This window comes from Petaurus breviceps, unplaced genomic scaffold, assembly GCF_028583685.1.
Source record: "Petaurus breviceps papuanus isolate PSGF00001 unplaced genomic scaffold, PetGlider_PUasm1.0 37, whole genome shotgun sequence".
Classification (NCBI taxonomy): domain Eukaryota; kingdom Metazoa; phylum Chordata; class Mammalia; order Diprotodontia; family Petauridae; genus Petaurus; species Petaurus breviceps.
The window spans coordinates 18,158,878-18,219,825 of record NW_027186296.1 but is presented as its reverse complement, the minus strand read 5'-3'; the positions used below and the strand labels follow the sequence as shown (position 1 = coordinate 18,219,825).

Sequence of the window (60,948 nt, the reverse complement as noted above, 5' to 3'; positions counted from 1 at the left end):
TAGCCACAAAGGCAGCTGAAGCAGGCACTATGGAGTGCTTAGAGTTTAGTCAGACACCAAAGATGCTAAGGTCATCCACTATATCCCCGGCCATCTCTGGTCATTTTGATTTTTGTTTTGCCACTGGACATTGATGGCTCTGGAAGACAGAGTGAGGCTGATGACTTTGTGCAACTCAGTCTCACTTAAATCCACTTCATACCCAACTAAAGACATCACCCATGACATAACAAATCCTCTTCAAAAATGAAGGGCCACCACCACCAATCATCCATATCCTATTTCCTAACTCTGGTTATACCCCAAGTTTTTTTCCTACAGACCTGTTTACTCTCTATTCATTCTTGGTGACCTTTTCAACTTCAATGAGTTTAATAATCAGTTGACCAGCTAGATTTTGTATCTCCATCACTATGCTAGGATCTGGGGTTAAAGAGTCTCATCCTCAGTTTACATTCCATCATTTTTTTTAAATTTTACTTTCAGTTACAAATTTTCTCTCTCCCCAAATCATTGAGAAGGCAAGAAAGATGATACCCATTATATATGTGAAATTAAGCAAAACCTATTTCCATATTTGCCATGTTGTAAGAAAAAAAGCAAAAAATATTCAAAGAAGAAAAAATGTTTCAGTTTATACTCAGAGTCCACCCATTTTCCTTCAGGAAGTGGATAGCATTTTTCATTATAAGCCCTTGGGAATTGTCATGGATCATTGTATTGATCAGAGTTGTTAAGTCTTTCACAGTTTATTACTGTTACAACATTGCTGTTATTGAGTACATTGTTCTCCTGGTTTTGCTCCCTCATTTCTCAAGGCATATAAGTCTTTTCAGATTTTTTCTGAAACCATCCCTTTCATCATTTCTTATGTCACAATAGTATTCTATCACAATCATATGCCATAACTTGTTCAACCACTCCCTAATTGATGGATATCCCCTCAGTTTCCAATTCTTTAAAACCACAAAAAGATCTGATATGAATATTTTTGTACACATGGATACTTTCCCTTTTTCCTTTGACCTCTTTGAGGTACTGAACAAATTGTAGTATTTCTGTGTCAAGGATATGCATAGTCTTATAGACATTTGGGCATCGTTCCAAATTATTCTCCAGAAGGGTTGGACCAGTCCACAAATCCACAAAAAGTATATTAGTGTATCTCTTTTTTCACATGCCCTCTAGCATATCATTTTCCTTTCATGTCATCTTAGCCAGTTTGAAAAGTGAATTGCTTTACCTTGCATTTTTCCATGATTTAGAGCATTTTTTCATATGAACATTGATAGCTTTAATTCCTTTTTCTGAAAGGAATATGCCAGTTCATATCCTTTGACCAATATGTCAATTGAGGAATACTTTTTTTTTTTTTTATAAACTTAGCTCAATTCCCTTTGTATTTAAGAAATGATGTTGAGGCAGAGTTAAGATGGCAGAATAGAAGCAGGACCTCCCCACGCCTCTGGCTTCCACCTTCCCCAATCCATGTAAAAAGGGGACTCTAAACAAACTTTGCAGCTGCAGAACCCACAAAGTGACACAGAGAAGCTAACCTCCTACTGAGGACAGCCTCGCAGGCTGGCACAGGCCAGAGGGACTCCAGATCAGCAGCAGCTGTGGCCGTTTCCAGATTTATCAACACACAGATGCAAAGGACAAAGTGAGAGGTCAGTGCAGTCTGGACTTTGGGACCCAGTAAGTGGTAGTGTGTGGCTTTTGCCTCCAGGGAAAGAAGCCGCTGAGATGCCGGCACAGCCAGCCAGCGCCACATGGCAGCTTCAGCTCCTGGCTTGCAGAGTGTAGGAAGACCAAGTACCAGTCTGAGGGGTAATTGTTCTTGCTTTAACCTGCTTGGATCTGGATTGCAGTCTAGGGTGGAGGTCCTGTGGTGTGTATCCAGATTTCCAGAGCGTGTGGAGGCCTTAGAGAGGGCACCCATCTAATACCTCTGGCAGCTGAGAAAACCCTAGGGTTTGGGATGAAAGCTCCCCTGTCTGGTGGCAGAGTCCTACTGTGGCAAAAAGCCCAGGGGTCAAGTGGCTGAGGGGTGACATGACCAGGCAAAGGAAACAAAGCAGACAGAAGATTCCAACATTAGACTCCTATTTTGGGGACAAAAAGGAGCAAAGCATGGAACAGGAGGAAGATGGTGAAGTCAGAACTCATGCACCAAAAGCTTCAAAGGAAAATATGAGCTGGTTACAGGCCATAGAGGACCTTAAGAAGCAGATAAGAAAAGTGGAGGAAAAATTGGGAAGAGAGATGAGAATGATGCAAGAAAATTATGAAATGAGAGTCAACAGCCTGATTGGGGAAAATCATACCTTAAAAAATAGACTAACTCAGGGGTGGCCAGGTGGCTCAGCGAGTAAGAGCATCGGCTCCAGTGTCGGGATGACCTGGATCAAATCCGGGCTCAGATACTCAGCACCACACCCAGAAATAATAACTGGCCGTGTAACCTTGAGCAAGTTACTTAACCCCAATTGCTTTTTAAAAAAAAAATTAAAAAAAATAGACTAACTCAAATGGCAAAAGAGGCTCAAAAAGGCAATGAGGAGAAGAATGCCTTAAAAAGCCAAATTTGCCAGATGGAAAAAGAATCTCAAATGCTCAATGAGGAGAATCATTGCTTCAGAATTAGTTTGGAGAAAATGGAAGCTAATGACTTTATGAGAAATCAAGATGCTGTTAAACAGATCCAAACAAATGAAAGAACCTGGAAAATAGATCCAGGAGAGATAATTTAAAAATTATTGGACTACCTGAAAGCCATGAGCAAAGTAAGAACCTAGAAATCATCCTCCAGGAAGTTCTCAAAGAAAACTGCCCTGAAGTTTTAGAACTACAGGGCAAAATAGAGGTTGAAAGAACCCACCGATCACCTCCTGAAAAAGATCCCAAAAAGAAAACTCCTAGGAATATTATAGCCAGGTTCCAGAATTCCCAGATTACAGAGAGAATATTACAAGCAGCCAGGAAGAAACAATTTTAATATTGTGGAAACACAATCAGGATAACCCAGGATCTAGCAGATTGAAGGGAGGATCGAAGGGCTTGGAATATGATATTCTGGAGGGCAAAGGAGCTGGGATTAAAACCAAGAGTCACCTACCCAGCAAATTTGTTTCAGGGAAAAATAGGGTCATTCAGTGGAATACAGGAATTTCAAGCATTCTTGTTGAAAAAAAAAAACAGAATTGAATAGAAAATTTGACATGCAGATACGAGAAGCATGAGAAGGTAAACAGGGAAAAGAAATCATAAGGAACTTATCAAAGTTGAACTATTAACATTCCTACATGGAAAAACAATAATTGTAACTTATGAAACCTTTCTCAGTAGTTGAAGGGAATAGAAATATATATATATATATATGAGGGTATATGGGCATATGAATACAGATGTGAATGTGTGTATATATGTTTACAGGTATACATAGATAGAGGGCACAGGACCAATTTAACAGGAAGGGATGATACTTAAAAGGTGAAATTAAGAGATGAGAGAGGAATATAATGAGAGGAGATGGGGAGAGACAGAATGGGGTAAACTATCTCATACAGAAGAGGCAAGGGAAAATGGTTACAATGGAGGGGAAGAATAGGAAGGCAAAAGGGAATGGGTCAACCTTATTCCCATCGAATTTGGCTTGAGGAGGGAATGAAGTACACACTAAATAGGATATCTCACCCTACAGGAGAGTAGGGGGAGAAGGGGATCAGAGGGGGGATGATGGAAGGGAGGGCAGGCTGGGGGGGGAGGGAAGTTGGAAGCACCCACTTTTGAAAAGGGATGGGATCAAAGAAGAGAATAGAACAAGTGGGAGGTGGTATAGGAGGGAAGGAAATACAGTCATTCTTTTACAATATATCTATTATGTTATAGTTTTGCATTAGCCAGACATGTACAACCTGTACTGAACTGCTTATCTTCCCAGTAAGTGTGGGTGACAAGGGAGGAAGGGAAAGAATCTGGATTACAATTTTATAAAAAAATGTTTAAATATATATATATATATATATATACACATATATATATATGTACACACACACACATACACACACTATTATTAATACTATTTTACATGTAATTGGGAAATAAGATATATAGGCACTGGGGCATAGAGATCCCCTGGAAAAGTCAAAAGGGGTATGGGAGAAAATATGGGAGAGAGAAGATTGGAGAAGGGAATATCCTGTGAGACTGCTATTTTGGGGCAGTGGGTAGGGGCAAAACAGGGAGAAAATTTGTAATTCAAAATATGGCAGAAATGAATGATGTAAATCAGAAGTTATTAAAGCATTTGGGGAAAAAATGAAATCTCTATCAGAGAAATGTGCTGTAACTCCCCTCCACACACACTTTTCTGCTTTCCTTCTAATTTTGGATGTATTTATTTAGCCTGTGCAAAATCTTTTAAATTTAATAAAATTTAAATTATCCCTTTTACCTCCTGTGATCCTCTCTACCTCTTGTTTGGTCATAAATTCTTCCCCTATTCATAGATCTGACAGGTAATTTTTTTTCCGTGTTCTCCTAATTTACTTATTTTTTTTTCCCATCATCAATATTTATTGAGCTTTTACAGTGTACTAGGCACAATAGAATATACAGAAAACATTGTCCCTGCCCTTGAGGAGCTTACATTCTATAACAAAAAAATACACCTCTCTCTTTAAATGGTATTTTGTGTTTGGTGTTTTCTATAAGGGAAATGAGGGGAAGATTTTGCAGCATGAGCTTTGGGTATAACTTAGTCCCACCATCACTTGGTGAGAGGACTGGGTTAGGGGAAGAGTTTAAGGCAGACAATAAACAGACCGTTCATTCAGGGTAGGGTTTAGAGTGAGATTTTTAAAAACCCACTATATCTCACTAAATTAAGGGAAGATTTCCTAAAGGAAATAAGAATAGAGGCAAGAAGTTTGTGGGATGCAAGCAAAGGAAGAAAGGAATCTCAGATACCAAAGCCAGAAATATCATGCTATCTTTCCCCACACAACACCCTACCCCCCTCCACCACCAGAATAGGAGTGTGGTTGGTGACAAGGCAGAAGGAGAAAAGGCTAAAAGGTATACCTGACAAATTGGAATATGGGATTAAAATCCAAGGCAGACTATAAGAAAAGCAACAAATTCTTTTAAAGAGGGACTTTGGAAGCATAGACCTGATAGTTAACCAACGTCACCACAGACCATGAGACTTGTAGTTTCCATAAGTTAGAAAAATGCCGTACCAAAAATTTAAGTGAAACATTTGATTTTATTCAGAACGCCACCTTTTGTTTTAAAAGAGTAACTGAAAATCAGGGTGGTAGAGAGGGGAGCAATGTTCGGAACAATATGGAACACATGGAACTCTTACCATTTGATAATTTTACACTTAAACTTTTTTTTAAGCCCATTATATAGCTACTAGTGGGAAGTAAATCTTCAAAATATACAATTTCCTTTAGAGAAGTTTCAGAACTAAAGATCTGATTTACATGAAAAGTTGTAGAGAAAGTAGTTGAAAAGTCCATTCATAAAGCTTTTATTCCACTTACATCAACTTAATACACATGTTCTTAACAATTATGCTTGGATTGTTCATGAAAATTTCATTAGACATTAAACAAAGCTAGCCATCATCTCTAGTTATTTCCCTGTTAACTATTTTTACAGCACATGCATGTTAGGCAAGTATCAAAAAAATCACAAAAGCAAAAAACCTAAAAAAAAGTTAAATACATGGGTTTTTTGTTTTACTGCTGTGCTTGATATACAGTGACTTTATGAATATCAAGCAATTCATTTTTACTGCATCTTTACTTGTACATTTGTTCTTAGGTTGCCTAAACCATTTAAATACAAATAAAATGAGTATAGCAAAAATAATGAAAACGAACAGTAGGTAACTTTACAAATAATGGAATGTGAACCGTTTCTTCCCATCTCCAGAGTAAATTGACTGGGTTAAAACTTTGTCTTAAGGAACACTCTTGCAACTGCAATCAGAAAGGTGTTCATGTTGAGATTGTCTATTCCACAGATACACATGGAATGACATGTAATATCTGTGGGACATCTGTTTCTACCACAGCCATGAGTGCTCCAACTCTAAAGTACCCACAATAACTATACCTGTGACTGGAACCAATTATCCCTTTATCCACCGCCCCCCCCCCCCACCATGACAGACCAATATGTAGGCAGTTTTCTTTGCTTTGACATGGAAGCTGTTTTAACACTAGCCTTGTGAAACCACAATGTACCAAAAGTACTATGCCAAACATGTGAAACATGTATAAAAATTCCATATCCCCATATTGGCCACCTCAGATGAAAACAGATAACTCCCCAAATGTTAACTGACTCTACTCCCCTAATATTAAACATAAAAACCACATGGGAAACATAGAAATCCAAATAGAAGTAACATAAACCTGTCATAAATCATAAACAAAAACTATTTGTGGGACAGCATGGATGACAAATGGTCTACTGTGTAAATTTTAGAATAAGGCAGACAAAAGTTGGAAGGCTGGTTAATTCTCCCCTCCTTCTCCTGCTTTGCTTCATCTCCTTGGGTGTCCGATGTCCACAATGTCAAGTTGTCTCTTGGTATTGCATTATTAGTGTGCTGTCTTTGTATGATTCTTAACTTAATGTATCAAGTTCAGCAATGGCTTCATCAAAAGCTGTCTTTGCAAGGGAGCAGGCTTTCTCTGGAGAGTTCAGGATCTCATAATAGAACACAGAGTTCAAAGCCAGACCCAATCTTATAGGATGCATTGGTTGTATCTCCTTTTTGCTGATTTCAAATACTTCTTGATATGTTTGTTGTGATTGATCCACTATTCCTTTCTTGTCTTCACCAGCAGCAACCTCAGCCAAATAATGGTAGTAGTCCCCCTTCATTTTCAAATAGAAAACTTTGCTTTCTTCTTGTGAAGCATTAGGAATCAAGAACTTTTCCAATAGAGACAGTACATCATTGCAGATACCTCTTTGTTTGGTCTCAATTTTCTCTCCGTATTCTCAGTCCATCTGCTATTTTTTCTCAGCACCTTCCATCTTTTGCTCAATACTTGAAACAACCCTCCAAGATGACCTTTGGGGCCCTACGACATTTTTGTAAGCAACAGAGAGAAGATTCCTCTCCTCATTGGATAATTCAGCTCCTTGCTCAGTTACAGACTTCATGCAGGCTGCCATGTCATCATATCTCTCAGCCTGCTCAGCCAATTTGACCTTCTGCACCAGCTCATTTTTATCCATGACTCAATGTTCTGTGCCCGGAGTGAGTGGCAGCGGTGGACGGACGGACAGGGGGTTCAGTAGTCTCTAGGTGGCAGTAGTGGCCCCATAATTTACTTATGATATCACCCTGTACGTCTAAATCATGTACCCATTTTTAACTTGGTATGTAGTGAGAGATATTGGTCTATGCCTAGTTTTTGCCACACTACTTTCCAACTTTCCCAGTAGCTTTTGTCAGGTAATGAATTCTTGCCACAGTAGCTAGTGAACTTTGGGTTTATCAAACACTAAGTTGCTATGCTCATTGGCTTCTATGTTATTATGTATCTAATCTATTCCACTGATCAACCACTCCTTTTTATCTAGTACCAGATTGTTTTGATTATTATAGCTTTGTAATACAGTTTGAGATCTGATAGTGCTAAAGCCCCTTCCTTTACCTTTTTTTCCCATTTGTTCCCTTAATATTCTTGACCTTTTATTCCTCCAGATGAATTTTGTTATTGTTTTTCTACTATATTTTCTAGCAAAATAACATTTTCATAGTTTGATTGGTATGTCACTTAATAAGTATATTAATTCAAATAATTTTGTCATTTTTATTATATTGTCCCAGCCTACTCATGAGTAGGCAGCTAGGTGGCACTCTATCCACTGATAGAGCATTGGACTTGGTATCAGGAAGATTCATCTACATGAGTTCAAATCCAGTCTCAGACACTTACTAGCTGTATGACCCTGGATGAGTCACTTAACCCTGTTTACTTCAGTTTTCTCATCTGTAAAATGAGCTGAAGAAGGAAATAGCAAACCATTCCCATATCTTTGCCAAGAAAACTCAAAAATGGGGTCACAGAGAGTTGAACACAACTGAAATAACTGAACAGCAACAACCCATGAACAGTTAATATTTCTCTGTTTAGATCTGTTTTTATTTGTATGAACAATGTTTTGTAATTGTGTTCATATGGTTCCTATATATGTCTTGGCAGGTAGACTCCCAAGTGATTTATAAGTGCAATTTCTCTCTATAGTTCTTCCTGCTGGGTTTTGTTGATGATGTATAGAAATGCTAATGATTTGTGTGAGTTTATTTTATAATTCTGCAATTTTGCTAAAGTTGCTAATTGTTTTTACTAGTTTTTTCAAATGGTTAACTAGGTTAAGAATTATTTAAGTTATTTAAGAATACTACCATGTCATCTACTAAAAGTGATAGTTTTGTTTCCTCATCGCATATGCTTATTCCTTCATTTTTAGTAGAATATTGAATAACAATAAGATATTCTTGCTTCTCCCCCTGATTTTACTGGAATGGCTTCTAATTTATGCCTATTACAGATAATGTTTGCTCTTGGTTTTAGAGAAATACTAGTTATTATTTTAAGAAAAGATTTGTTTATTCCTATGCTTTATAATGCTTTTAAAAGGAATGGGTGTTATATCTTGTCAAAAGTTTTTTCTGCATTTGTTGATTTGATTGTAAGATTTTTGTTATTGATTTGGTCAATTAGGCTTATAGTTTTCTTAATATTACACTAACCCTGCATTCTTGATATAAATCCCACTTGGCTGTGGTATATGATCTTTGTGTTACATTGCTATAGTCTCCTTGTTAGCATTCTATTTAGAATTTTTGTATCAATATTCATTAAGGAAATTGTTCTATTGTTTTCTTTCTCTATTTTTGCTCTTCCTGGTTTAGGTAACAAAGCCATATTTATGTCATAGAAGGAACTTGATAGAACTCCTTGATCTATTTTTCAAACCATTTACATAGTGTTCTAACTAACTATTCTTTAAATGTTTGGTAGAATTTGCTTATAAATTCATCTGGTTCTTCAATGTTTTTCTTAGGGCACTTGTTTATGGCTTGTTCAATTTCTTTTTCTAAGACAGGGTTATTTAAATATCCTTTTTCCTTTGTTATTCTGAGTAATTTATATTTTTATAAATAATTATCCATTTCATTTAGACCAGTTTTATTGGCATAAAGCTGGGCAAAATAGTTCCTAATAATTACTTTAATTTCATCTTCATTTGTGGTGCACCCTCCCTTTTCATTTTTGATACTAATAATTTGTTTTACTTTTAAAAAATCAAATTAGTCAGTGGTTTATCTATTTTATTGTTTCTTTTTTCATGCAACCAGTTCCAAATTTTATTTATTAATTCAATCACTTTTTTACTTTCAATTTTATTAGTCTCTCTTGATTTTCAAGAATTCTATGTTGATGTTTAGTTGGGGATTTTTGATTTTTTGTTTGTATTGATTTTTTTTTAGCTGCATATCTATTTCATTGATCTGTTCTTTTTCTATTTTATTTATGCAAGTGTTTGGAGATATAAATTTTCCCCTAAGTACTACTTTGGCTGCATCCCACAAATTTTGGTATGTAGTCTCATTTTTGTCATTATCTTTAATGAAATTATTGGTTGTTTCTATGATTTGTTTTTTGGCCCAGTCATTCTTTAGAATTAGATTATTCAGTTTCCAATTAATTTCAATCTATGCTTCAAAGAGCCTTTATTAAATGTAATTTTTATTATATTATGGTTTGAAAAGGGTGAATTTAATATGTCTGTTTTTTTTTTGCTTTTGTTTGTGAGTTTTCTGTGTCCTAATATGTGGTCAATTTTCTTTTCCTTTCTTTCTTTTTTATTTAAACTTTTACAAAGTGATAATCACTAAGACCTTTTAGCAATTAATACAAGTTACAAAACTTTCTCCATAGTGAATTTTCATAAAGGTTTCATACAGAGTTAAGAAATAGGTATAGTCCTTTTTATTCCCATTCAATATTCTCCAGATGTCTATATCTAACTTTTCTAAAATTTTATTTATCTCCTTAACTTCTTTCTTGTTTATTTCATGGTTATATTTATCTAGGTCTTATAGGAATAAATTAAGGTCTCCTAATAGTATAGTTTTACTGTCTATTTTCTCCTGTAACTAATTTAATTTTTGCTTCAAGAATTTGGGTGCTATGACACTTACAGCATATATGTTTAGTACTAGTAGTTCTTCATTGTCTCTGGTACCCTTTAGCAAAATTTAATTTTTCTTAGTATGTCTTTTAATTAGGTCTATTTTGCTTTTGCTTTGTCTGAGATAATGATTGATAACCCTGACTTTTTAAAATTTCAACTGAAAGAAACATAGTAGATTCTGCTCCAGCCTTTTACTTTAGCTCTTTGTATTGTTCCATTTCAAGCATGTCTCTTGTAAACCACACATTGTTAGATTCTGGTTTCTAAAACATTTTGCTATCCACTAACATTTTATGAGTGAGTTCATTCCATTCATATTCACTATTATGATAGCTAACTGTTTATTTCCCTCCATTCTATTCTAATTTATTTTTCTTTTTTTTTTACCCAGTCCCATCTTCAAAAGTTGTTTTGCTTCTGACCATTGCCTCCCTTAATCTATCATCTTTCTTCACCTCTCCCCTTTCTATTAATCCCTTCCTGTCCTACTTCCCTATTGGGTAAAATGAATGTCTACATTTGGCTATGTGTATATAGATATTCTTGCCTCCTTGAATCAGTTCAGATGAGAGAAATTCAAGTATTGCCCACTCCTCCATTTCCCCTTCCATTATGAAAATTCTTCCTTGCATACCTCTTTTATATGAGATAAATTCCCCCATTCTTCCTCTCACTTCCCCCTTCTCCCAATACACCTCCTTTCTCCTTTTGAGATTATTCCAATGCAACATATGAAACTATGCCCTCTGTTTAAGTATACATCTACCTGTTTTTTTAAATACTTTAATAACTTCTGATTTATATCATTCATTTCTGCCAGATTTTGAGTTACAAATTTTCTCCCATTTTTCCCCTACTCACCACCCCAAAATAGCAGTCCCACAGGATATCCCCTCCTTCAATCTTCTCTCTCCCATATTTTCTCCCATACCTCTTTCGACATTTCCAGTGGACCTCTATGCCCCAGTGCCTGTATATCTTATTTCCCAATTACATGTAAAATAGTATATATATATATATATATATATATGTGTGTGTGTGTGTGTGTGTGTGTGTGTATTTGAGTATTTGACTTTAAAACTTTGAATTCCAGATTCATTCCCTTCCTCCCTTGTCACCCACCCTTACTGGGAAGATAAGCAGTTCAGTACAGGTTGTACATGTCTGGCTAATGCAAAACTATAACATAATAGATATATTGTAAAAGAATGACTGTATTTCCTTCCCTCCTATACCACCTCCCACTTGTTCTATTCTCTACTTTGATCCCATCCCTTTTCAAAAGTGGGTGCTTCCAACTTCCCTCCCCCCCAGCCTGCCCTCCCTTCCATCATCCCCCCTCTGATCCCCTTCTCCCCCTACTCTCCTGTAGGGTGAGATACCCTATTTAGTGTGTATTTCATTCCTTCCTCAAGCCAAATTCAATGGGAATAAGGTTGACCCGTTCCCTTTTGCCTTCCTATTCTTCCCCTCCATTGTAACCATTTTACCTTGCCTCTTCTATATGAGATAGTTTACCCCATTCTGTCTCTCCCCATCTCCTCTCATTATATTCCTCTCTCACCTCTTAATTTCACCTTTAAGTATCATCCCTTCCTGTTAAATTGGTCCTGTGCCCTCTATCTATGTATACCTGTAAACATATATACACACATTCACGTTTGTATTCATATGTCCATATACCCTCATATATAGACATATATATATATGTATATAGTATGTATGTATGTATATATTTCTATTCCCTTCAACTACTGAGAAAGGTTTCATAAGTTACAATTATTGTTTTTCCATGTAGGAATGTTAATAGTTCAACTTTGATAAGTTCCTTATGATTTCTTTTCCCTGTTTACCTTCTCATGCTTCTCTTGCTTCTTGTATCTGAATGTCAAATTTTCTTCAACTCTGGTTTTTTTCAACAAGAATGCTTGAAATTCCTGTATTCCACAGAATGACCCTATTTTCCCCTGAAACATGATACTCAGTTTTGCTGGGGAGGTGACTCTTGGTTTTAATCCCAGCTCCTCTGACCTCCAGAATATCATATTCCAATCCCTTCGATCCTCCCTTCAATCTGCTAGATCCTGGGTTATCTTGATTGTGTTTCCACAATATTAAAATTGTTTGTTCCTGGCTGCTTGTAATATTCTCTCTGTAATCTAGGAATTCTGGAACCTGGCTATAATATTCCTAGAAGTTTTCTTTTTGGGATCTTTTTTAGGAGGTGATCGGTGGGTTCTTTCAACCTCTATTTTGCCCTGTAGTTCTAAAACTTCAGGGCAGTTTTCTTTGAGAACTTCCTGGAGGATGATTTCTAGGTTCTTACTTTGCTCATGGCTTTCAGGTAGTCCAATAATTTTTAAATTATCTCTCCTGGATCTGTTTTCCAGGTTCTTTCATTTGTTTGGATATGTTTAACAGCATCTTGATTTCTCATAAAGTCATTAGCTTCCATTTGCTCCACTCTAATTCTGAAGCAATGATTCTCCTCATTGAGCATTTGAGATTCTTTTTCCATCTGGCAAATTTGGCTTTTTAAGGCATTCTTCTCCTCATTGCCTTTTTGAGCCTCTTTTGCCATTTGAGTTAGTCTATTTTTTTTAATTTTTTTTTTAAAAAGCAATTGGGGTTAAGTAACTTGCTCAAGGTTACACGGCCAGTTATTATTTCTGGGTGTGGTGCTGAGTATCTGAGCCCGGATTTGATCCAGGTCATCCCGACACTGGAGCCGATGCTCTTACTCGCTGAGCCACCTGGCCACCCCTGAGTTAGTCTATTTTTTAAGGTATGATTTTCCTCAATCAGGCTGTTGACTCTCATTTCATAATTTTCTTGCATCATTCTCATCTCTCTTCCCAATTTTTCCTCCACTTTTCTTATCTGCTTCTTAAGGTCCTCTATGGCCTGTAACCAGCTCATATTTTCCTTTGAAGCTTTTGGTGCATGAGTTCTGACTTCACCATCTTCCTCCTGTTCCATGCTTTGCTCCTTTTGTCCCCAAAATAGGAGTCTAATGTTGGAATCTTCTGTCTGCTTTATTTCCTTTGCCTGGTCATGTCGCTCCTCAGCCACTTGACCCCTGGGCTTTTTGCCACAGTAGGACTCTGCCACCAGACAGGGGAGCTTTCATCCCAAACCCTGGGGTTTTCTCAGCTGCCAGAGGTATTAGATGGGTGCCCTCTCTAAGGCCTCCACACGCTCTGGAAATCTGGATACACACCACAGGACCTCCACCCTAGACTGCAATCCAGATCCAAGCAGGTTAAAGCAAGAACAATTACCCCTCAGACTGGTACTTGGTCTTCCTACACTCTGCAAGCCAGGAGCTGAAGCTGCCATGTGGTGCTGGCTGGCTGTGCTGGCATCTCAGCAGCTTCTTTCCCTGGAGGCAAAAGCCACACACTACCACTTACTGGGTCCCAAAGTCCAGACTGCACTGACCTCTCACTTTGTCCTTTGCATCTGTGTGTTGATAAATCTGGAAACGGCCACAGCTGCTGCTGATCTGGAGTCCCTCTGGCCGAGGGCTGGTCAGGCCCTCCCTGGGGCTAAAGCCTCACTGTGGAGCTCGGCTTGGCTCCCAGAGTGCTGCACTGGCCAATTCCTGTCCTCCTACTGGGCTGTCCTCAGCAGGAGGTTAGCTTCTCTGTGTCATTTTGTGGGTTCTGCAGCTCCAAAGTTTGTTCAGAGTTCCCCTTTTTACATGGATTGGGGAAGGTGGAAGCCAGAGCAGCGGGGAGGTCCTGCTTCTACTCCACCATCTTGACTCTGCCTCCCAACTTCTAACTGTTCTAATGATGATGATGTTCTTAGGGCTTACATGTATTATTTTCCCTCATGGGAATGTAAACAGTTTAACCTTATTAAATCCCCTATGATTTCTCACTCATGTTTATCTTGTAGTGCTTCTCTTGCATCTTGTATTTAGATGTCAAATTTTCTATTCGGCTCTGATCTTTTCACCAAGAATGCTTGAAAGCCCTCCATTTCATTGAATATCTATTTTCCTCTGTAGCAAAATAGATAATAAGTATAATATTATACTTAGTTTTGCTGTATAGGTTATTCTTTGTTGTAATCCTATCCCCTTTGATTTCTGGAAAATCATATTACAAGCCCTCTACTCCTTTATGGTGGTAGCATCTAAATCTTGTGGGAACTTGATCGTGACTTCAAAATATTTAAATTGTTTCTTTCTGAATATTTGCAGTATTTACTCCTCCATCTGGGAGCTCTACATTTTGGCTGTAATATTCCTGGGAGTTTTCATTTGGGAATTTCTTCTAGTAGGTGACAGATGGATTCTTTCAATTTCTATTTTGCCCTCTAAAGTATCTGGTCAGTTTTCCTTTACATTTTTTGAAGTATATCTAGGCTCATTTTTTTTATCATGACTTTCAGATTGTATGATAATTCCTAAATTATCTTTCCTTGATTTATTTTTGGACTTTTTTTCCTATGAGAGATTTTATATTTTATTCTATTTTTCAGTCTTTTGACTTCGTTTTATTATATATTGATGTTTTATGGTATCACTAACTTTCACTTGACCAAACCTAATTTTTAGGAAGTTATTTTCATATCTCTTTTAGCATTTGGTCAATTCTAATTTTTATTTTTTTTCTTTTCTGCAAGATAATTGGGGTTAAGGGGCAGGTAGGTGGCACAGTGAGTAAAGCGCTGGCCCTGGAGTCAGGAGAACCCGAGTTCGGTTCTGGCCTCAGACACTTACCACCCACACAAAAAAAATAGCCGTGTAACCTTGGGCAAGTCACTTAACCCCAATTGCCCTCCAAAAGGCAAAAAAAAAGATAATTGTGATTAAGTGATTTGCCCATGGTCACACAGCTTGTTAGTGTCATGTGTATGAGGCCAGATTTGAACTCAGATACTTCTGACTCCAGGATCAGTGCTTATCTACTATCAGTTCTAATTTTTAAGAAGTTATCTCTTTTACCAAACTGATAATTTTCTCTTTATATTTTTTTTGTATAGCTCTTCCTTATTTCCCCAATTTTCTTCTACTATTCTTAATTGTTTTTTTAAAATCTTTTGATCTTTTAAAAATCTCTTTAACTTTTATAGTAATTCTTGTTGTGCTTGTGTTAAATCTGCATTTTTCTTTGAGGTTTTGCTTGTAGGGGTTTTCAAGTCATTGTCTTCTTCTAAGTTTGTGTTTTGAGTTTCCCTGTTATCATAGCAGCTTTCTATGGTTAGGTTCTTTTTGTTGCTGTTGTTTGCTCATTTTTCTAGCTTTCTTCCTGACTTTGAACTTTATGTTGGAGTTGGACTCTGCTCAACTTGGGGGGACAGGGAGTATTATTGGTCTCAGCTTCTGTCCATTATGTCCCTCTATTTTTACAACTCAGTTGTAGATTAGAGGGAATTCCATTCCAGGATGGGATACAACCAGTGCAAATGTATAGAGACAAGAGATGTGTGAAGAACAGCAAATAGGTTTGTATGTTTAAGCCATAGAGTGTGTGGGGGAGTAGTATTAAAATATTGGAAAAAGTAGAAGAGAGCAGGTTATGAAGGGTTCTAAATGCCAAGCAAGAGTTTATTTTTTTATTCCAATTGTAATTGGGAGCTATCACAATTTGCTTAATAGGGAAATGACATTATCAGACCTATGTTTTAGGAAAATCACTTGGCTAGCTATGTGTAGGTTGGAATGGATATAGAGATGCCCAATGTAGGCAGCTTTTTAGAGGATTTTAGTTATGAAAGGAAGGAAAGCTATAAAATCATACTTGGGAATGATAAGATAGCTGGGGGGGGGTGATATATGATAGGATCTACTGAGCATTTTTTAAAGATGGAGCAGGCTTTGGTATGTTTGTAGGAACAAGTAATAAAGATTTGAGAGAGAGTAAAGACAAAAAATATTGCCTAGATTGTAACAGCCGATTAAGTTAATCCATTCAGTACGTATATATTGAACAATTGTAGTAGATGACCAATGGCCTCATCTGATAATTGAACAGGAGCATAATAGGCTGAATCACTTTTGGGAACTTGCATTATAGTTTCAGGGATCCTAAGCTGTTTCCTGTCCCAAAAGCTTATGTTTTTAACACCAATATTCTCTGAGTGATGCCACATGGCTTTGAATCATGGAGTACCACTATCACTATGGAATAAAAATTTTAAATCTGAATCACATGTCCAACAAGATGAAAGAGAAGACATTTTTTCTGATCCTCATGACCTCTCAAAACTCTACAAAATAGAAATTATATGCAAGATATGAAGGTTATAGCTGTTTCTATGATGTATGACACCTAGAATCTAAATGAAATAAAAACCTGATAAACTACCAATAGAAAAAGCTAATCATACCTAATCCCTAATATGTAACTCAGTACCACTTTTTTTACCACACTTTGATGGTAGCAACTAGCTAACCCATTGGCTTGCAACAAAATTCATCTCTACTGCCTTCCCACAATGCTATGGGAAATGGCAAAAACTTGCTTAGGCCAAAACAGCAGTGATGTAAGAGTCTATGTTACAACAGAGCTCAGCCAGAGAACAGAGGAACAGAAGGAACTGGGGCAGGACACATGTGTGGCCCTCCAAAAAGTCTGAGGGAAAGTTGTGGGTGGGGCAGTTGTGTTGCCCCAGAAATCACTAGGGGTAGATATTTCAATTGCCCAACATGGAAGGAGGCTGAAAAGGTTTTGAAATCCAACTCCCAGGAAAACTACTCTCAGAGGGGAGGGAGTCAGAAAGTGAGCAACAGAGGAAAATAAGGGGAAAAGTCTGAAGTTATCAAACATCTAAGGAGAAAGAAAACTCAATTTAAAGATATTGAACATAAGCATATAAACCAACAAAAAAGACACTAATGATAAAAAATGGACTCTTGGAACAGGTAAAAGAGTCAAGGCATTTATGAATAAATATTGCCTGACAAAGGAAAATTAATCAACACCTGGTAAGATAAAGGATCTTGTGGATTCCTGAGAAAATATGGAGCAGGGAAAAAATCAGTAAATAATGTTCAAGAGAAAGTAAAGACAAAAATATGTTGCTCAGATTCTAACATGCATCTAAAAGCACAGAGAAGGATATTCTTCAATGGTTTTAAAAGAGATTTTTTAAAATTTAAAACAGAATTTGTGCCATGCACAGAAGCAATGATATACAGAACAGAAAAATTTCAATTTATGATGGCAAGTCTCAACAAAGAAACAAAAGAGAGAATAACTTATTAGGAATGAAAATACACATAAGTGAAGGACATTCTAGAAGAAGAGGAACAAAAAACAACACCATTAAAATAAAGCATGATCTTTGAATGAGCAAAACATATTAATCTTAATAGAAACAACAAGAGGATTATAGATCTTCCAGAAGAGTGTGACAAATAATAACACTAAACAATTTAATGCAAGAAATAATTTAAGAAAACTTCCCAGAACTTTTGAATACAGAAAATAAAATGCTGCTACAAAAAGTTCACAGATTGTCTCCAGAATAAAAATTCCAGGTGAATCAAAGGGCAACCAAAATAAACACATTTTTGGTGAGACATAAAATACAGGCATGACCTGTGTGACCTGAAAAGAATATTTTTTAAAAATTTCTCCTTTTGTTTCTATTTGTGTTTTCTGTTTTCTGTTTTTTAAATTTGAATTTCACATCTCTAATATTAATCTAACCTCTTCTAATAAAATCTGTCTGAAATAACATAGTCAAAAATTTATATGAAATTAAACAGATTAATGATGTCTATTTTGCTTCCTAGTTATTTGCCCATTCATACCTATACAACTAGATACAAATAGCAGTGACTTCCCCATCCCAGCAGATTCTAGAATACTGGCACATCCTCAACTACATGTAATATTGAAGCCCAAAATAAGTTTTAAACTGCATCAAAGTTTAAAATATTTGCAAGTGATTGTGTTGTACAGAAAAGAATCTACATTGTTTGCTTCTGTATAAATGTCTCTTAATCTATAATTATTTTATAACTTAATGGCTAATTTCCTTATATGTTTCCTTTTTTAAGCCTAATCAACATGATGAAGATCTCTTGTTTGATAGGATTGCAGAAAATTATGTGTCACTTATCATGAAAGTCCCCAGCTATAGAAAAGATACTTTTTTTAAGGTAAAAGTTATATAGAAATTAATTAGTTGTGCTGATTAGTTCTGAACACCAACAGAGTAGACAATTTTTAAGGGATTCTTTTTAGCATGTAAGAAAAAATGTTTGGTTGATCATTAGGGTGTAGATGGCAATCATAGAATAAATGTTGGCAATATCAAGTCTTCATGAATAAGAATGTCTTTTTCATAATATTGCATGCTGTAGTATATATCAGAGTTAAATATTCGATTTGAAATTTGATCACCATTTTAAAATTTAGCGTTATTTGAAAAATAATCACCAGGACTATGGAGATTAAAGGTAGGTAAATTCATTCACCTATATACTGATATTCATTAATTAGGTATTTTTAACTTTCAAAAGAATTTTCTCAGGCATACAAAGAATATAAATATATGTTACATATTATGGATGAAGACAAAATATTAAAATCTTCAGCAATGAAAAATAATGAGTAAATTAATAGATTTGAGTTATGTTTAAATATTCCAGTTGTCAAGATTAATAACTAGTTTAAGATGGTTATACTTTGAATGAGATCAATAGTGCCATGGTGAGTGCAAATTTGCTAAGATTTCCACAAATATTGTTTACATATCAAGCTTCTTCTCAAGGATTAAATTTTGATCCATATACATCAGATGTAAGGTATTACTTAAACTAATAAATGGTCATCCTTCAAAATAGTATAAATGAAACCTTGATGCGAAGCTTGCCGATTGGTTTTAATTTTTAAGAATTCTTCACTTTAACAATTCTTCACTAAATCCAACACAATTAGTAGTTACACACATATTCATATTATTTGTGTATAAAGGTAACTTGGTCCATCAGATAGAGGGATGACCTAGAAACCTGGGTTCTAATTTCACCTCTTACAAATGTTGGCTATGCAATCCTAACAAATTCTTTAACCTCTCAATGGTCTATGCATCTCTCTAAGGCTATTGGTTGTAGAGAAGGCTCTGATCTGCACTGTAAAAGGAAGTTTTCTTACCTGGGAATTACATTTTCTAATATTAAATGTCCAATTTCTAACCCAATTTGTAAATGTGTTTATAGTAATATATTTAAACTAAATTTCATATGTATATACATATAATTATGAATATAGAATTTCTTAATAATGAAAATAGTTGTGATAGTTTTAATGTTAGAACATATTGGAAGTTCTTTTATAAAGTAATTACCATAATCAATTTTGATTCTTAGGAAGATACATTAACTTTTACATACTACAGTATTATTGATATAATGCCATTATTGATAACCAGTTTTCACTTTTAATATATACATAACAGATCAGTACTTCCATTAAACTAATTTTACCTCTATGCTATTTCAAAGCAAAATATTCTTAATAACCATTATATACAAATTTAGAGAAAATTAGAACCTTAGCCATCATCTGTTCCAAATGCCTCATTTTATATTATGTTGTCCAGAGAAATTAAGTAACTTGCTTAAAGTCTCCCAAATAATGCTAGAACTGTGACAAGAACTCAAGCTATCAGTTTGTTGATCTTTCTAGAATATCATACCAATTCCCTATCAGTCATTAAGCATTTATTGGTCATCTACTGTATTAGTGTTAGTGATTATGTTAGTGATGTATATATATATATATATATATATAATACAAATATAGGAATACATACACATATATGCATATATATACACATACATATATATATATATATGAATGTGTATTTACTCATTCATTTGTTCATTTATTGTAATGAATAGAGTGCAAGGCCTTGAACTCACCTTCCTGAGTTCAAATTTAATCTCAGATACCCACTAGCAGTGTGACCCTGGGCAAATCATTTAACCCTGTTTTCCTCAATTTTTTCATCTGTAAAATGAACTAGAGGAGAAAATAGCAAACCACTCCAGTTTCTTTGCCATAAAAATCCCAAATGGGGTCATGAAAACACATAACTGGGGTCAGTCAACACATAGCTGAAAAGAGTAACAAACAATAATAGAAGAAAGGCATTAGCGTTAAGTGAGATTAAAGAAAGGTTTCTTGTAGAAGGTGGGATTTTAGCTGAGACTTGAAGGAACCAGGAAACCTATAAGGTGGAGATGAGGAAGAATTCCCAACATCAGGGACAATCATTGAAAATACCCAGAGAAGAGAAATGGAGTAACTTGTGCAAGGAGGCCAGTGTCATTGGATCACAGAGTATGTTTGGGTGAGAAAAGTGAAAAACTGACTAGAAAGGTAGGAGGAGGCGAGGTTATGAAGGGCTTAGAATGACAAACAGAGGTAACATGTTACTGGAGTAATAAACCACTGGTATAAACCATTTGAGTTGATTGAATAAAGAAATGACATTCAGAACTATACTTTAGGAAGATCAATTTGTCAATTTAGAAGATAGACTTGAATAAGGAGAGATTTGAGGTAGGAAATGGTTTGCACTAACATGGTAGCAATATAAAAGAAGAAAAGGAGGCATATACAAGAGATGTTATGAAAGTAAAAGTGATAAGATTTGGCAACATATTGGATATGGGATGTGAAAGAGAGAGTGACAAGTTGAATATGATAACTAGATCATAAACCTGGTTGCCTAGGAGGAGAGTGGTACTCTTGGTAGTAGTAGGGAAGTTAGAAGAAGGGAGTATTTGGGGAGAAAGATAAGTTCAGTTTTAGACATATTGAGCTTGAAATATTCACATGACAACTAGTTTGAGACATGCAGCAGGTAGTTGAAGATAAGAAACTGGAGATCAGGAAATAAATTGGCAATACATAAGTGGATCTAATAATTATTAGCATAAAGATGATAATTGAATCCATGAAGCTGAGAAGATCCCACAAGTTAAATAATATGAGGATAGAAAAAGAGAGCATTGGTAACAGAGTTAAGGGGCATGCTCACAGTTAGAGGGTATGACTTAGACAGGAGACTGAGGAGCATTCAGACAAATCAAAGGAGATCCAGGAGAGAGTAATGTCATTAAAGATGTATCAAAAAAACAAAGGGTGATTGACAATGTTAAAAGATGCAGAAAGATAAATATATTGAGAAAAGCAATTAAGCAATCAATTAAGCAATTAAGAGATCATTGATAACTTCAGGGAGAGTGGCTCCAAATGAATTATGAGGTCAGAAACCAGATTGTAGAAATTTAAGAAATGAATGAATGAAGAGGCAAGGGAGGTATTGATTGTAGATTCTCAAGAAGTTTCACCACAAAAGGGAGGAAAGGTATAGGATGATATCTAGTGGGGATGGATGGATCAAATGGAGAATTTTTGAGGATGGGAAATACATCGATATGCTTGTACACAGAAAGGAAACAACCAATATACAGGGAAAGATTGGAAACGAGTGAGATTGGGGATAAGAGAAGGCAAGGGAAGGAAAAGGAGGGGAAGGAAAGGCAAAGGAAAGGAAGTAAAGGCAAGGTAAGGAAAGACAAGGAAAGAGAAATAGGTGAGAGAATAGAGATGATAGAGGGGTAATCTGCTGAAAAATGCAAAATGGAATGGAATCAAAGGTACATGTAAAAGAATTTGCCTTAGCAAAAAGAAGTGCCACCTTTTCATATGAGATAGCAGTAAAGGAGAGATAGTGACAGCAGGCAGATAGAAGAGAGCTCTTGGTGAATGGTCTCAACTTTTTGAGTGAAATATGTTAACTCTCTTGTAATAAGGGGAAAGAATTGTGAACATATACAAATAATATTTTTAGGCAATTTCCAATCTTTATTTTAACTATTCATTTTACCCTTCCCCCATACCAATCATTTTAAGAAATAATTTTTTTAAAAAAAAAAGAGTAAACTGACATATTTGATTTTCAATTACTTTTGCTATTTTATGCCTCACCCAACCTTCTTTGGGGGGGGGGCTTTTTGGAGGGCAATTGGAGTTAAGTGACTTGCCCAAGGTCACACAGCTAGTTTTTGTGTTAAGTGTCTGAGGCTGGATTTGAACTCAGGTCCTCCTGACTCCAGGGCTGGTACTCTATTCACTGCACCGCCCCTCACCCTACCCTCTTTGGAGGAGGTGTGAACAAGTTTTTAATTGTCCCCAAAATGGAAGCAGATATGAGGAAGAATAAAAAACTTCCAATATAATACATTACTTAGATAAATCTCCCCTCTATAATTAATGTCTGTCTATATTTTGATAGCTCTATCCTGACTGGTTGTCACAAGCCATCTATACAATATTTCAAGAAGCATTTCCAGACTCCTCTCAACTATTTGATGATGCATTTAAAGAGAAACTAGTGATCACCATTTATGAGTGGATGACAGGTACTGTGATGTTATTTAAATATTCACATATTCTAAACCAGAGACCCTAGCTAGTAGTAGATCAAGATTTCTTGATAGATTTGAAACCTTACTTTGTTCCTCTCCCAACCAGTCACTATAATCTTGCCTCCATTTTGTCCAAGTCCCAGTCAATGAAGTTTGCTGGGGTTCCCAGTAGAAAGGAGGAGAACACTGAGATCATTGCCTTCTCCTCTCCTCAAAGATCTTCGCATCAATACATCGCACTCCACATCCTACCATGACTACCACTGTTATCCCTGCCACATCTATTTTGATCTCAAGACTTTGAGAAAATGTAAAGTAATTCATTTTCACAATAAAATTGGGAATTCTTGATTTAAAGAATATTTAGGAATTTCTTAGTAGAGTTGACTATAGATAGTATTTGCCAAAACCTTTACCATGTTTCACTACAAAAACACAAGCATTCTTGACTGTCATATCACACTCATTTTGACCTGGTTGTCAATACAAACCTAGCACTTTTCTGATGAAGTCCTCCTTTCTCCTTTAAGTACTGAGCTTATAATGGTGCTTATCCATTTATAATTTAAATTTTATTTAGAATCTTTATAGACAGAAGTGTAATATCTGTCTGGAAGGACAGGAAAGGAAAACTAGAAATGACATTACATCTTCCACTTCTGCCTTTTCTTTTAGGAAGGAGGTGGTGGAGGGAGGAAACAAAGAAGATAATCAACCACTTTTCTCCTCATTTGAAGTTCTATTTATAATAAGATATTAGCTAGAGTATATAGATATCACTGATATGTTTTGAGGGGAGAGGAACTGTGATATTGTATGCAAAAGGTCAGTTTTAGAGCTAGAAAGACCTGAGTTTAGGCTCAATCTCTATCATATTCTGGCCTTATGACAGTTGGGCAAACCACTTAAACTCTCAGTGACCCAGACAACTTTATAAGACATAAATTACAAACAAATTCATAGTCTGCTACCAGAAGCTAACACCAGCAATGAAATCACAGGACGAGATTTTTTTTAAAAAAAGTAATAAAAAACATTTTAAAGCAATAACCTGAGTACAGTTTGCCTTTGAGATAAGGATGCTTTCTTTTCTATTTTTATAATATTACTTTCTTTGGGTAGATCATATCTCTTCCCCTAAAGCTCTTACCCAAAATTGTAAGAGAACTCAGTATGTATGAGGCTGGCACACACTCTCTGTGTGGGCTCTGACATATACTAAGTATATGACCATTGGTAAGTCCTATGACTTCCTCTCTGAACCTGGAAAATGGCAATAGTAATGCATGCTTTGCCTACTCCACAGGGTTTAGAATAAGGAAAGTGATTTGTAAACTTTAAATATGCAATAATTGCAAGTTATTGTTACTATTTCAATGGTTATTATAGTCCTTATCTTTGTTGTGTTACACTTCTTTCAGTCCCTGCCCCATCTTGGACTTGTATATTATGTACCTGCCTATTTCAGGTCCAACATAGTGTCTAGATCCACCCTCCTGAAACTATAGCTCATGAGCCCCAACCAGTACATTCATGTTTGTCTTTGAAAGTCCTTCATAACTTGGTCTTGGTTCCTTCCTACCAGTTTTCTTTTACCTTATGCCCCCTTATTCCCTACCCTCCCACATAATTATGTGATCCAGTGGCACTGAATTTCTTACTGTTTCTCAAGCAAGCCACTCTATCTCCCAATTTTTGGTACATTTATTGTCTATCCCCCATGCTTGCAACTTTCTTCCTCCTTATCTCCACCTTCTAGCTTTCCTGGATTCCTTCAAGTCTCAGCAAAATCCCACATTCTATAAGAAAACTTTCCCAGTCCTCTTGATCTTGGTTCATTCCCTCTGAAATTATTTCAATTTTCCCAGCATATTTCCTATTTGTACATATGTATTTGAATATTTTTATCTGCTGTTAGAATGTGTGTTTCTTGAGAGGATACTATTTTTTGCCTTTCTTTGTATCACCAGGGTGTAGCATGGTATTTGGCCCACAGTACGTGCTCAATAAATGTTTGTAACCTAACTGATATTTAATGGACATCCAATTGATATAAAGTAATGGCAAGCAAAGAAGTACTTAACACCTTGCTTCAGCTATTTAGTTGACACCTTGTTTCAGTTCAAGTTTCTTCTGAGCCTTTCCTATGATTGAGAAGCAGAACTTATGAACCCCACAAGTTGTGAACCCTAGAACATGTGAACTCTTGTTGCTGATGCAACAGGAAGGGGAGGAGCTAATGACCATATACAAGGAGAGGCCCAGGCTGGAGAGAGCAGAACTGAGAAGAGAGAAGAATTGAGAACTGAGAACTGAGCAGAATTGAGAGAAACTGAGAAAACTTGTTGTGGCAGAGTCAAGAAGGAGAAAACTTGTGGTTTCCTGGCACTCTAGGTCTGTTCTGTGTTGATGTTTGTTTGTGATACTTTATACAGAATCCCTGGGACCTTGCTGGAAGCCCTGAAAGGATTTTCTGGTTGTCTGTTTACAGAAGTCCTGGAGGAGGGTTTTGGAGGTTCTGGGACTTTACTGATAATATGTGTTGACCTCTTGGACCTTGCTTGTGGGTCTTTGTTGATTTCTATGTTGATGATTTGTGTTGACCTCTTGGACCTTGTTTGTGGGTCTGTATTGATTTCTATACTGATGATTTTCTCAGACCTTGTTGGTAGGTATGTGTTGATTTTGCAAGCAGATAGTGAATTGATAATGGTGCTGGCAATGTGCATGAATATTATTGTGGCTCTGGCAAGCTTAGTCTTCCCAGAAACAGGAACTGTGAAGGACTTGAGGTGGACTGGATACTGTGAGCTTCAATATGGAATGGGAACTGGACAAAGAACTGGATGAGGAGCTGGACAAGGAACTGGGAGCTGCCTTCCTTTGAACCCAAATGACAGTTGTGTAGATTTGGGCAGGAGCTGGGACCATAGAAGAGGAACCATGGAAGCTGAGAGTCGGCCTTGAGTCAAGGTGAAAAGATCTCTTCTTGGGTGCCTGATGCTGACTGAGAAGATTATGATTTACTGTGACCTAGAGGTAGAGAACTTTGACCTTTGTATTTTGTACATTAAGGAGACAAGCCTCCTTAAGGAGGATTGAATTAAGGACTTACTGAATGATTGTACTTTGTGTCCTCAGGAGGCTTGCCTCCTTAAGGATGATTGAATTAATAAATGATTGTACTTTGCTTAAAATTATGTGGCCACTTTGGTGAAAACTATGTGGCCATTTTAGTGATAACGTGTTATGCTATAGCATTGTGAATGCTATACATTGTGAATACTGTACTTTCATTTCTGTCAATGTTTTGTCTTTGTTACTGAATAGAGAGTTCACTATACTGTGTAATCAGAACCTTGAAGCTGTTCACAGCATCAGCCCTCTGGAAAGCTGTTCATGCTTGGCTTTATATATAATTAGCTCAAAGCAAAGGTATTTACTGATGGCACTTCACAAATAGCAGTAACAAAATATTTCTTTCATAAATTTGGGGTGTACTTTCCCACAAGTATAGCACACCAGAGGGAAAAGTGGGTACACTCAGAGAATATACTACTAAAGAGATACACATGTAGGGAACATGTGTGGCCAAGGTGTCTCACATTTATGCCACCACAAGGCTCCAATGTCCCATTTTATCCCTGCAGTATACTCATGATGGTCCCCCTTAATACAGTGTCTGTGCTAGAGAGGCCACTCAGCTAGACCCCCTGGTCCAGACTGTCTGCACAGCTCAATTCTTGACTGCCATCTGTAAAATGAGTTGAAGAAGGAAATGTAAATCATTCCAGTATCTTTACCAAGACAATTCCAAATGGGTTCACAACAAGTTGGCCTGAATGACAACAACAATCTCTTCTTCAAGATAGAAGATCTTTTGCCTCCTTTCCATTCTGATCTTCTGTCTGCCTCTGCTTTCTCATCAGTAAAATAAGGATAATAATCTCCACTTCTGAGAGCTTTGGGGAGGATAAAATGCGATAATGTCTCAAAAGCACTTTGCATGCCTGAAGGCCCTATAGAAATGCTCACTGTTATCATTCAGTTGCTACCAGACTAGTCCAGAGTCCCATAACCTTTTTTCTGGACCACTGTAGTGTCTTCTAACAGATCTTTCTACCTCCATTCTCTCCCACTCTCTAATCCACCATTTAGCTTCTGCTGCATTTCATAATTCATATGCAGATCACATTCCTTCCCAGCTCAAAGTCCTTTGTTGGCTTCTCCTTTGCCTAATAAGACAGTTCATGCATTAAAAGTCCTATAGAATCTGTCTCTCCTCCATATCTTTAGTTCTAACTGACCATGCTCCCCTCATACCTACTTTAATTTCCACCTAAATTACTAAGGGTCTTCCCATTTCCAGCTTCCTTGTTTTTGTTCATGCTGCCCCCCCCTCCCCCCTTTGCTTGAAATGTACTCCTCTTAACTCTACTTGACCATTCCCCATCCATGAACCTTTTATTTTTTTTAACAAATGATAATGCTGGGAAGATTCTAGAAATCGTTGCTAAGGATTATAGTCTTTTTTTGTTTTGTTTTTTGGAGGGGAGAAAGCAGGGGAGTTGGGGTTAAGTGACTTGCTAAGGTCACACAGCTAGTAAGTGATAAGTGTCTGAGGCTGGATTTGAACTCAGGTCTTCCTAACTCTAGGGCCAGTGCTCTATTCACTGCACCACCTAGCTGCCCCCAGGATTATAGAATCTTGCACAAGAAATTGAACACCTCAGAGCCATTTTTTGTTGTTCAGTAGTTTCAATTGTGACTGACTTTTTGTGACCTCATTTGGGGTTTTCTTGGCAAAGACACTGGAGTGGTTTTCCATTTTTTTTTCCTCCTGCTCATTATCCAGATGAAGACCCAAGGCACAGTTAAATGACTTGCCCAAGGCCACACAGCTAGTAAGTGTCTGAGGTCAAATTTGAACTCAGGAAAATGAATCTTCTTGACTTCAGGTCTGCTACTCTATCCACTGCACCATTTAGCTGCCCCCTTAGAGCCATAGGTGGCATTTTCATCACTGCTGCTGATTAAAGGCAAAGGAAGGGAAAGGAAGAATTAGGAAGTACACTGTTTACCATAGATTGAAATAAAAGAATGATGGGTTCTTAAACAGGAATAATATACACCTTAAAAAAGCTAATAAAATACGTATGCCTAAACTATTTTTAAAAGGGTTAGGAATTGAAAAAGGAAGGGACAGTAAAGAAACTGTCATTTATTCACCTAGCTACAGTGACTCATCAAGGGTAGCTATAAAGAAACAAGAATAACTATTGAGTTATTTAAAGTTCACCATATTCAGTATCTAATAAAGAAGTCAGCAATGAAGCTGCTGGTCTCCAAACTATATGCACATGCACAAAATATGGGTGATAAAGCAGGTGAATGAGAAAGGCTAAAGCAAAGAGTCATTTTGCCCTCATAGTTGTTACTGAGATTTGATGAGATGGGATCCATGACTGGAATATGACTCTATTTCAAAAGAAGTAGGATAGAAAGAAGAAAGAAGTGAGATGTTTAGGACATATGTCAAAAGCCCAATACAGAGGCATGATTTAGTAGTGTAAGAGACTTTGGTTCTCTGGGCATTCTTGGAGTATCCTCGCTGACAAAAGCTAATACTTTTCCTTGTTTGCTATAAATGTTCATTGCATCTCTCAGAAAATGAAGAAACCAACCAAAGAAATTGGTATTCTGGACCTGATTCTCTCTTGCCTCTTACTTTACTGAGGAAAATAGAGGCCATTTTCCATGAACTCCCTCTTTTCTTCTCTATATATCAAAATCCCTTGGTATCACTCCCTATTGTCTCCCCCTTATTTGTGATGAAGATGTGGACTTTCTCCCCTTCAAGATCAACCCCTGTTTATGTCCTCCCTGATCTTGTACCTTATCCTCCAGCTGATTGTCTCCCGTAGGCATTCTATCCAGAATGACCTGCTGATTTATTTCCACAGGACTCTCTCTACCATGCCATAGAAACATCTTCACCCTGAAAGCTCATATCATCCCTGGACTACATCTCATGCTCAGAATCTTCTTCTCCCTTTAGGCTTCACTATATAATTGGTTGGTTCCTCTCAGAACTTCTCATTTAAGGAGGGCCAGGGCAAAGATCTATCTGTGTGTGTGTGTGTGTGTGTGTGTGTGTGTGTGTCTCTGTCTCTGTTCGTCTCTCTCTTTGTGTCTCTCTCTGTCTCTCTCTGTCTCTCTCTCTGTCTCTGTCTCTCTCTGTCTCTCTGTCTCTCTGTCTCTCTGTCTCTGTCTCTCTCTCTCTCTCTCTGTCTCTCTCTCTTTGGATTCACCTCCACAACACTTTCTCTCTTGTATCCTCCCAACATAGGACCTTCTCCCTCCATCCTTTTCAGCTCACATTTACATGTTATCTTCTCCAATTAGAATGTAAGCTCCTTAAGGGCAGGAACTGTCTTTCTGCTTAGAAAAGTGTCTGGCACGTGGCAAAGCACTTAATAAATGCTTATTGAGGTGCCTGCAGCTCCAGCCACTGAAGAAGAACCTGCCTTTCCTCGGGCCTTGCCAGGCCCAGCCACTCCCTCTGGGACAGGCACGAGCACTCTGGAGAAGCACAAAGCCCAGGACCGTGACTGTGGACTTGGGCATCAGAAAACTAGAAATATCCTCTGGAAAACTGGCTAGATTTGCAGATGGCTGTGCTGTAGTTGGGGGGGGGGGGCAGGGTTCTTTAAGTCAGGTGAAACAGTTGTGATGGTTACAGCAGTCAGTTAGACAAAGCCTTCACCCTCTCAGTTCATGCCATTAGTGGTGGACTATAAACAGAAAGCTGCTGCAGCAGGTAGAATTCCCACAAACCATCTTAGAAGAGAGTTTGGTTCTTCTGATAAAGAAATTCTCACAAGTCGAATTATAGAACGTTCAATCAGGCCTCTCTTTCCAGCAGGCTACTTTTATGATACACAGATGAGGAAATGGTGGCATAACCAAAGTTCCATAACTAGTAAGTGTCAAAAGTGAGATTCAAACCCAGCCTTCTCCTCTCTCTAAATTCAGTGATCCTCCTATTTATACCAAGTGCCTCTCCAGCAGAACAATTTTTAAAAGAGAGTTTTTAAGGTTCTTTGTGATCTTTTAGCAGTAGATAGTGTTAATGAGCCTGATGTCTTAGCAATTAATGGTGCTACTGCAGCCCTCTCATTATCAGATATTCCTTGGAATGGTCCCATTGGTGCAGTATGAATAGGAATAATTGATGGAGAATATATTGTTAACCCAACTCAAAAAGAAATGTCCTATAGTACTTTAAATTTAGTAGTCACTGGAGCACCTAGCAGTCAAGTTGTGATGTTGGAAGCTGCTGCAGAGAATGTATTACAGTAGGACTTTTGTCATGCCATCAAACTCGGGGTGAAACATACCCAACAGATAATCCAGGGGATACAGAAATTGATGAAAGAGTGTGGTATTGCTAAGAGGACCCCTCAAAAACTATTTTGTGCACCACCAGAGATGGTGAAATTTGTAAATAAACATGCCATGGAAAGGATCTATGCTGTCTTTACAGATTTTAATCATGACAAAGTTTCCAGAGATGATGCTATCAACAAGATAAAATTAGATGTTGAGGAACTACTAAAAGAAAAATTTCCAGAGGCTGATCCATATGAAATAATAGAATCCTTCATCATTGTTTCAAAAGAAGATTTTAGGAATATTGTCTTAAATGAATATAGAAGATGTGATGGATGAGATTTCACATCACTCAGGGATATTAGTTGTGAAGTGGACATGTTCGTACCCTTCATGGATCAGCACTGTTTCAGAGGGGCCAAACACAGGTACTTTGTACATTTGTACATTACATTTGATTCTTTAGAATCCCGTGTGAAGTCTGACTATTACAACAGCTATTAGTGGCATCAAAGAAAAAAATTTCATGCTTCATTATGAGTTTCCTCCTTATGCAACTAACGAAACTGGCAAAGTCACTGGTGTGAACAGAAGAGAGCTTGGGCATGGTGCACTTGCTGAAAAATCTTTGTATCCAGTTATTCCCAAAGATTAGATTTTCCTTTCACAATAAGAGTAACATCTGAAGTTAAATGGTTCTTCTTCTATGGCTTCTGCATGTGGTGGAAATTTAGCACTAATGGATGCAGGAGTTCCAATTTCATCTGCTGTTGCAGGTGTAGCAATAGGACTGATTGCCAAAAACAGCTCTGAGAAAGAAAGTGAAATTGAAGATTATTGTTTATTGACAGATATCCTGGGAATTGAAGATTATAATGGTGACATGGATTTCAAAATGGCTGGAACAAATAAGAGAATAACTGCATTACAGGCTGATATCAAATTACCAGTAATACCAATAAAAATTGTAATGGAAGCAATTCAACAAGCTACAAAGGCAAAAGAGAAATATTACAGATTATGAACAAAACAATCTCAAAACCTCGAGAAAGTAGAAAGGAAAATGGACCAGTTGTAGAAACATTTCAGGTACCTTTATCAAAAAGAACAAAGTTTGTTGGACTGGGTGGATATAACTTTAAAAAATTTCAGGCCAAAACAGGGGTAACTGTTAGTCAAGTGGATGAAGAGACATTTTCAGTATTTGCACCAACACCTAGTGCTATGAATGAAGCAAGAGTGTTCATTACTGAAATCTGCAAAGATGATCAAGAGCATCAGTTAGAATTTGGAGCAGTTTATACTGCCACAATAACTGAAATTAGAGAGACAGGAGTAATGATAAAACTTTATCCAAATGTGACTGCAGTACTTCTTCATAACTCCCAACTTGATCAAAGAAAGGTTAAACATCCAAGTGCCTTGGGATTAGAAGTTGGTCAAGAAATTCAGGTGAAATACTTTGGACATGATCCTGCTGATGGGAGAATGAGGCTTTCACGAAAAGTGCTTCAGGCTCCAGCTACAAATGTCATCAAAACTCTAAGTGACAGAAGCAGTATTGTAATGGGAGACTCTGTTCCACAATCATCCAGTTCTTCTTCCCAGTGATAATGTGAAAAAAAACCAGAGATGTTATTTATACACTGATCAAGATTTCAAAAGTTCCAGAATGTCCTCTCTTGTTCATATTTGCATGTAACGTAAATATAATTCTAATAATTTGTATTAAAAAACAATAAATGCTTATTGACTGAATGACTGACAATCATCTCCCCATCTCTGATTTTCAGTCCCTCCCTATCTACTGTTTCATCCTCTTTTGCTTACAAACCCACTTCTCCCTGTCTTTAAAAAAAAAAAAACACTCTCATTTGATTCTACCATCCCCTCAAACTATCATGCTACAGCTTTTGAACTTTTTACATCCAAACTCCACCCACCCACCCCTAAAAAGTGCCTAAATGCAATGTCCTCTTTTTTCTACCACTCCTCTACTCTTTGTAACAGGTTTTGGCTTCATCTCTTAGCTAAAACTAATCTCTCCAGCAATGATCTCTTAATTGCCAATGACGGCCCTTTCTGAAACCTCACCCTCTTGTGTCTACTGGTAGCATTTGATGCTGCCATTTCTCTGGATTTTCATGACACTTCTCTCTCGTTTCTCTTCCCATTTTGTCAATACTCTTCAGAGGAAAATACAAAGCCCCAGTCAAAGACTCGCTACTTTGTAAGCTCATCACATTGATCAGGGAACTACCTTAATGAATCCCTTATATAAAAGGATTATATAGACAATCTACACATTCATGCAGCTTTCACCTGGGAAAAGAGAAGTAGTCAAGGAAGAAGTGAAGAGCTCTGAATGAGAATTGAGATCAGCATGATTCTGAGGGGGTCTCAGAGAGTTAGTCTTCAGACATTGTAGATGGTACCTAAATGATTCTTAGAGCTTGTCCAGCTTCATGGAACATGACAGTGACTCTGCTCCACTGGTACACATTTAAATACTCTAATATAGAGATGTCAGGCACATAACCCAATCCAGATTAAAATGCAATTGGGAAATATTTAACAAAATATGTAAAAATGAAACAAAACATAGATAACCTTACATTTTACAACAAAGTTAATATGAGCCCTGCAGAGATCCTTATGCATGATATAAGAGTATAATATAAAATATAAAGCATAATATAAAAGTAGAAATTAATGAGGAGGCAGGCTGAAAAAGAATATCAAGAAATCAATTAGAATAGGCCAAGGGTTTTTATCCTTTCATCCAAGAACTTGGTTTTAAAAAAAATTTTTAAAAAACATTTCAAGATAAATGATTTCCTTTTTTATACTGTATATCTTATTTTGTGCACTTTGAAGCATTATGCAAATATCCTTATTTATGATTTAATGACCCCTGTTTCTATTTGAGTTTGACATAACCCCTCTAATACCTAAGACTTTTTTCTTCTTGTTTTCTTTCTTCTTTGATTCTCTGCAAAACCTACCTTTCATCCACAAAAAAATCTTTTCATCAACATGCTTTTTTTTTTCATCCATGCCCCTACAGAAGACAAGTTATACATGATTCATTTACTTTGCAATTGGCTTTTGAATTCTGAAAATCTGGGATTTGTTGGTTTTGTTTGTTTCTTATATTGTAAGCTCATTTTAAACACTCGTTTATTATTAGTTATTCTTTTTCCTGGTAAAATGCTTTAGCATGCTGAAATACTATAAGTTGAGTAAGTCGCTCATGATTATTTCCCCTAAGAATTAAAGTTTACTTAGCTGCCTCTTTCTCTTAAGAAATAACAAGCAATTTCTAGTTTTCACAGAAAATTTTGGACTAATTTCACTTATATTTCCTTCATTTACAAAGCATCATCATTGACCTCAGATGATTCTAGCAGTGTGTGAATAATTCTTGACATGGGAGGGACAGTTTATTTTACTATTCTATTCATATATGTATATGCATATATGTAAATATATATTTAATTTTGTTACTATCAATATACATTTTTGTATGATTGCAAAACATGAATTATGGTTTTATGGATTCTATCAAATAACCATTTGATTTTTAATATATCTGTGCCAGACAAGTTGGCAAATAGTTTGGGTCACACTTTTTCAGAAACAACATTTTAAGCCATGGGTTTCCCAATGGACACATTCTTGGCTGTATTCTTTCTGACATTTATGTGCTCCCTCTTGGCTGTATCATAATAGATCTGGTTTTGATTATTATAATTTCCCCTGTGATACCCAGACTTATTTGTCTATTGCATTAGAATTTTTCCTGGAAAAAAATATGGAAAGTTGAGGATAATTTACCTCCTACCTTAAAATCTACAGCAATAAAATTTCTAATTTTAAAAACAAAGCTTTAATTTAAAAGGAAAAACAACAAATATACAGTACCTCTAGGTTTCATGCCTCTGCATCGTATCGCAAATTCTAGGAACTAATTTGATAATTATTCCTCATTGCTGACTTTTAAAGCTTCCTGGTAGTGCCAACTCAGTTTTAGGAAACAGAAGCATGATATAAAAGTAAAAATTAATGAGGAGGCAGGCTGAAAAAGAATATCAAGAAATCAATTAGAATAGGCCAAGGGTATTTATCCTTGCATCCGAGAACTTGGTTTTTTAAAAATGTTTTAAAAATATTTCAAGATAAATGATTTCTTTTTTTATACTGTATATCTTATTTTGTGCATTTGAAGCATTATTCTGAGAAGGGGTTCATGGACTTCATCAGACTGCCATAGGGATCCATCATACACCCCCCCCAAAAAAAATATTAAGGATGCCTGGTATAGTGAAATGCATCCATTCTCTCTTAAAAGTCAAAGAACAGAGATAATATTTCTTACAAATCAAGAAAAGAATTTTAAAATCTAGCTAAATGATAATTTAAAGGGATTTTAACTGGATATAGTCTTTCATTTGATTGGTGATGATTCTAGAAACATCCATGGAAATATAGCACTGTTGATTAAGAGGTTCAATAGTGCAGCCAGAGAAAATAAACCTAGTATCTCAGTTGTGCATGACCATGAACAAGAAGGAAAGAGATTGGTGATTCATAGAATTTAAATGGAGTCAGAAAACACAACTCAGTGTCATTAGAGGACATGCTAGTAGTGGAAGGGACTTCAGGGTTCATCCAGTCTAACCTTCTCATTTTGCAGGTGAGGAAAATTAAGACCAGAGAACTTAAATGAGTTGCCCAAGGTCATTTAGATAGTGTCAGAGTGAGAGAGCCTATATTCAAAATTTATGAGTTTTTGAAAGGAAATATTTTACTTCAGAGCCTATAACCAACCTGCTTTCAAAGTTTATAATTAATCTATGCCAATAATATGTCTTCATATTATTAGTAATATTTTCACTTTAATGGATCCATGATCTCAGTGTGGATACTCCCTCCACTGCTGCAGATGATAGATGATTTCTTTTGGACTGCTACTCTTGTCCATGTCCCTCCATAAACCTGGAGATCTACTCAAATCCCTGGAGACCTCCTTTTGGTCTCTTCATATGCCATTCATAGCATGAGTAATGTTTCTCACACCATTTCTTGTACACCTCCACCTTTCAACTCCCTTTCATGTGCTTACTAGAATATAAGGTACTTGAAAGTAAGAACTATCTTGCTTGATTATATTTATAACCTTGTTTAGCACAGTGCCTGGCACATAGTAAGCACTAAATAAATGTGCGCTCGCTCTCTCTCTCTCTCTCTCTCTCTCTCTCTCTCTCTCTCTTTCTGTATGTGTGTGTGTGTGTGTGTGTGTGTCTGTCTCTGTCTCTCTCCCTCTCTCTCTCTCTCTGTCTCTGTCTCTCTCCCTGTCTCTCTCTCTGTCTCTGTCTCCCTCTCCCCCTCTCTCTCTCCCTCTCTTTCCTTCTCTCTCCCTCTCTTTCCCTCCCTCCTCCCTCTCCCTTCCTCATATGGTACATCTTGTAAAAGTTTGTGGTTTCACTATCATCATTGATGAGAACAGATTGCTTTAGGAATATGTACTGATAGATTTGTACTGGTAGATTTGTTTCATTCCACTTCTATTTGTTGTTCTTTAGTTTTAATCACAAATGCTCTAGCAATAATCTATCTTAGGTCTAAGAGCAAGCTTTCCATAGGCTTGGTTTTTTTTCCCTCTGCTGATTTTCAGTATTTTATAAGATGATATCAATCATTACCTTCTGTCTTCCTCTTCGATAATGTTTTGCAAATTAGTTTGTATGCTTATATATGCTTTCATTACCATGTCTCTCTGCTTGGTAAGGAGAACAATATTTACTGGTAGGCAGTTTGATATATATTGTATAATGTATGAATATTGAATACATGAATATTGTTTGAATGATAGTGGCGATAATTGTAGTAATTAAAGTAAGTGATATGAATCTTTAGATCACCATCATTTTTATATTAGCTATGTAAAGTTAAACCTTAGATAACAATGATCATTTAGTCAATTATAATTAATTGATCTCATTTTTCACTATCAAATTAAATAAGAAACTGAGCAGTGGACTTCATAATTTCATCATTTACTTGCAACCCTTGAGCTGCCTGGCTATGGGTTTATTATCCAAAGTACAGTAAATAAATAAAAGCCAAATATTTTGCTGTCTCTTTGGGTAATGGATATGACCCTAGGTTCTCAAAGGCTATGCCAGTAAAGTGCAAGTTCTGGCAGTATCTGTCATGCTGGAAAGGCTTCAAGTGTGGCCCTGGGCATCAGATCAAATCTGTTTTCTGATTTACCTAATCACTGAGAAGCACATCACCAGTAGGTTGGCTATTTGGTGACAAAATTTCTTTGGCTATGGTAACTTGTGTACCAGGAAAAAAATTTAAAAATGACCCTCAATCTCCAATAACTATGTGATTACTATGTAAACTGTTAGGTTGATGAGGTTTTTAATGGATAAGTTCTAGTTTTCAAAAGATATGTAATTGCCCTCATTTTCCTATTTGGAAAGTTCATTGAACTGAGAACTGGGAGATACACATGCTAATTCTGGTGCTGCCAATAACCAGCTGTATGACCCCATTAAAATCACATGCCCTCACTGTATCTCTGTTTCCTCACCTGTAAAATGAGTCATTAGAGCAACCCTAAGTTTACGTCCTGCTAGGAATCAAAGTCATCTTCACTGGTTTATAGTTCACAGACTATCTATTCTCTTTCCTTTTTTGAAAACCATTATAATATGTTTCAGTCTTCATCCAATTCTACAGTATTGTTCCTATTCTCTGTAAATGTAGTGATGGGAGTGGATATCAGAGCCTCATTAGACAGTAGGGCTCTATTGTGTCTATAATCTCTTTAAATTCTAAGAATAGTGGGGATACAAGAGCTGCCTTCAATCTCCAAAATTGGAGCTGAAAATACCAGTTTATTTAAGTTAATCCATACTGTTCTTTGTCATCACCCTTTCCTTTATTTTGCCTTGTGATCAATCTTTACCTAACCCAGACTTTCCTTCTTAAATTTCGTCTTTTAGATTTTTTCTTATATTACACACATTACACATCTCTGATTTTGTCTATATTAATCCCTCTTTTTGCTTCCCCTTGATTCCAGTTATTTTATTCCTTTTGTTTGCCATCTTTGGTTAAAGAAAAGATCTCAGTAACTACCATCCCTCATAGAGTTTAACTCATTAAATATTTAACTAGTTATTGTCTTGACCAGTTTTCTTTACTATTTTTACTTGATATATTTCAATCAATAAAGAAGTACTTTCTTCTATAGCTCCATACTGTGCAGTCTTTTCCATCACAGTAACAGAGTCAGAGTCACATTCTCTCTGTCTCTGTCTGTCTCTGTCTCTCTCTCCTTTTTTTCTTATGTATTATATTTTTCTTCTCCAATCCCATTTTCTATTTTTTTTTCTGGCCTCTTTTTTTCTCCTGCCACCAAATGAACATCCTCCTTTTCCTTCCCAGATTCTTCCAGTGAACTCCTCTTTCCACCTTTGTCATAGTCTGTGGTATCTCTGTACACATCTAGACAGTGGCCTGTCCTCTTCAGTGTCATTTCCTATGTCTCTTTAGACTGCCCAGCTGGGCCTGTTACACTTTTATTGTGTCCTAACCTTATACAGTTTGTATATGTGTCCTACTTTCCCATACAAATTACACCCTGTCCCTTTGTTACATTGGTAACGAGTATTACCCTGTTCATCATATCTGTTATACTTCGATTGGCTGCACATCAAGCTCAGATCTAGATCAGTAACAAGTCACTGGCTGATCCTTATCATTGCCATTCCTGGGAGGACAGAAGTACTAGGCCAATGACACTCTTAGGGAGGCTTGTGGTCCAAGAGAATTCATTGTGCAAATTCTTGCACAACATTTTTATACGAATAAAGAGAGGTTTAAATGAACATTAAAAGAAAACTTGATCTAATGATAATAACAATAACAATAATAACTGATTGTACTGCTTACTCTGTCACACTCTTCCTGATTCCTTTCCACCCGATTTCCCCCCACCCACATACACACATGCATACAAACCACTCAAAACTAGAAAGTTTCTCTCCTTAATACTGCTAAAGAGCACTGTATGGATCTTTCTTTTATTCCCATCACCCTCTACTCTGTATTATACTTAGCCATACACAGGTCAAATCCTTCCCAATACAATTTAAGTTACTTAAGGGAAGGAAGAGTCTGCTTCAATATGAAGTTTCTTTATTTTCACTGCCTCCTACCACAATTCCCTGAAATTGGCGGGCATTTAATACATATTCCTTGAATTAACTGTTCCACTCAATCTCCCACTGAAATATTTAGTTCTCTTGCTGTTTCTGGATTAGAAACTTTTCTAACCAAAGTTCAATCCTCACTTAACTCTGGAACCGTATTTTTGTTGAGACATTACATGCTACATCAATGACTTCCCCTCTTCCCCTTTCCCAGTTTCTCTTGAAACTGGACCACTCAAGGTAGGGCATATAAATCTTCTACCCTTTCTATTGTCCAGTTCTGTTACAGCTTTATTCTGTTACCAATCACCAGTCCTATGGAGCCACTAAACAGGTCAAAAGAAAATGAGAAAATTCTGATTTGCCCTTCAAAATAACATAATCCTCATAAACACCTATCTTAAGAAATACAGAGAAATGAATGAATGAATGAATTCTAATGATGCTATTATTAGGGGAAGTAAAAGGAGTCCAGAGTTAGAAGTTAGGAGAGCTGTTTTCAATTACTCATTCTGCTATTCGTCTTCTGTACACCTTTATGCAACATATCTGCCCTCTCTCTGCTTCAGTTCCATCTACAAAATAAGGAGTGTTTTGAAGAGTAAAATGAAGCAACAAATATGAACATGCTTTGTTTGAAAATATAAATGGCATTATTATTTACCTCAAAATTTCATGGATCCATGATTTAATCAGTAAGGACATTCATATCACCCTTATAGATTGTAACCTTTCTGAACCTTCATAGAGAGGTTCATGAAATGATGCAGCAAAAACAAACAAACAAACAACAATAACCTAGTAGCCAAATTTCTGTTGGTCTGAACAAAGGCATTATAATCTTGTTTTGGTAATTCTTCTCTGATCAAATATAACTCTGGCATTACAGGTCTAACACCCATAAAAAGCCTTTGGACTCAATGGAATCTTGGGACATTGGAAGAAAATACGATCCATGGTAACATGAAAAGCTTATCAGAAACGCAAAAAGAAAGGCTTAGAAATAGAAAAATTACAAGTAAAGGTAAGTCAATGTTCATATAAATACTGGGATAAAGTTTTGTCATCAAACTCGAATGCAGTTGTTCACTAGACAGGAATTAATAATGATTACAATTATCATAAGACTTCAGAATAACAAGATAAACACAAGTTTTAAGGTGATACCTTTTAAAAATTAATGTTATTTGCTCATTGTTTTACCTTCTACCTTTAAAAAGCCACCTCTATCACCTATTCTATAATATTCAGCTTCTCCCTTCCTAGGTCCTGACTGCTAAGTTTGTGATGGACTAAGACACATCAAATACATTTTTTCAGTCTTCTATAAACTTAAAGAAAACCTGGAAACATTTCTAAACTTTATTCTTCTAAGAAAAAAACATACATATGTACATACATATATACACACAGAGAGATATGCATATACATATATACACACATATATGGATATGTGTGTGTGTGTATATATATATACTTTCATTCCAGAAACTTGTCATTGGTAGCATTATCTATTGCATTAAGAATTTTTTCAGAAGTCTACTATAATGTTTAATTTAATTTCATGTTTAATATCTATTTGATACAAAGTAAAAATAGAAAAGAGTCCCAATTGAAAACCTAAGATTTATGGAAGAGATTTTAAAAAAATAAATATTCTTATTCAAACAAAACATATTAATTTTAATTTCTATCAAGCATACATTTAAAAAAATTATGTAAGAAATAAACACCTGGCAAAACTCATTGGGGGTTTTAATGACTTTGAAACATTTCAATGATAGTTCCTAACACTTGATGACAAAATATGTCTAAACTAGTTCATCAGTACATGAAATTACTTACATAAGACACTTCGAGAAATTCCCTCACTTTGAATACCGGTAAAGGCAGAGAATATTTTTTTTTTTTGTGGAGAACTCAAAACAAGCTTAATTACATCTTCTAAGACCTTATAAATTTGTAAGTTTCATTAGTTTTATTTTTCAAGGCTAAAAAGTTTCACTTAGTAGAGAGTAATTTGTAATTCACTGATTGTTATAGCTAGAACATAGTTACTAAGCAATATTGTTTTTAATCTGTTAGAAAAAGTGTTTGTATGCTAGGAATTTGGTTGTGAATGGGGAGAAAAGTTTATTATATAAAATAGTATATATTTCAACTACTTATGATTTAGCTTGCCATAACATTTTGATTGAAAATATATTTTTATAAACCATGAACATTGTGAAACAGTGTTGAATTTGGAGTCAGAGGTCCTGTGTTTACATCCTTAACTCATACCAGTGTGAATTTGGATATAGCACATAACCTCTGAGGGCCTCAGTTCTATGATCTATAAATTTAGGGGTTCAGAGTAGATGATCTCTAATTTCCTTTAAATCTTTAAATCTATTTTCCTATCATCATAATGGATAGAGAACTGGCTGGATTGTCAGGAAGACCTGAGTTCAGGTTCCAACTCTAATATATTAGACCCTAGACAAATCACTTAACCTCTCAGTGCTCTGGAAAAGTAACAGTTCAAGTTACAAAACAGTTGCAATTTTGTATTGATAGAGGGAGTTTCCTCACTGGAAGTTCCTTTACTAGGGATTCTCTATGACAATAAAATCACAGGTTTTTTCCCAAAGGGAAAAAAATTTCATCATAATGATTAATACTTTTACTATTTTTCTTATGAAGAATGACATAAGGTAACTAAGATTTCTAGAAAATTGTTGCTTAGTTCAGTTTTTTCAGTTGTGTCCAACTCTATGACCTCATTTGGGATTTTCTTGGCAAAGATACTGGAGTAGTTTGCCATTTCCTTTTCCAGCTTATTTTACAGATGAGGATACCAAGGCAAACAGGGTAAAATGACCTGCCCAGGGTAACACAACTAGTAAGCATTTGAGGCCATATTTGAACTCGGGAAGGATGTCTTCCTGGTTCCAAGTCACTGCTAGCACATATAGAATGAATAAATTTGAAGATGGAAATAAAAACTAAGGTCAACAAAAGGTTGGGTTTTTTTTTAAGATTTGTCTTGTAGTCTATGGGGTTTTTGTTGATTTTTTTTTTTTTTACTATATTGGAGAAACAAGTGGATCAAAGAAAGGATATATAGCTGCTTAAGGATAGACATATAGTCATGAAGAGAATTCTCCTTCAGGTAGGAGATCAGATGGTTCCTTCAATCCCTTCTATGTCTGACCTTCTGTGATTCTATAAAAACTGAGCCTGAAAAGGAGAAACATAAGTACTTTATCATTGCAGAAATAATTATTCTTCTCTCACAGCACAGTGAACTGGAAAGAACTCTGGAACTGAAGTCTAGAGATCTGAATTATAGTCTTGGCTCTGCCACAAACTGTGAGCTCAAGCAAGTTATAATTTCTCTGGATCTGAGTATGTGTCACACAGGGATGTTTGAACAGAAGATGGCTAAGGTCCCTCCCTGTCCTAACCTTCTAGGATTCTATAGGAACAACAACAATAGCTTCGAGGTGAATAGTTAGTCTTGGTTATAGTTAGTCTGACTCTAATGAGTTTGATTTAATTGTGTTCCCCTCATTATATATTTACTGACTTAGGTAGAAGTGTCATCTACTACATGTTTCTGAGAGCAGCCTCCCTTCCCTGCTATTAGATTAAAATGTGATTGGGAAACATGAGACAAAAGAAATAAAAAGGCGATAGAACATAGGTAATATTAATAAATGGTTTCCTAAATCAATATACAGCCCTTAGGAATCTTTATGTCCTGTGGTAACCTCTCTGAAGTTGACACCCCTGCCTTAGATGACTACAAAGGTTGCTCACCCTTATCTACAGTGGTGCATATCTTATGATTCTTACTGAATGAATATGATTTTAAAAAACTGACTTTTAAAAAGAGGCTTTTTACTCAATTTTTTTTAACCTATCTTTGGCTAATTTTCATTTGAAAGATACCAAAAACAAGTCATGGGACAGAGATGATAACATAGGGTTTGAGATATGGTATTCAATTAATTATCTTAATGTTCTTTTCTCTGTTAACACCATTGTGTTGCTTAGGTGGGTTCCTCCACTAGGATGTCAAACTTTCTCCAGTCAAGTGCTCGAATTCAGAACATCTCTCCCCATCCTTCCACCAGGGAAAATGAACCTATTATCTGCCCTCCTGTCCAAGAAATTGCTCTCACTTGTGACCACAAAGAATCAGTAATCCCCCACAGGGTGTCCACATGCTTAGAACCATCCTCTACATCTCTGAACATTGTGTGTACCGATGGAGTACACAGGCTATCCATTATTATCTCTCACTTTCACTACCGTGTTTCCCCAATAAGACCTATCCCGAAAATAAGCCCTCCCCTTACTGTGTAAGATTCCTCTAAAATAAGCCCTCCCCTGAAAATAAGCCCTATTGAGATTGCTACTGTAGTGAAGGTGATCCCCTGCGCTACACGCTACATTACGGTACCCTCTGTATGCACCGTCCTCCCCCCCCCTCCCCTGCCCCGGGTGAAACGCACGCTGCGCTCTGAGCTGCATCCAATCAGAGCTGCAGCAGTGAGCGTCTGTTCTTTATTGAATTCATTATTGAATAAAGGTACATTTTTTTGTTCACATTTACCTGTTTATTAAAATTGCTGTCAATGTTCATTAAAATAAGCCCTCCCCTGAAAATAAGCCCTCTGGTGTTTTTCTGTCCAAAAAAAATAATAAGACAGTGTCTTATTATCAGGGAAACACGGTATATTACCAGCCTGCATTCTTTTCCAAGTAGGAAATTTCTCTGCTAAGATCTCATTACACTTCCTCCAAAATTTTTCATTGATAATATGATGTAGCCTACTGTACATCATTCCATTGAGCTTTGGGTGGCCTCCAACTTTTTTCTTCATACACTGTGGTATTCCATGTTTTATAATCATATAGCATTGATGGAAAAATATTGGTGTTAAAAAGTATGGGCATTTATTTCAGGGAAAAGCTTGAGAGCACCATGCAGTTTCTTAGAAACAATCCTCATAAGCCAGTCAACCAATGAGCATTTATTAAATGATTGGTATATGCCAGGCATTGCAAAGTGCTGGGGATATAGAGAAAGTTAAAAATAAACAAACAAAAAAACCACACAGTCTCTACCAACCAGAAGCATAAATTATAATGAGGGAGACACTATATAAAGAATATATAAGGAATATACATTCAAGATACATATAAGATATACAGGGTGTCCCTAAAATCTGGACACATAGGAAATCTCATTAACTATGCATATTTTCCAGAAATTAATTAAATTTTCAACAATATTTTATTTAATTAGCATAAATGAGATTGCATAGGAAGACATAGGAGACACATAGGTAATCTCATTAATTAATTTAATTAATCTCATTAATATGAAAAATAATCCCCAATAGCTACTGAAAGCTTTTATTTTTTAATTTTTTAAATTTTATTTATTTTATTTTTAAAATTTTTTTGAAAGCTTTTATTCCATATGAAATTGTCATGGCTAAAATTTATGCTAATTAAATAAAATGTTGTTGAAAATTTCATTCATTTCTTGAAAATATGCATAGTTAATGAGATTTCCTATGTGTTTGGACTTTAGTGACACCCTGTATACAGTGTAAATAGAAGGTGAACTCAGAAAGAAGGCTCTAACAGCTGGCAGCCTTACGAATTGTCCTCTACCTACTCATTTCTAAGCCCAGTTCACTCACCAGTTGCAGAGTGTACTCATTACATATGTTTTGATGAATCAGCTCTGTAGACTGCCCATCGAATGAACTGTATAATAAAAGTTTTTACACATTGAGTTTTTCTTTTGTGAATAATTAGGCTCAACCTTTTTTGAATTGCTTTGGGTCTTGTTATATGGACCCAATAGAGAATTCATCTGAATGAGATATACCAATCAGCCAGTCAGTAAGCATTTATTAAACACCTACTATGTACCAGACACTATGCTAAGTGCTAGAGACACAAAAAGAGGCAATAGACGGTCCCCAGCCTTGAGAAGCTCACAAACCAGAGAATCATCATAATTGGAATAGACAGGACCTCAGTGGCCATCCAGTATACTCAACAAATTATCATTTAGCTTGTATGTATCTACAGACCTCCACCTCTTCCCCAAACAGCCATTCTACTTTTATATGGCTTTACTTATTAGGAAGGTTTTCTTTATGTTTTCTTATGCCTGAAAAAATCCCACACTAAACTTAACTGTTCCCCATCCCTCAAGCAGATAGTTCTGAATCCGCTAAGCCAGACACTACTTATCCTTTTATTCTTCTTGTTCTTTTAGTCCCCTTTCAGTGCTCATTGTGATGATTTTTGTTTTTTGCTTTTATCTATATATGAGATATCAGAATTCTGGTGACAGTTGGTAAGGAAATAAGCATTTATATAGCACCTACTTTGTTCCAGGAATTGTGCTAAGCACTTTTTTTTTACAAATATTAGCTCATTTAATACTCACTACAACCCTACTAAGTGGTGTTATTATCCTCATTTTAAGTTGAGGAAACTGAGACAAAAAGAGGTTAAATGACTTGCCCAGGGTCACATAATTAGTAAGTGTCTGAGGCTGAATTTGAATTCAGTTCTTCCCAACTCTTGGCCCCACAATCTATTAACTGTGCCATCTACCTATCTGTGGTAAAAGGGAGGAGTAGAGAAAGAACAGATCATTTAGCATCTAAGGAGAAAGCAAAAACACCACTGCGAGTAAAAATTAGTGTCTGTTAGAGAGGCTTGGCAGTGTCCATGTTTTGTCTGCTACATAATTTTGTCTAAATTTATCAAAGTAAATATACATCATTATCTGATCAGTCATTTCCACTTTAGTGTGAGGAAGTTTGGATTCAATATGTAATTTCTCCCAGGAGTGTTCGCATTTTATGTTTTGACTCTGTGGTATGAAAAGGTTAGTTATCTGGCTAAAGGAGCTCAGGTATCATGGAGAACCTAGAAGATTATTTTGGGCCAAGGAAGCAGCACCCTCTTTACCTATGGAATTACATTATGTCTCTTCCTAAGGCTGGACCTGAAAGTTCATTTACCATGTACTTTTCTTATTTATAGTAGGATAGAGGTCAAAATCATAGAACCACAGAATTTCAGAGTCGGGAGGTATCTCAGTGGCCATCTAATCTAACCTGTACGCAAAAGGGAAGGCCTTGTTACCACATCCAAGAGAAGAGATCATCTGGCTTCTGCTTGAAGATCTCCAATGAAGAGAAACCCAGCAGTTCCTGAAGAAGCCCATTCTGCTTGTGGATGGTTCCTTTAATTGTCAGGAAGTTTGCCCTAACATCAAGTTTCAATCTGCTTTTTTTTTCAGCTTCCCCTTGGTTCTGCTCCTAGGACCAAAGAAGACAAGCCTAATTCATTTTCCTCATGACAGCATGCCATATCATTTATTTTTTTCTTTTTTATTTGAAGGTAGAATGACCTTTAAACTGAAAGTGACAGAACAAAAAATGACTGACAAGAGCTAATACCCAAGAGAAATAAGGAAATGGTGAGAGAGCACCTAGCTCCCCTTTGCAAATCTAAGTCAGTTGGTCAACATAAACTGTGTCTTCAGGCCCTAAAGATGTAACTGGTGAACTACTATCAGGGATATTTGAAAGATCATGGAAAATGAGAGAGATAACACAGGATTGGAGAAGGGAAATGTTGTCCTAAATTTTTTTTTTTAAATAGGAAGAGAACAGAGTCCAATCTTATAGAACAAGGATCTTGATTTTAATTTCTTGGAAAACTCTGGAATGGGTCATTAAAGAGATAGTAAACCTCTAAAAAAGGAACTGATTACAAAAGGCCAGCATGACTACATAAAAAAATAGTCATAACAGAATAACCTCATTTCATTTTGTTAACAAGACTACTAAGGATAATGCTGTGGGTGGATAGCTTATCTCTATTTTAGCAAAGCTTTTGATAAAGTATCTCATAACATTTTCATGGAGAAGATAGACAAGCATGGATCAGACAATAAGACAATTAAATGGATTGAGAATGAGAGCTCAAGTCATGATGGGTCAATGCCAACAAGGCAGGAGGTCTCCAGTGTGATACCCCAGGGATCTATATTTGATTGTGTGCTATTTAATATTTATATCATTGACTTGGAGGAAGAAAAAAAATGTTGCAGATGACATAAAGCTGGGAGGTGTAGCCAACACAAGGGTGACAGAGTCAATATCCAAAGGGATCTTAACAGACCAGATCATTGGGCTGAATTTAATAAGGTGAAATTCAGTGGGGATAAATGTAAAGTAGTAACAATTCCCAATAGGGGAAAGTAGTCTGTGAATCTTGTCTTGCCTTCTTTGGTACAAAAGAAAAACCAGCCTCACAGGCATGATATGGGGGAAGCATGGTCAACAATTGTTCTGAAAAAGAGCTGGGAGTTTTAGTGGACTGCAAATTCAACGTGAGTAAACAGTAGGAGGGAAGAAGGGCGGAAGGAAAAAAAGGCAGGGTAAGAGTACTAGGACTTTTCCTTTGTCTGCTTAGCTCCTCCAGGTGCCTAGGATTAGGAGTTATTATGAAAACAACTTGATCCTATTTTCCTACTTCTTCTCTAGTCCCACTGTATCTTCCCTTGCCACTCCTACCTGTTACCAACTCATCTTAAAGAAAGTTCTTAGTGCATGTGAGAGGCATCCATAAGCCAATGGAATGTTTAAAACATTCAAATATACCCCTATTTGTTCTGCACTCCAAAAAGTACCACATCAATTTATTGTTGCCTAAAGAATCATTTGCCTGAAATAGAGCTTCTCTGGTTGATTTACTGGGGCCAGGGTTGTGTCTTGGCTGCTTTGACATTTTCAGTTAATCAGTTAATGCATCATCAGTCTTGACCTATAGAGCTCAGAGCACCCACATAATTTGACCCTTAAGTTACTGCATGGATTTGGCTTTCCTCCTTACTAGAGGTGTTTAATCAAAGACAGAATGACTGCATTGAAGACCTTGTAGATATTATTCAAGATTCAAGTAAGGACTGGACTAGATGACCTCTTAGGTCACTCCCAATACTAAGTTTCAGTGTATGTTCCAAAATGATGGTTGGTTTATGAAATAGTAGCAGTTAGTGACAGGGAAAAGTAGCCTGTAATTCTTCTCTTGCCTTCTCCCATTTTGCACCTACATCTCTTGATACCTACTTGAGTGTGTGTGTGTGTGTGTGTGTGTGTGTAACTATTGTAATGGCAAATTATAACAAGGCTAAAACACATAAGCAAAGCTGTAATGGGACATGGCAATGTGACTTTTGAGTAGAATGAATTCTATGAATAAATAGTAGAATGAACTTTTTGTAGGACAGCCTTCAAGATTCTTCATCTAGAATATGGTTCTTAACCCTCAAGGACCTATGGATAGATTTCATGGGGCATGTAAACTTTAATGAGAGAAAATTTTACATCTTTATTTTCCACTAATATTTAGCTTCCTTTGTAGTTTTGTGTGTTTATGATTTAAAAACCATCATTCTGATTAGGGGTCTATAGACTTCACCAGGCTGCCAAAGGGGTCCATGACACAAAAAGAGTGAAGAACTCACACTCTAGAATGCTGAAAACATAATTCGTCCTTGCCATCTGAGGTACTCACCATCAACTGAATGCAAATTTCCTCCAGAATTAAAAGACCTTTTTGTTTTTGTTTTTGCTTTTAATGAAATAAACAGACAGTGGATAGTTAAAATCTGCCTTCTAAACAAAAAGGCAAAATATCTCCCTTTTTAGGATTGGAATGTAAGCAGTTATAGAATTTCAGGATCTGGAATGCCTCAGGATTTACAAGCCAGCTCCCCTCAGCCAATGTATTATTAAATTATTTACAAAACTGCACTTTTAAATGTTCATTTCTTTTATTGTAGTCTATTACCACATTAAGACTTTTATCTTTAGAGTAAGGATAATATTTTGCAAAGTGTAGTTTCCTTAAGTCTTACCTAGTGGTTAGCACTATAAGCAAGAGACCTTTGGGTAAAACCAGACACACAAAAAATTTATTCCAGATCCTTTCATTACATTTTAAGCCATTAAATCAGATAGGTGTGTTTATCAGCAAACTCAGTTATCAGGCATTTAAGGAACATGTATATACAGATGTTATTAGAGAATACAATAGATATAGAAAATACAGTCACTAATCTCAAAAATCTTTAATCTAGCAAGACATATGAAATGAATTATTCTAAGAAAAATTAATTTTCACTCATTAAGGTTTGTCAATTGACATACTTCAGGCATATTTCAAAGAAGTGACAAAAAGGGCTAAGACACTAAATATTATGGTTTTTTTTTAAATCTTTGGCTTCTGTTCCCCAAATAACTTCTTTTCCCTTTCCGCAAGGTCTCCAACATTCCAATGAATCTATGATCCCATCAATATGAGAATTTTCTCTTGTTTTCCCAATCATGACATCATGTCTGCTTATCATGTATAACCATTGTTTGTCTTCCCATAAATTCACCATAGGTGGTCCACCTAGGGTGCTGAAGGCCTTCCTCATGTTCTTCCAGTGTTGGGGGGGGGTATATCACTGTACCACACAAACTGTTGCTGACTATCCCTCAAACTTGCTTCATGATCAGCCTATCTTTGTTTTCACTCATGCATCCTCTTTAATGATATACTTCACACCACTTCTTCTAAAAAATTACTTGTTCATAATATGTTGTAGTATACACTGTATATGTATCTCCATTACTGTTTGAGTAGTTCCCTACCTCAGTTTCAAGGGGTATTCATTACTCACAGACATACAACACAACCAAAATAGTATCAATACTAAAAAAAAAAGGCACTCTGATTCAGAAAGAAGCTTAGGGTTATTAAAGACTTTTTCAAATTCCCAAAGGCAATCTAGCCCTCCCTCTTCCTCCTGTTCAATTCTGGGCCCACTTTATTGTCTATTTGTAGTATCTGCACAAGGCATATATATTGATGGATGAATCCTATGGGTTGCCCCATCCAACTGTATTTGACTTTGCAGAGCAAAACACTGTCTTAAAAGGTGCTTCTCCATCAAGATAGTCTGCCAAGCATATGTCAAAATTACACAAAATTTCTTGAAAGGTAATAGCAAAGAAAATCTTGTTCTGTGACTCTCTGTTGGTATCAAGTAAGGCATAGAATAAGGAAATGTACTAGTCAAAGATTTTCAGAAGAAGATTCAATAAGGAGTGCCTGCCAAAGAGGGATTCCCACCATAGAAAATGAATTCTCAAGATTTTTATGTTTTGGATGCCATTGTGCTGATTGCATCAAGCTCTGGGATGTTTTAGAACCTCCTAAATGAGAACTGTCATCACCTGAAAGAGTTTTGCCTATATATCCACAAGGTCTACAACCAACATAATTTTCTGCTTTGCCATGGGAATGTGGAATAGGATGCAGAAGTGAATGCTCTGAATCAATATGGTAGGCTTATTCTGGGCTGTATTTGGATATAGAGTTCACATTAGTACAGATACATTCATCATTTCTAGCCCGAAGCTTACTTGAGAAATATGACCCAGTTCTGGATCATTGCTAGTCTGAAGGACTTAGGGAGAAACTGTGATGATCCCAAGACAAAAGTCTAATCTGGGATGACCAGTCTAGAAGTATGACTGAATAGAGATTATTTCAAACCTGTCCTAGAATGGGCCAAAATCCCAAAGTCATTGCCCATCTGATATCTTTGGCATCCTTTTGATTCAGGATGCCTATAATTAAGTCATACCACTCAGAACTACTCTTTAAAAAAGTATAATTCCTGAATTCACATAATTGAAACTGACTGCTTGATTTATGACAAGTTATTAATTTTTTTGTATCTGTTCCTATGTCATACTCCCCATACTAGACCATAAACTTAATTAGGTCAAGAGATATTTCTTATCTAAAAATCCTATTCCCCTAACTGTCGTAACATAGAGCTCTGTATATGTGTGTTTGACTGAATGTTTCAACAATTGACATTTTTTCATCTACTTTACTCTCCAGTGTAAATGTTTAGACTGATCTCTTGAATTACTTAGATTTCACGAACGAAGTTTAATAGTATTTATGGGATGAGTTCACATTGAATAATTGTTCTATCAAAGATTTATGAGGAAACATGTTGAAAATCACATAATCAATTGCAAATACATTTATTTGAACTTTATTCAAGGTATCTTCCTCTATGGAAAAAAATCATTGGTAGACAATTTATAACTTCCCTATTTAACACCTCTCTTGAGGTGAATATCTAGCAAATCATTAGACAATTTTTTGAAGCTATCATAGCTTATACAATTTTGTTGTATATGTGAAAGACACCTCATCTGTGGAATGTCATCTAGGTTACATTTTGCTCTATTTAGTCAAGTGATATATTTTAAAGTATCAAGTAATAAACAGAGAGACTTTTTATTTTCCTCACCCCTCCATCAGATTGATATGCACCTTTAAGATATGGACTCCTTTGGAAAAATTTATAAGAGCTTGCATTTCCACTGTATGTATTTTCATTGAAAATTCCTTTAATTCAGGCATAGATGATTTTTATGGAGATCAGAAAGTAGGGCAGTGGGTTGAAAATTTGCCCATTTCACTTTTTCAATTGTATTACAGTTAAAGATTTTTGTGATTCTTTGGGAGTTGCCTCCTCCTTCATATAAGTCAAGAAGTGATACCTGCTTTCAAATTTTCACTTTCAACAAATATACATATATTGTGTGTAAGTATGTATGTATATGTATGTATATGGGTATATGTATATGTATGTGTGCATATATTTATATTATTGTGTAAATATATTTTTTGTGTGTGTATGTATGCACATATCTGGTCAGGACTAGTCATTCTTTCCATCTTCATTCATCTTAAATACCATTTCTACTTCATGTAGTACATTAAATATAGAGGTATTAAAGTCATAAGATCAAGCTAAAAGGCACCTTCCAGGCAATAGCATCCAACTCCTTTAATTTACAAATGAGTGAACCAAGGCATTGACCTTAATTACTTGCCCAAGGTTACCCGACTATTAAGTGTCTGAGGTAAGATCTAAAATCAGATCTTTCTGGTTCCAAGTACAGGGCTCCATCCATTGCACTGCCTACATCATGACTCCATCATTTTTGTAGATGAGAACAGATCACTATGAAAGCTCTGACAGATTGTTGAATTCCATTGTTTTTTGCTGTCTTTTGCCTTCCATTGATTACTAATCAGAGCTAGTGCTTTTCAACTCTCTTCTTAAAGACAATATTCATAATATATAAACATAAGCTGAGAAACCTTTGACTTCTTTCATTCTTTGATACCTAATTATATTTTTCCAAAGTGTTTTTCTATCTTCCTCCTATGTTCACTTTTGCATGAAGTACATAAAAATGGAAGGATCATAACTATAGAGCTGAACAGGACCTCAGAGCCCACCTAGAATAACTCAATTTAAAATTGAGAAAACTGAGTCTCAGGTTGTGACTTGCCCAAGGAAATATAGGTGTTAAGTGACAGAGCTAGGATGTGACCCTAGTTCATCTGACCTTCAGATTTCATGCACTTCCCATTGTACCACACTACCTTCCAAATTGTCAATACATTGGATGACCTTGATAATTTTTTTCTCTACTTCTTCATCCTCTGCTATGGGTGTTGGTGTATAGGCCACAATTATGTTCATGTTAATCTGATTTCTTATGACTATTATAAATATTGTGTGACAATTGCATTTGCAAGGCAAGAGAACCTAGAATCCCATGAGGTATTTCTTATTTCCCTCAGATGAACAACAGAACCAATTCTATTCATTTGTTTATCACCTCTTTCAGGAAACCTTTTGAGCTGTTATGATATTATCAATTGAGTAATTACATATAGACCTGGTCATAGTTCAAAAGGCCTCATGATTTAAGCTAGGTCAAATGACACAAGAGATTTCAAGTCAAAGCATTATTCATTTCATTTCCCAGAAAACTAATCTAAGATGTACAAGCATGGTCTTATACATGAACCCCAGAAAATACAATGGACCTGATATGCCAAAACCATTTGTTAGACCTGCTTAATGTGTATATATAACATTTTGATATGACAGAATACAAAATATATCACCAATAATTTATTATCAGTTTCTAAATAAAATAGCCAGATATTTTCACTCATAACCAATTAAAGCTGAAATTACTCAACATTATAAAAATTATAGCCTATAATGATAATAATTTGAATGGAAGACTTAGCACTGCAATTTCCTTTTTTCCATTGGTTATACTTATCTTTGCTTATGTGCACCATGATGATAATTAGCCAATAATATAAGCTAGTATTTCAAACAGAAGAAAGTTATATGAGTCTTCCTTCTATTCTCATATGACATATGTAGACTGTTCCCCAATGACCTTGTATAAATGACGTCCCTGATTTTTTTTTTTATCTAATCCTAAATTTAATTCTGTTGGCTGGAATTTCAGGCCAAATAAGAATCATACAATGTTAGAGTTAGAAGGGGCATTGGAGATCATCTAGTCTGAAATCCCTTCATTTTAAAGATTTAAAAACTGAGCCTCACGTTAAATGAGTTACCTAAGGTTGTGTAGCTATATACTGGCTATGGAATTCTAGTCTCTTTGACTCTAAGCTTGATGTCATTTCAAGTACAAAAAGCTGGAACCCAGGAGGATAGTTCTCTGGGCAATCATTGTTTGAGTGGGGGTTTGTGGTGTCCCTAAAATCACATTATGTAGTTGGTCACATTCCACTTATGTGTTGGTCTTGCTCTTGGTGCTGCCTCCATAATGGATTGGAGAATTCTGTTTGAGGCATTAAAATTCCTACTTCATAGGAAAAGATGTTTGATTTCCATAGGCTACCTCTAAGTCTTTTGTGGAAATCAAAGACACATATTGAGCTGTTGTTTTTGTTTGGTTTTACTTTTTGGTTATATCTTTGTTTTTAAAATAGATTACACTTTTCATTCTCAAACTTTGAATCAATGATTACTTCTAAAAATGTAACTTCTTTTATCTGCTGTGATTTTGGCTGAACTATCCAACTTCACTGGCAAGAGTATGTGGCAAAATATTTTTCACATTTTTGTCTTGTTCCCTGTGAGACATCCATTGTAGGAATTGCTGCAGGCTGTCATTTTTGTCTGCCATCCAGTGTTTGCTGGCATGAGTGTTGTGTACTAGACTTAGTGTCTGGTCATAGGGGGGAAAAACATGCAGCTGAGCCAGACCATTTTGTTATTCCTTTAGAATTAAAAGCATATGAAACAGATGCAACTTAATAAGTTTTTTTTTATAAATAACATAAACTTAAATAACTTAAAACAATAACGTTCAAATACAACTTAAGATAAAGTTTAATGCTGGTAACAACAGAAAAAGCATGAGTAACGGTGGGAAGAACAATATTCAAAAAGCCATATGCCCTAACAGGAATTATACAAAAGATAGATTATGTTACATAAAAAACCTAATGATGTCTGAATTTTAATTTTTGAGTTTATAATATGCTACTTTGTAGAAAGTGAGATGAAGTACATTGGTATTATTATTGTTATGGTTTTATATACAAGATTGCAAAACAACCTCTCAGAAATACCCTTTTAAATTGAGCAGCATTACTGTTTGTATTCATATATGTGAGAATTTTTTTCTCTCTTGGTACAATCTTTATTTTTCAAACTAGGTTTTTGATTCAATACTGCAATCTTAATAGCATTGATTTTTCTCTGGGTAGAATATAGGGGGTTTCAAACTTCTTCACTGGAAAACATCTCAAACCTTGCTCAGCTTCCACAGGTAGCATTGACTTGATGATCTGACAAATCATTCCAGCAGCCTCTAAGTCCAACATATTTTACATAACATCCTCTGCTTTTTTAATTATTATAGCAGCCATTTTTTTAATAAGCAGATAGAGATTTTTAAATAATAATCATCAGACAATCAAGTCGCAACTTACTCTTCAGGGTAAATTAACTTAAGAAAGAAATGTTACTCTTACTAACATTATGATTGTACAACTTTGTTTAAAATTTTTTACAACTTTTAGTTACTAAATCTGATTTTGTGTATAATTTCAAATCTTGCTTTTAATGCAGTCTCTTAAAATAAACATAAACGTGCAAGTCCAGCTTGTTCAGTTTTTGTTTTTGTTTTTCAGTAGTTTTCCAGCCTTTCTTAGTTACTTTTTACAAGTCTACTTAAAGAAATCTTCCTGCTGGAACTGGTTCCTTATATCCTGTATAGGGTTAGGTGATTGCTATAGGAAGAAAGTGGGCTGTTTTCTGTTCTTTCTTCGTCTTTTTCCCCTTCACAGGGGACCCTTTCTGATTTATTGCAACAAACATTTCTCTTCCACTGTGTGTCCATTTTGCTGAAGCATATGTGTTGTAATGGTTTTCTTGAATGAATTCTCTGAAGTTACAATCTTCATTGCAGACTTTCTGTTAAAAAAATATAATGAGTGTTTTATATAATGAGAAGAAGTATAAGTAGGACACATCAGGTAGAATGAAAATGCATCAAGACTCTTCCTTAAAGATGAGGAGTTCTCATCTGATCTGCAAAATGATGGTGAATGCCAAGTAAATCAACTCATGAAAGAAGCCCTTTTTAAATCAGACAACCAAGTTGAAATTTTACTTTTACCTATGCAGCAGACTTTTGAATTCAATGTCTTTTTAAAGTAGTCAGCATTCAATGATCTTATCAGTTGGGAACATCTAGCAACAGTTCCATGAGAGGGCAACCTCTTCTGTACTGTGGTAATGTTTGTTGTAGGGCATAAGACCATTCCCTTTCTAGGGGAGATTGTTCACAGCTTGCTACCAAGGTTTTTCTGTAGGGAAAATTATTCTCTTATTCTATAGTGGAGGAGTGTTTAGTAGGAGAGTGAATTGTCATCCTCCTCAAACTACACAATTATATGACATTTTACATTCTCAAAGTTCGCTGTTGACATTATCTCATTTAACCATCAGATATTGGAGGCAATGAGATTCTAATTATTTCCATTTTATAAAAGAATAAAAATAGACCCTCAGAGACCTTGTGACTTAATGTTTCAGCAACAGCAGGTTGGAGAGTTGGGACTGTAAGGACTTCTGACTCTGAAGTTAATCCTGTTTTCATTGGACCACACGGCCTTTCTGTGGTTCTCGTGATAATGGAACTTTTGCATAGACCTATGAATTCATTTTTTTCAGCTTATGGCTAACAAATTATTGCTAAGAAATGAGCTTATAGATTTAGAGCTAGAAAGGACCCTGAAGATCAATTGGTTCAACCCTCCTCTCTTATTTTACAAATGAGGACCCCAAAGCCCAGAATGTTTAAGTGACTGCCCAAGGACACCAAGATAGAAGGTAACCAAGCTGAGATTCAAACTAAAGTTCTCAGACTCCAAAATCAGGGCTCTTTGTACAATTCTATTTTTAGAATTTCTTCATGAGTATTATTAATTTAATAATACGCAATTAGCAAGCACAAGTCAAATTTTACTATATGTAGCCAAAAGTAGGATTTTTTGTTTGTTTTTCTTTTTTTATCAGTAGCTAACATTATGTTTTAGGTTTTCTTCCTTTCTTTTTTTTGCAAATTCATTGTACTTTTTTTTTTGTCTTTTTGGAGGGGGTAAGGCAGAGCAATTGGAGTTAAGTGACTTGCCCACACACAGCTAGTAAGTTTTAAGTGTCTGAAGCTGGTACATTTTTATATTTTTAATTTGTAGAATAAAACAAGCATTTCTATGACATAGTACAATAAAAAAAAGATGGTTGCAATGAAACTGCAAATCTACTATGCACAACTTGATATTCCTTGCAAATATGCAACAAAATTATCATGTAAATTTCTTTTTTCCCTTTGTTTCTTCCCCCTTCTCCTCCACCCTCGAGATGGCTACCATTAGACACAAATAGGTGTGTGTATGTATGTTTGTATGTATATATGTATATGTACATATACTAATATATGTACATATATTAATATGTATAATTGTTAGGTTTTCAAAGATAACTTGGCAAATGGATGAAGGGCAGTCCTTTGAGTTGAGGGTACCTAGCCTCAAATCCTGCCTCTAACACATCCTAGCCATGAACTCAAAGGTAAATTATTTCCTTTATCTCAGTGCCCCCAAGCAGCTCTCTGAGATTATAGGATACAAATCAATTGCCTAAAGACAATGAGGTAAGAATTTCCATATGACAGGTAAACAGATAAAATAATAAGTCTGATCAAAAAGTGGTTTTACTAACATGCTCAATTTTTAAAATATTTATCAAAAGCAAAAAAATATACAAAATGGAGAGTGATAATGGTATCAGCAGGATTATCACAGGAGGCATAATCACAAAAAAATTTTAAAAAGCTGTTTTCTAATAAAGTAAAATTTGAAGTACTGAGTACACACTATTGCTGATATTGTTCATACCTTTGCATAGAGTTTTCCTTCTTTATCCATTGCTAGAAAGTATTCACTTTCTACCCCTTTGATTGCCACTACTCCAACTGCCACTGTTCTGATCTCCATAATATCTGCAATGAATCACAGAAAGATCTGTAAGCTCTTCATTTAGTTTTGCAGTCTAGCCATGAAAGGCTACTTGTTCTTAATCATTTCAGTTTCATTTAAAAGCTGTTAAAATGATTAGGACAGTTTTTATTAAAAACATACCCCCCCACCACACACACACACACAAAGAACCCAGTGTAACCCTTGTAATGACACATATGGAGTGCAGACTACTTCATGTTTTCTTCATTTAAAAAGATTACCTGTATACCCACAATTTAACTATTTTATTATGCTTGTTTCTAGAACATAATTCCTAAATTACTATTATTTTATTGATATATACATACATACATATGTAGATACATATATATGTATGTATAAATGTATATGTATAAAGTTAGCATCCCTTACTGTTGAAGAATTGTTAACTTTCAGTGTTTTGAAACAATAATTGGAAGCAGAATATATTTGGGGCATATGAAATTGAGTAAAGTTTCCAATTAAAGCATTTTTTGAGATGTTTCCTTTGTCACCTTTTTGAAGTAAAATATACTTAAGGAGGTACAAATGATGAAAAACAGACCAGAGTATCTTAAAAAGATAAGGAACTTTTAAAAACCAATAGGAAATTGGCAAGATAAGAAGCCAAAAATAAACACAAAATGAATTTTGAAGTATTTTCATATATATATATTTTATAGCAGTATTCAAGCTATCGAAATTGATTTTATTATTGAATTTTATTTATATGTTTCACAGTAGAAACATATGTTGTTTCATGTGTCTTCTACTTTTAACCTTTTATTTTCCCAATATAGCATAATTCTTAGTAAATATTGCATATTTAGTGGCTTGATATACACACACATATTAGATTAAACTACATGCTGCATTTTTTTCTGATTCAAAAGTGATGAGAACTTAGAAAAGGTTTAGAACCTTAAAAAGCAATAATTAGATCTGTGGGGAAAAAGTATATATGAAGGAAATTAAAATGAATTGATGCTAGTTAATCTCAAGTAACACCTGAGTACTCTCAAAAGGTATAGAACTGTACTATAATTTGGAAATATATATATACATATATGTATGTATTTAAAAGGTCCTAATTTCTAAACGCTCAGAATTTAAAATACAATAGAAAAAACAAGACAGAGAAACTCATCAATAAATATTTAAAGTAATTTCAAAAGCACATTGAGGAGAATATGGAAGGTTAGGTTAGGGCACAAGTAGAAAAATTCTAAGAGAATGTATGACTAAAAATAAAAGAGTTCAGAGAAAATTAAGTAATAACACACACATATGTATATGCATGTATATTTATACATATATATTAATAACTAATTCATCTTAATTTCTACTCAGGACAAAAGCAAAATTTGTTTTTTTTCTGTATACAGAGAGATTTAGACTATACACAAAGATAAAATAAAATTCTGAAAATGAATGGTCATTTATAAAGGCTTATGGTCACTACATTTCTGGAATTTCCTTAAAATAGAATATATTCATTTATTTAGTGATTTAGATATCTTATCTGGGGAAAGGATCCTCTAGCTACCTCCTTGATGTCCCTTCCAAGACGTTTCTACATTTCTGAAAAACTCTTGACTTTCCCTTTGAGCCCCAGGGAACTTCTATGTAAATTCTGTAAGGGCATGGGTTGTTTCACTTTTGTTTTTGTATCCTCCAATGCCTAGCACATGCTAGGTACTAAATAAGTGCTCTTTGAATTGAATGCTGGTGTGTCCGCAGCATCTTCTATACTCTCATTTGAAACTGGTATAATAGATCACTGTAATATTAACTAACTTCATATGCTAGGTCATCATTAATTCTTTTCTTTCTTTCAGCCCCATGTCAAACCAGTTTCAAGTTTAGCTGACTTCATCTCCACATCTTTCCCCTCTGTTCCCTCCTTTCTCCTCATCACATCTCATCTAGATTATTATAAATCTCCTAATAAGTTACTCCATTCAATCTCTCCCTTATCTAATCCATCCTCTATCAGAGCAAAATAATTTTCTCTGAACAAATACTTCACCATGAAATTTCACTGCTCAAAAACTATCATGGCTCCCTAGTGACATTAGAGGATAAAATGCAAAGTATTCAACTTTACTTTTTTGGTGTCAAAGGACACATCACCGTCTTCCAGGATGCCAAACTTCAAGGGAGAATATTGAACAGTATCTCTCCCCTTCCTCCCCTTTCCTTCTTTCCTCCCCTCTTCCCCTTTCCTCCCCTCCCTATTCTCCCCTTCTTCTTCCTCCTTCTTCTCTCTCCCTTTCTCTCCCACCTCCTCTCCTCCTCTCTCTTTCCCTCCCCTGATCTACTGGCTCCTTCCTACAGACACACCCATGTCTCTCTCACCTTTAAGTAGCCCTTGTTTGATCCTACCATCCCTCTCTACCTATCATGTTATCTCTCTTTCCCTTCTAGACTAAAGTCTTTGAAAAAATAATTTATGTTAGGTGTCAACTTCCTTTCCTCTCACTTGCTTTTAAACCCTCTGCATCTGGTTCTATCTTCCAAAGTTACCAGTACTCTCCTAACTACCACACCTAATGGCCTTAATCTTGAGCCTCCTTGACCTTGCTCTACAGAATGTGACAGTCTTGATCTTCTCCTCTTAGATATTATCTCTTCTCTAGGTTTTTGTGACACTGGTCTCCCCTGGGTCTCCTTCTACCTGTATTATTGTTTCTTCTCATCCATGTCATGCCCTCTGTCTGTGTGTCCTCAAAGACTATGCTGGACCTCCTCTTTTCATTCTATACTATCTTACTCTCTTATCAGTTCCCATGGCTGCAGTTATTCTCTCTCTCTCTCTCTCTCTCTCTCTCTCTCTGTATATATATATAAATTTCCAGGTCTTATATCAAGCCCAAATCTTTGTCCTGAGCTGCAGTTACGAATTTCCAATGGCCTCTGGAAAATCTTAATTTCAGCATGTCCAAACAGAACTAATTATCTTTCCCCTCAACATCTCCTTCCCTTTCAGAATTTCTCTATTATTTTCAAGAGCGCCACCATCCTCCTAGTCACCCAGGTCTGCAACCTTAGGATCATCCCCAACTTCTCCTTCTCACTCATCCCACATATGCAAAACATTGTGAAAGCTTGTTATCTCTATCTTTACAACATATTTTGTAGGCATTCCTTTCTCTGCATTCATGAAACCACAATTCTAGCCTGGGTCTTCATGATCTCTCTCCTGGATTATTTCAAGAACCTTCTAATTGGCCTTCAAGTATCAAATCTCTTCCCATTCCAATCTGTCTTCCCCTCTGACATCAAGGTAATTTTTCTGGAAAGTGGCATGACCACGTCACACATGTACACCCCCCAACTTAGCAAGCTCCAAAGGTTCTTTATTACCTTTAAAATAAAATATGTAACCCTCTTTTTGTCATTTAAAGCTCTTGACAACCTGGCTCCTTTCTGGTCTTCCTATGTATCTCTTCTTTCTGAGCAGTCTAGCACTTATATCCAATCTTTCTGTATTTAATTAGCAAGTTTAAAAAGTGCAGAGTTCGAAGAAGAAAGAGGATTCTATTATATATATATATATATATATATATATATATATATATGTATATACTCTTCTCCCCTATGTTCCCAAATATGGTTGTATGTTGAGTTATTTTATAAATGACTTAGGAAGTTGGGTGGTTGCTTCCTTGGAGGAAGTGAAAGCAAGGAGGAGGAACTTTGAAGGACAGGTGCCCCTTAGAACAACAACCAATGAATTGTAAAAAAAGTTCAAGTCTCCTCCTTCTCCTTGTACATTTCACAATTCACTATTAGTCATTTTTCAATAGAAAAAGTAACTACTAGAAGGATAGAGATAAGAAAAAACATTTGTTGGATCTGCCGATTCATTGTGGAGCAATCCATTATAACCAGATGAATAAGATACTATTTCTTTAGACCTTCCACTGGGATATGAAAATAACTTAATAAATATATGGGCCATTTCATTTTAATGGCATTTGCTCTATTAAGATTTTTACTTTTAAGATTGTAAAGCAATTCTACTTAGAAAATTAATATTTTGCATGATTGGAGACTAAAAGATTAAAACATTATTTTGCCCCTCTCCCATCTTCCTAGAAGATAAAATCTGGAGGAGGTTTAAAGGCAAGAGTGAAACAAAAAACAAAA

General features: G+C 35.9%; 1 protein-coding gene and 2 pseudogenes across 1 annotated transcript in view; 1 reads left to right on the top strand and 2 right to left on the bottom strand.

Annotated features, from left to right (window-relative positions):
- Nucleotides 1-4,546: 4,546 nt before the first annotated feature.
- On the bottom strand, nt 4,547-7,266 carry LOC138168973 (14-3-3 protein zeta/delta pseudogene; annotated as a pseudogene).
- A 22,156-nt stretch (nt 7,267-29,422) lies between these two features.
- On the top strand, nt 29,423-31,780 carry LOC138168703 (polyribonucleotide nucleotidyltransferase 1, mitochondrial pseudogene; annotated as a pseudogene).
- Nucleotides 31,781-53,599: 21,819 nt separating this feature from the next.
- FGF7 (fibroblast growth factor 7) overlaps nt 53,600-60,948 on the bottom strand; it is a 91,552-nt gene continuing 84,203 nt past the window's right edge. The window contains exons 3-4 of the mRNA XM_069098018.1: nt 56,695-56,798; nt 53,600-54,706 (exon numbers count right to left, since the gene is read on the bottom strand). Of these exons, the coding sequence (XP_068954119.1) occupies nt 54,512-54,706; nt 56,695-56,798 (299 nt within the window). The 3' untranslated portion in view covers nt 53,600-54,511. The remainder of the gene's footprint in view (nt 54,707-56,694; nt 56,799-60,948) is intronic.